At 46.1% G+C, this 52,873-nt stretch overlaps 1 protein-coding gene across 2 annotated transcripts; it reads right to left on the bottom strand.

The window, feature by feature from the left end:
* Positions 1-552: 552 nt before the first annotated feature.
* SLC7A14 (solute carrier family 7 member 14) lies at positions 553-28,283 on the bottom strand. 2 transcript variants are annotated; one of them, XM_033068251.1, is made up of 8 exons: positions 28,244-28,283; positions 13,577-13,969; positions 8,257-8,493; positions 7,291-7,508; positions 5,271-5,417; positions 4,176-4,384; positions 2,776-3,653; positions 553-1,018 (listed from the first exon to the last, which is right to left on the bottom strand). In XM_033068251.1, exons 2-8 carry the CDS (start codon positions 13,878-13,880, stop codon positions 696-698), a joined length of 2,316 nt encoding a protein of 771 aa, XP_032924142.1. In that variant the 5' UTR covers positions 13,881-13,969; positions 28,244-28,283; the 3' UTR covers positions 553-695. The 2 variants fall into 2 exon arrangements, with proteins under 2 accessions (XP_032924142.1, XP_032924143.1); XM_033068252.2 differs by lacking the exon at positions 28,244-28,283 and adding an exon at positions 27,819-27,969.
* Positions 28,284-52,873: the final 24,590 nt, after the last annotated feature.

Raw genomic sequence — 52,873 nt, 5'->3', positions numbered from 1 at the left:
CCTCCCAGCCACAGATTTGGGGTGCTGGGCTGTGCTGGAACTTAAAGGCTGGACTGAGACATGGACTAATTTTGAGTCACAATATCAGGGTTTGGGGATGGACGTGGAGGAAGCACTGCTCTGTGCAGCACGCCAGAACGGGCCATGGAAACACTGTGGGATGGAACCAACTACACATCTCTGAGCTACTCCCAGGGAAGAGTGTGTCCATCTCCATCTCGTACCTACCCACCTCTCTGTGCCTCTGACTCAGCTATCACTTCTAGGTGGTTCAAAGGAAAAAAACACACATGCCAAGAAAGCGCCAAAACTTTTAGAGTGGCATCCCACCACTGCGGCCATCAGATGGACATTCCCCAGGGACAATTTGACTTGTCCCCTCATGCGGCTCCTTCCACCACTCAACACCCTCCTGGTTTGGCACATCTCCCACTCTGCTGCCTGCACTGGTGCAGCTGGTGCTGGGAGATCAGCTGGTGCTGGGGGATCAGCCAGCACTCACCAGAGTGAGACCCGGCTGGTGGAGCTGGGACGGACCGCGGGTGGTTTTGGGTCGGGGTCAACGGCAATCGCAGAGCGTGTCCCGGAGGTGAGCAGGGTGGTGGTGGAGGATCCAGGGAGGATGGGGCAGGATGGGGGAGCCACGGGATCCTTCCTCATTGCCTGGGCGGCGCGGCGCCCCGCTACCTGTCCTATTACTCGGGTGAATAGTCCAGCTCATCGTTGGCGATCAGAGCATCCGACGGCGGTTTGTGCCGACCTTTGCTTTTCGACCTGCCACTTGTCCGATGGCTTTCCTTGGTGCCCGCCATTTGCTGGTACGAGAAGCTCTTGTCCTCAGAAGGACCCCAGGCCGGGTAGCTCTCGCCCTCGGGGGCGAAGGAGAAGCCATCATCCACGGAGAAGGGGTCGACATCCACGTCGTAGCGCTGGTAGGTGCTCTGGTGCAGGGCCTCCTCCCGCGCGCTGATCTCCAGTGTGCTGTTCCACATCCCGTAGCCAAAGTAGATGAGCAGACCTGGGGTGGGCAAGAGAGAGAGGGTTGGATCCTACTGAAAGTGGGTCTCTTTTCTGCTACCTTCACTCAGAGTTGGGATTAGAACAGGAAGGAGACGGATTTCTCGTTGGGACTTGGTTGCTTATTAAATCTTATCTGAAGTGCAGAGAGGTTTTAGTACTTTTAGCTATTAAGCTAAAAGCGAGAAAGTGGAGGTGAGTCTAGCTAGTTACAAGGTCTTTTAAAGCCTAACTGTCCAATTAAGATCTAACATCTGTATTATTTATACTTTTGACCCAACGACCAAACACCTGTGACCCACAGTGCAGGATTTTCTATCCAACCAAAAACTGCTACTTAAAATCATGAGGAAGAAAGAATAAGAAGGAAAAAAGAGACAATGCCCAAGAACATCCATACCTATTACTATATTCTAAAACCCCAAATTGAAAACCTTCACCATGTGAAATTACACACTTCTAATTTAACTGCACACTTTGATTCTAACTCTGTCACTCAAATTTGGAAGCCTTCTCCAAGGCCTCAAGTCAAAAACAGTGTTCCCTGGGGGTCAGTGTCAAAAAACACAGAATCCAGGCTTCTGGGTTCCAACAGGACCCGAACTACCCACTAGTCCCACTAACCCTACCTCATGTCATCTTCCTGCACAAATGCTTTCACTGGCAGCAGATGTATCCAGAGGTCTGATTTCCAGTGGATCACGGGATGAACCTACCCCAGACATCTGCACAGAGAAATCCAGACTCCACATGCTGTGCACTAGCCATGGGGGGCTGATGTGAGGTTAAATCAGGACCACACATCTCTGCCAGAAAAGCCAGTGGGATATCCCATCCCCAACAGCCATGGATGGGCTGGTGGAGCTCATCACACCTAATGCAGTAGTTTAATTGACTTGTTGCCATTGCTGGCAGCTCAGGAGGTATTAGTTGTACCCACAGGGCAAAGTACTTAATTACAGCAGATTAAATTGATGCTTTGGAGTCATCTTTTCTTCCAGGTAGAAGGACTTTCCCTGGATTTGCAGCTTCTCATATTGCCTTCAGGGGCCAAAAATCACTGAGCATGTCTTCTCCAGCCCAAAAATTCAGATGGCATCTCCTGCCCAAAGGCTCAGCTTGGAGGAGGTATGAGAGCTGCTTCATTTTTCTTTGGTTTGTAGAGTAAATGGGTTAGAATGTAAAGCACTACGGATATGTTAGGCTACTGTCAGAAAGCCTAAATTTGGAAAACAAGGGTCCACAACAGAGTCTGTGAGTCCTACAATGCCCCTACCCTGAAGTTAAGGACTTGGGTTAAAAGGAGATACAGTCTACAGATCTGGCTTTCCCAGGGTTTCTGGGATTGGGCAGCTGTGGGCTTTGGAAAAGCAGTGCTGAAATACTGGTGTGGGCTGCTGAAGAGCTCAAGTGGGTGACATAGCAAGAAATCAGGCTGATTTCTATACAAAATCTGCCTGCAAGGCAATTTCCAGAGCCCGCCTACTTTGCATTGAAAAAGCCATCCAAATAGTCACCTTTGCATGGAGTTATTATCTTCCATGAAACTGATGTTTTCTGGAGGTGTAATTTTCCATTAAGCTGTGGTTTGGGGGCTGGATAAAATGAGATTTCTAAAAACTTCAGGATGGCAGGTGAGAAGGACTGGGTATACCCCAGGCATCAGGCTGTGCACTCTAATTAGGGAAGCTGCTATTATCAACACCCTTCCAAAAGAGTGTCGGTTAAAAAGTTAAAATAAGTGAACTTGGGACTCACCCACAAAACACCAGACGGCAAATCGGATCCAGGTGACTGTGGAGAGCTTCAGCATGAGATAGATGTTCACCAGCATGGCAAAGGCAGGGACGAAGGGCAGACACGGGGCCATGTAGGGCAACTTCTTGGGGTTTTCTGGCTGCTGCAAGATCACAAACACCAGCACAGCGATGAGCAGGACCATCAGCACCACCAGCAGCACAGCCCACCAGCTCTGCTCAGAGATATAATCTGACCCAAAAATGATGAAAGAGCAGAAGATGAACATCAGGACAAAGAGCAGGAGCACGCAGGTGGTGACCGTGTGGCCAGTGGCCGCCGTCGGACGATCCATTTTACCCGGCAGCCCGAGGTGGATCCGCATCGTGTAGTACCGGGGGCCGATCAGCTTCTTGAGCTTGATGAGATAGATGTTCTCAGACTCATCTGCCTCTATCCCCGAGGTCATGTCGACGGTGCCGTAGTTGGGGTGATTCACATTGTAGGCGGATTTGTCGGATTTCCCAATTAGCATCTCGTTATCTCCTAGTGAAGGCAGATTTTTTGCCCCGCACGTGTTGGTCGGTGGGCCGGAGAACTCCTCTCCTTCGCTGCCAGGGGAGCAAGCTTCCTTCTCACAGTCAGCCAGGATTCCCTCCTTCTTCTTGGTGTGCTCCTCAGAGAGGAATTTGACGAAGCCGTCGATGTCGCTCTCGGGCTGGTACCGCAGGAGCAGGACGCAGACGGACACCAGCGTGTAGGCGAGCAGGGTGCCAATGGACATCATCTCAATCAGGTCCCTCAGGCTGACCAGCAAGGAGAGCAGAGCTGCCAGGAACCCGGACACGATACAAGCCACAACAGGGGTTTCCGTGTAAGAACTGACGTGGGACAAAAACCTGGAGCGCAGAACAGACACAGAAAGTTAAAATCACAGAGGTTCTCTGTTGTAACAACCCTTCCCTGGTTACAGGGGATAGTCTCAGGGATCCCTTCGGGTCTTGTTGTTTTTTGGAGCTTTGATTGCAGGTGGGGACTGGTAACACTACTGAAGTTGAATTGAGTTAGATCTGGGTCTGACCAGGTCTTCAACGAACACTTGGATACTTGCAAATAATACCCAGATTTTATCCATATAAACTCTTCTCCTTTGCAAGTAGCTCTTGAATTAAACTCATCATCACTTAATCATAATCTCTAGTACCAGCACCAAATGAGAAACTGTAGGGTAGACTGCTCCTGATATTTTTCCCCAGGATACTGCTTTGGCTTGTGCCCCATTCTGCACCCATCATGTCTGTGCATGCCCACTGCTCCCTGTGACAGCACTGCTGGGGTGTTGGAACCCCCAAACCCACCAGCACAATTTCCCCTCAGATCCCAAGAGGCCAAAAGTAAATGCCAGCATGGGCATGACTGACCTGAAGAGCAGCCCATCACCAGCCATGGCATAAATGACTCTGGGCATCGGGAAGAGGGAGCCCAGCAAGCTGACAGTGAGGCCAGCCACGGAGCCAATGGCAACGATGAATTTGGCTGCATAGAAGCCGTGGACCACGAACATTTCCATCAGTGGGGACTCGGTGTCAATGGCATCATAGGGCACCATCAGTGTGAGGATCATGCTCACCTGGGCAAGGAGAGAGGAGCAAGACAGGGGTGTCAGCATCAGCACTGGGAGCTGTTGGGGATTCTCAGGATGGAGGAAATGCAGAATGCTGGAGTTAGGTCTGTTTGCACTTTGCTGTAGGGTGGTTAATCTAGAAAACTCTGGGGTCTCTGCTACCCAAGGGCAAGAACAGGATGCTTGAACCTTGCTGTAGGGGGGATGCAGGAGTCAAGTGGGACTGGTGAGATTGGTGAGGCTGGTGGGACTGGCAGGGTTAGTAACGCTCACTTTGGCTGCATCCTTGTGTGGGAGATAATGCTGGGGCAGCCCCCAAATCCAGATTACATTGTCTTAACATAATTGACACTCTGGCCCAATTTGAGTCAAAGAATTTGTTTTCATGAAAAGCCTGTTCCCATGCAGGACAGGTAGTAGGTGAGTTTCTTTGAAATTATCAGAACAGTGTTTTTTCTCCTTCATAACTAATTTTTGTTCTTTTGCAAGGAAAATCTCTGAGCACTGGTATGCTTTTATTGGGGTGCAATCCCACACAGCCATCCCTGCCTATCCTTCCCCTCACTTGGATCCTCTCCCATATCTCCAGCAGAGGCAGTGCTGCTTTTCCCACAAACACTGAGAAACGATGCTGCAATGCTGCTGCTCCTTCTTCTTTCCTTCTCTCCTGGGTGCAAAAATAGCTGCACATGGGGATGAGAAAAAAACTGCCTGCCACTCTGTCCCTGCAGCGGGCAGAGGGGTCCTCTCAGGTGACAGGAGCCTGGGGACAAATGGAGAGGAGCCCTGGCAGGCACTGTGCAGGTGCCCAGAAGGGACTCACATGGTACAGATATATATATTGCATACATACATATTTATCTACATTCACACCTGTGTAGGGATTACTTACAGACACATAAGCTGTCAGGCACGTGACAAGTGAGGCTGTGATGGCGTAGGGGATGGAGGTGTTGGGATTCTTCGCCTCTTCTCCCGTGGTAGCAATGATGTCAAAGCCAATGAAGGCATAGAAACAGGTTGCAGCCCCCTTGAGCACCTGTGGGGAAGATCAAACACCTGGGTGCCAGGAGGGAGGCTGGCCCCCAGCCAGGGAGAGGAGCTGAGCAAAAATGGAGCAGCCCTGTTGTGCCTTGTTTGAGCTGGAGGGTGAGTGATCAATGATCAGGGGGTGCACATGCAGCTCTGGGGACTGGCCCTGGGAGCACCCCTAACCCACCAGTCTCATCTGGGGAAAAGATTTCAACCTGTGACCTGAGCCATTAGAGGCATCTGCAGCTCACCCCACAAACCTGTGCCCACACAGTGCCTGAATCTGCTGGGAGATCCTGCCAGTGACAGAGGAGACAATCAACCAATTTCAGGTTTGCTTTCACAATCCTCCACCCCAAATCCGTTTTTATTAGTAGGGATCTGGAACATGTTTACACGTTCTGCCTTAGCAAGATGTCTCATGTGGCAGCAAGAGGAAGCAGGAGAGAGCTGCTGCTGTCAGATGTGAGCCGCTTCCCAAACAACCTCTGTTTTGCTTGGAAGCTGCAGACAGGTTAGGAGCACACATCAGAGCACTTGGATGAGGAATTATTTGTACTGTTTGGTTATTTTTTTTATAAATGTGGTTTTTTAAAATATACAATATTAACGAGGACATTTATAGGAAAGGAACGCTGGAGCAGGGCAGAGACTGCCTGGCTGTGAGTGAGCTGACCTGGAGCGGTGAAACCCTTGCCTCTTGCTGGGTACCACCTGTCCTTCACACCTCTGTCACCTCAGCTGTTCCAGTGATACTGCACACAGTAAAACTCAGGGACTGTCTGTAATTATCCTTTTTAAGTAAGCCTTACACTCCTGGGAATCTCACACTTGTGCTGTGTGGTGGATTTACTCTCACACACAACTTGTGACACAATGAGAAAGATGAGATCACCCTACTGATGTTTTTTGTGTTTTGGGTATGCATCTATCTTTTAAAACTACTTTTTTGTGTGTGTTCCAAGAGATATTTAGTGCACAGAATTGGAGAAAATCAGATTTTTTTTCTCTTTTTCACTCCTATTGTATGGTATAGCAATCCAAGCACAATCTAAAGGTAGATACGATTTCTGTTCTCAAGTGAACCTCAGTGCTTTTCTGCTCACTATTGTTCTCTGGCAAAGAGGCATTGATTTACTGGAGGAGGATGCAGGGACTCTATGGCAGTTTGGGACACTTTCAATAATCAAGATTCTTGGTTTACTTTACTTTCTTGCTTATTTTTCTGTGCAAAACCCCAATGGAGTTGAGCAGTGTAAATCTGAGAAATTATCTTGGGTTCAGGCCAGCTGAGATATTTTCAGACTCTATTCATCCTTGGATAAAAACCAGTGCAAGCAAGCTAAAAAAGCCAAATATGTCCAAATTCTCAGTAAGCTTTGAGGGAACATCCATAAAATAAGTACTGGCAGGTGGCATTATGAAGTGCTCAAAACAAATGCTTGAGAACATTGTTGTTGAAAAACAGCCAACAAAAGTATCTCCCTGCTCACAGAGGCTGAGCCAGCTCCCTGGAGCACCCTGCCTCAGATAGCCACAGCATTTTGCTCCATTGCCTGGCAATTAGCAGCATTTCCTTGGGGATACTTTCATATGGAGTTTGGCTCTGCAGAAGGACATTTTGGAAAAGTTCTGGGCTTATGCTAAGAGGAGTTAGGAGATAAGGGCAAAGCATTGCTGTACTCTTTGGGTTTGGTGGAAAGAGCAGGTCTGGATCCAAGCCTGCACTCCTGGGATTTGGAGGTCCCTGAACAAAGCATAGGTGGATTTAGGGCTGGGATCAGGAAAGTGCAGCGGAATTGGGTGTGCACACCATGAGCAAAGCTGAGTGTGTGGCAGCACTTAGGTGCTGTGTGTCCCTCTGTGCACCCAGGACTTACCCCTGGCCATCCAAAGGGCAGGAATTGCCCTTCAGCCCAGTTGTCACTTTTGATGTAGAACAGACCAGCAATCATGATGAAGACCCAAACTGCCAAGTTAATGACATTGAGCACGTTGTTCAGTCCCACCGAGTTCTTCACCCCCATGGCCACAATGATGGTGACAATGACAGCAATGACCAGAGCAAGAAGGTCAGGGTATGACTCCTCTCCTTTCCCTAGATGAGAGGAAAGAGTTGTGTTACTCTCCATCCACAGAATATCCAGGAATCCTGTGGGGGAGTTTTAAACACTTTTCAGACCTCGAAGTTTTGCAGAACTCTTTGGTCTCATTGCAAAAGTGATCTCCAGAGGCCCATGTCTCCACTAGCTGAAGTAGTTTAATTAAGGTGATAAATCTTGATGTCTCAAGACACTGCTCAAATTTTTGGGAGAGCAGCAAACCAATGACTGTGTCCCAATTTCCATAGCATGTATCTGCCAAGTACTCATTAAAAATCAATCAGCCATGAAGATTTTGTGACAAAGGACAGCTGGCTGGTTTTCTTTCTGGTAGGATTCATGGACTGTTGCTGGAACTGCTGGTCATACAGGGTCACCACAGCCCCCAGTCCCCAGCAGTACAGCAGACACCAGCTTGTGCTCTCTAACAAAATTCTGTGTGTGCCTCAAGGGGACCGAGCAGTTTGCACTGGGTGAAGTGTTTCTGTGCTACCCTTACCCTCTGACATTCGACTATTTCTGTGCATGTATTCTAAATGCCAGCTGATCCCAAAGAGGCTCAAAGTATCACGTATCCCATCCCCTCCAATCCCGCCTGCGCGCCGGGCTGCTGAGGCAAACTACCAGAGCCAGACAGACGGTAAATAATGAATGAAGCCTAATATCCATGTCTGACTTCTGACGAGCTTCCAATTACTTGTCAGGCCCTAATTAAGGGAGGCACCTCTGCACAGCAGGACGCACCCAGGCCGTTCAGCGTGCCCACGCTGTTGATCATCCAGCGGCTGATGGTGTGGTTGGCCAGCGAGTCAAACATGCTGCTGAGGGCGCTGGCACCCGCGGCCGTCCCGATCAGGTACTCCAGGATGAGGTTCCAGCCGATGAAGAACGCCACAAACTCCCCCACGGTCACGTAGCTGTAGGTGTAGGCAGAGCCCGTGGTCTTGGGGACCCGCACGCCGAACTCGGCGTAGCAAACGCCTGTTGGGAGAAATGGGGAGCGGTGTAAGGAAAACGTGGTTGGGAAATGGAAAAGGTAAAACTGCCTTGGTGCCACCTTCCTGCAGGTGCTAGGAGGTGTCAGGAATGCAGTGAACATCAGGAATACAGAGATAGCACATGGTGACCCTCCTTCCCTGGCTTCTTGGCTTAAAAGCCAGAAACATTTCCACTGAAATCAAGTTATGATGGATTTTTCTTTTTGAGAAGACACAGTTCAAACCAGTTTATATGGGATCCTGGATCAGTGCTGCACAGATCATCCCAGAGGAAGATGCCACAGGAGGGCTCACAGAAGGCTACTCCCTCTCCCTGCACCAAACTTCCAATCTCCAAACACTCATCCTGAATTATTGCTCTGCAAATCCAGGCATGAGCACTGTCCTGATCATCCCTGCCTTTGTTCATACTCAGGCAAGAGGAGTTTGAAGACATCTTGCATAGAGAATATAATTTATTTTAACACTTAAAAAATATTATATTTAAGTCTCCTAAAGAATATTTGCAAAACTAACTGTGCAGAGGAAGAAAAGAAAAGCAAAAAGAAGTATTAACTGTAAACATTTGGGAGGAGAATTCATCAGACTTTAACACATTCTGAACTCCTTGTGTGCTTACTATGTCCAGATAATTTTTAATAAAAACCTGACCCTGACACATTGATGTATTAAAACAACCATTAGCTTTTTTTTAAAAAGAATGGATGTACTTAGTCTCAATTCCCCCAAATATTATTCAAGACAAGTGCTGAAAGGGTCCTGCATGTTTAACATTGATTAAGCTCCTGCCCCAAAGACCCCAATAAAGCTCATATGGATAAATTGGTAAAGGCTGTTACTACCATTGAGTAAACATGTAGTAATTATTGAACTCTTTATCAACCAATATTCTCCATTTAGAAGATAATAATTGCTTCAAATTTACAATCAGTTTAGTATAGAGAGGGGAATGAATAATTTATAAAAATGTTATGAGATGGCTGCTCTTACTTTAAGTACCGTTTTTACACTGTACAAACACAGAGTTGTTGAATCTCTTAAGCTGAATTTGGTGCCTCTTTTCTTGCTATTGGAGGATTTTTAGATTCCATTCACTGCTTAACTTGAATGTGAGTTGCTTTGCAATGGGACTCTTCAAAACTTGATTTCTGTAAAGCAGCCCAACAGGAGCCACAAGACGTTTCCATCATCCATCCAGCCCTACCGACAGTCATTATTCAAAGCTGATGAAAAATGCATGCACTCGGCAAAGGTACGGTGTTCACAGATAACTGCAGGCCTGAATGATTTATGAAACTGGTGCTCTGACAGAGATGAGCATCTAGTTTCTCTCTTTGATGGCCTTAAAAATACACACACATATATATATATACTCTTTCTTGTAGGCAGCTCTTGTTTTAGCCAACCACAAGGTAATGATTGAAGAGGATGGTTATCAATACACAACAATAATGCCAAAGCAAAGAAATGAATATGTATAAAATGTTGGAGTTTTTGATTATTCCTCTAGGATCCCAAAATAGAAGAGCAGTTTTTCACTATGGATTGGGTACAGCAATAGGTGTTGGCATGTATTACACACATACACACACATATACATGTAATATATACTAATGTCTGCTGCATTTACACTGTATTATTACTACTGTTAACTGTTATTATTATTGTTTATTTATTATATTAATATATTATATTAATATTATTATTAATAATATTAATATTAATTTACAACATTAATATATAGAGTAAATAATAATAATGATAATAATATATATTTTTTTAACAATCTAACTACACAATAAACCTGTACTACTCAGTTACTCCTTGGCAGCTCAAACTAATCAGCACCTTGTTCCCCTGAATCCAAAGGGATGTAGCTCTCCCAGTGTTCCAGCCCAGCTCTGGAACTGCAGAGAAAGGCTGGGTACATCCTCCCTGTCACAACTATTTAATTTGGAGACAGATTTATCTTCTTCTCCCCAATCAAGAGTGTTTGCAATTTCTGAAGAAAACAAGACAATGCAGTGTTTTTTTGAAAGAGCAAACATTCTACAGAGGACCATTTCTTTTCCTTAAATATCCACTACACTTGTGCAATTGGTGTGGCAGTCATCACACTGGTGTAATTATACAGTTATTGACATTGTTCAGCAGGACATAAACACAGCTGAGTTATCCTGGTCCTTCCAAGATCCCATCCACAGAACAGCACATCCACAGAACAGCCACTGGGCAGCACAGCTGGTGGCATGAGGAACTGGTGTTTTCGGTGTGCTGGCGTGGTGCTGGCTGTGATGTGGATGCTGACCCTGCCACTGATACTTGGCACAAGGCTACACAGGAGCCATGAGACATCCCACAGGGCACTGCCATGATGGTGTGATGCTTCAGGTGAAAAATAACTTCTGAGAGGGGCCTTTCAGCTGCTCTGGCGGTAACTCCAAATAGTTCATGCTACCACACAAGAAATCCAGAGGGACCATCTTTCATCAACCGAGAGCAGCCAACTTATTGAGGAAAGCATATTATTCTCATCGACCCACTGAGCTTGTCCATTGCATTTCATGATCACTGTGTGCTGATTTATAAAAGGCAGCTCCACAAAGAAAACTCCCACAGAGCAAGGATTCCCACCTCCACAAAGAAAACTCCCACAGAGCAAGGATTCCCACCTCTCCAGCAACACCCAGGCAGGTGCAGCCCCTCAGCCCAACCTCATCCTGCAGCCAGGCAGAACCTGACAGGATCAGCTCCTCCTGTTCCATTGTGCACCCTGTTTGCTCCTATTCCTGTCCCTGCACCAGTATTGGGTAAGAGTGTGGCACTGCTCCAAACAAGGTTATTGCACTGGAGAGAAGATCACTAAAGGGACAAGAAATGGCTGGTGGAAAAGGCTGTGGAGAGGGTGATGGGGTTGGGTGAGATGCAAACTGCTGATTTTTGCTAAGGAGGGGTTTTGGATAAACAGGGGTGAAAGTGGGGAATGCTGGCAGTCACAGGTGATGGCAGGAGCCTGCAGTGCACTGGAGGCTTTGCAGAGGGAAGCTGGGCAAGCATTTTTACTTGAGAGATGAATGCGAAAGGCTTCTAGTGAGACAATAAAAGAGATTGATTGAATTTATCAGTTTAATGAATTATAGTGTGTTTGTAAGTACCCTGATGGGGTATGTGTTGCTTAAAACTATGGAAGGCATAAGTGGAATTTGTTGAGTAGATGAAATTGGAAAAGTCCCTTTCTTAAACCAGGTTTAATAGTACAAAGAGGCTTCCCAAGGGCAGGGCTTCCCTATGGCTGTCTCACAGGGAAGCCAGATGACCTTCTGGATGGTTTTGGTTTGCTTGCTTTTTGTTTGCTTTCTTTTTAATCCAAAACCTTTCTGGGCTCACTTTTGCAAGAGTGGGGTTTGGCTTAGTGATCTGTGATGGACAAAGCAAAAGTTCTTTAAATCTGTTCATGCACACTGCCCAAACTCAGTGCCTGGCACACCAGGCGTGACCACGATGGGAGAGCTGAAATCACATCCCCAAGGAGCCCAACAGCACGTCCAGCTCCTGAATTCTTATCTGGTTTCACTTGCCAAAAAAGTGTTGCTGTTACAAACAACAGCAGTGCTAACGATGAGGCGAGGAAGCAGCCAAGGAAACTATCAAAACACTGCATCCCTCACAAAACACTTTCCCAGGGCTACAAAAGCAAGGGGAGATGAAAGCAGAGCAGGCTCCTGTGGGCGAAGGCGGGAGGAGCTCCTGCTGCGAGGCAAGGCTCATGTCTGGGGTGAAAAAACCCCTTTTGGAGGACAGAGTGTTTTTGTTAGCAGAGACCCACCCAAACTCCGTTTGCTCTTGGTTTGCACCACGGCCAACAAAACCTTTGAGAGGAGAGAAGGCAGGCAGTGGGAAAGGAGAGACACAGATGCTATCTACTGCCTTGGATAAAAAACAGGCATTTTGGTTCATGTGTTGTGTTGGGAGCTCAAACAAGCACTGGATCTCATTGCAAACTCTCGGCTCTTGCTGTGGGCTTTGGAGAGAGCCTGAGGCTCATCCCTGGGCTGTGCCAGCTCTGGGCTGCAGGGACATCAGGGGTTCAAACTCACTTTGGTAGGATCTTCATGGAGCAGCACTGCAAACTCCAGGAAGAGACCACGATGTGCTTCCACATCTCTTGTCAAAAATCCAGAGTTTTGAAAAGCTGATCTGGGTCACTTTGCTGTGTTGGCTCTTCCTGTCCTCTATCAAAGCCCTTTGCCATTTGCTCAGGTTTCCTTATCCAACCCACAGACAAAAGCTGGATGCCAGACTGACACAGCATGCAAAGTCCTCTGAGCAGAGAGAGCAGGAACATCACATCATCGTGTTAGCACTGATCTGGAAAGGACAAATGCCAGCAGTACTCGCTTCATGTAGAAACTGCAGCTCGAGCCATATGCTCAGCTGGGTTCCTACAGAGGAGATAGAATTCACTGTTTTCACTAAAATACATAATTTCTCTTCCCCTGCACATTTGTTTGTTGTTTCTTTTTTTGTTTGGAAATTCAAAGACTGACCCTGCATGAATGGGAGCCAATGAAATCAACTCCAGAACTAATTGAGGAATTTTTTAACTGTTAGCCATGTCAACAAAAGAAACAGGCCCTGGTACTGCCCAAGCCACTGACATCCTTCCTGTTGGAACTGAACTTTCCACAGGCTCTTGCTCCAGTGCTGTGGCTTGGGACACGCTGTGCAAAACTCTCAAATGTTTCAAAACTATTGCCCACAGTCTCCTTTCTTGTAGAAGTCATTGGCAGCTCATCAGGATAATCGTTCTTGGCCTGCTGGCTCTCAGTACAAGGCTTGGTCTGACATTTGGGCAATGAGGGGCAGTGCATCCCAAGAGCTGTGTGAGGCCTGTGGGAAATGGTTTTTAGTCAGTGGGAAGCATGCTTATGGTGTTGAGCAGGTGTCCACCCACGAACAGAGAGGACACAGGACATGGTACATCACTCAAATCATGGCACATCACTCAAATCACGGCACATCACTCAAATCACGGCACATCACTCAAAATCCCCCTGAAAGCTCACCTGACAGGATGGACGCGACGGCAGCGATGATGAAGGACACGATGACCCCGGGTCCCGCCATCTCCTTGGCCACCAGGCCGGACACCACGTACATGCCGGTGCCCACGCAGCTGCCCACGCCCAGGGAGATGAGGTCGAGGGTGGTGAGGACCTTGGCCAGCCGGGCGCCCTGGGTGGCCGCGGCGCCGGTGCCCTCCAGCATGGACTCCACGGGCTTGGTGCGCAGCACGCGGGTGCGCAGGGCATGGCCCGCCGCCCCCCAGGGCACCCGCCGAGGGTCCAGCCGAGACAAGAAGCCACTCATGGTGCTGGGCTGGGCGAGGGTGGGTCACAGGCAGTGTCAGCAGCACCCACTCAGGGCTGTGGCTGTGGCTCCATCCTGCACTGGCAGCCCTGCAAAAGAGGGGAACGGGGTTTTTGACTGAAACAGCAAAGAAAGAAAGGAGAGTCAAAAAGGTCCCCTAAGTTGGTTTTGCTGGGCTCTGGTGCTGGCAGAGCTTTGCTTTGACCAATGCTGCAGCTGTGGAGAAGTGTCCCTTCTCCACCCTTAGTTGTTTTGTACAACAGTGATGCACAGCCTTTCTTTGTCCTCACATGGATTCAGTCATTCTACAGTGCTACAAACAGCAGGAACCTGATTTCCTCCAAATTTTCATTACATGGCTTAATTGCTACGAAAAGGGATGATGGCTGCATGTAACTGCGAGGGGCTGGTGGCCACCAAGGCACACTGGGTCCTGGTGGGACAGAGTGTGTCCCCAAGCCTGACAGCACTGCAGCTCCTGGTGGCACCGTGTGTCAGCCCACCAGCACCATGGCAGAACGTGCAGGGACATTTTGTGGGACACCTCCCCTGGAGACGGGCTGTCTGCTCTAGGATTGTCTCAAAAATCACGGCCTTATCTTGGTTTTCTCTTTGTTTTTTTCACCCCAGTCATATTTTCAAGGACAATTCAGCAACTGCCATTCCCCACTCCCTCCCTCCCTTTCTTCTGTTCTTCAGCAAACTGTGTGGTTCTCACAGCACCAGCAGCAGTGACTTCCAAGTGACACATGATGACTTCTTGACTTTGAGCAAACCAAGAAGAATTGACCAGCTGCAAGCTAATACAGGGGAACAGGAAAAATAATTTATTAACTACGAATTTTTACCTGGCAGTTTCTTTCCTGTCGATGCAGAAATATTCTTTTATTTTAATTGCCTTGAAGAAAAAACAATTATTTTTCCCATCTTTACATCCAAAACAAATTACATTGTGTCCACAAGGCAGCCTTGTGTCGCTGAAGTCTATTAAATGAAACACAGCATTCATCTCATGTTTTGGTTGATCACTGTTCAAATTGTGCTGATTTTTTACCTCAAGCAACCACAGGCTGAAAGGCTGCATGTTCTAGCTAGGAATAATAATGAGAAATTGTTCCTGCTCCTGAGCAAATGTGGATCTTTGGGTTGAGAATAAAACCTGGGTTTGGCTTTTGGGTTGCTCAAGGAGTCAGCTGGTTGTGGGATGGGCTGGCTCACAGGTGAGGTTTTACTTTCTGATTTAAAGGAAGGTTTGTGTTGGAAGAGAGCAGCTGAGTCAAAGCTCAGTAGGTCTGCACCAGCAGGATGAAACAGTTCTGTCCCCATAGAACCATGGAATTGTTTAGCTTTGAAAAGACCTCTGAGACTAGAGTCCCACCATTAACCCATGTTCCCAAGTGCCAAATCTCTGCATCTGTTAAATCCCCCTCAAGGGTGGTCACTCCACCAATTCCCTGGGCAGTGTGTTCCAGTGCTTGACATCCAATTCCATGAAGAAATTTTTCTTAACACCCAATCTAAACCTCCCCTGGCACAACCTGAGGCCCTTTCCTCTTGTCCTGTCACTTGTTACTTGGGAGAACAGACTGACTCCCACCTGGTTCCAACATCCTTTTAATTGTAGAGATCAAAAAGATCTCCTCTGAGCCTCCTTTTCTCCCCAGGGCAATGTGCTCCTGTCCTGGCACCTCCACAGTGGCTCTACTTTGCCAGGAATATCTTTTAGCCATGTGGAAAACAACTCTAATAAAAACCACCCAAAATTCATCCTCTTTTTATCAAAAGCATGGCACCTCTGGAGTATGGGCTGGAAAAGAGGTCTTACTGTGCTTCCCACTTCCCAGCCTTTATTTAATTATTTTCCTTGAACTTTGTGGCTTCTCTTAGTTGAGTTTGAAATACTTGGATTGCTATGCTAGGATTTGCACTCAACTGACTTAAACTAGTCAAGAAGTTGGGTCTTCAGAAGAGGTGGGATGGTGTGGGATGAAGGCACCAAAGCTTCAGGCTGGTCCTTGGTGCCATCAAGTCATGTTCTGGCATGGGAAGACCTGACCTGTGTTTTAATGGGGATTGGGACCCTGGCTTTTCATCATATGTCTCTGATGAAGGCTTTGGGAAGGGTGGCATATACTCCTTACTGGAGCATTAATTTTTCCACACTGGTAAAATTAGTGTATTCCCCAAACTGAAAAGAGATGACTAATTTGGACTGCCCAGTCCACTCTCAAGCCACATCATGGTATAAAAATTACTTTCTCATCAGCATCCCAAAGAACCCCAAGAGAAGATATGGCTGTCCTGTCCCGGAATAATCTTAACTGCTAAAATTATGAAAAAAGCCCTTAAATATTTTAAATGGTTTAAATTTAAAGCAAGAACTGGCTGATGGATTAGTGATGCACCCAGATTTATGCTGCTGAGCTGTTCCAGCTGCCTGGGGCTGGGCTGTGACCAGGTCCTCCTTCATGGCAGCCCAACAGAGCCATGAAATTCATAGGGTTTAGTCTTCTCCTATAAGTCATCAAGGAAAAAAATCCAACCTTTTCAAAGTCTCTGAAATGAAATAATTCTCTAATTGCTGCTACACTCAATTAAAGCAGTCATTCAAAACTATTCCAGATGTCTAAGTGAGATCAGCATATTGTTGCTGTGTAGCTTGGAAAACATCCTTTCACTCCATCTGAAACCACAAGAAAATATGTCATGGATGGCAACCACCTCCATGGGGCAGAGGCAGCTCTCTTCTGCTCTGCTCCACTAACCCTGCCTCTCTAGAAGCAGACAGTGAGAAGCAAAAGGAATTCTTACTTTTTTTTTATTATTTTTTTTTAGTCTTCTCACCATAAACCCAGGAAGATGAAGGGAGTTGTGGCTCAGAGGGGAGAGGCTGCAGCTGGATTTTGGAACTGCTCAGCTCTCCACCACCAGGCTGCTGGGGTTGGTTTTCCTCACTGGCTGGCACTTGCTGCTGCCACCATGTGCTTGTCAGCACCACTGTTTGTACCAAAACACTCCTCTTCATCGGGGTAAATTGCCTAAAACTGCAATCAAGCCAGAAGGAGAGGCATAGGTGTCTGCAGGCATGGATCTTCCTTAGTGTCTGGGTTGATTCTGGATTATTCCTCATGTAAAACTCATTCTACTGGGGAGATGCAGCACAGTGCCCCCCCATCTTCACTACCCCCATAGCTCCAGCTTCTCCAGAAAATTGTCCCCAAACCACACCTATGCCTTGGGATGGCTTTTGATTTTTCTTTAATGACTCCCTTCTGTCCAGAAGTCTGTAGGAGTATCCATGAGCAAATACCTCTATTAAAATCTGCTGGGATTCAACAAGGGACAGAGTATTGATGGTGGTGAATGGAACAAAGAGAGCTCCTGTTGTTGTATTGATGGAAAGCCAGGCAGGGGCTCTCATTACGAGGAAAAGGTTGGGTTTTCCCTGGTTTTCCGATGCTCACAGAGTAATTACTGCAGAGGAAAGATTGCTGATGCCTCCAGCAGCTGGATCAGCATGGATCTGGCCCTGGCATGCAGGACACCAGTGCCTGGTTTGCTGCAGGGGTTTTTAGGGGCTAAGTCCCTTTCTCCTTGCCCAGGGGAGCTGTGCTTCAGAAATCTGGGATTGAAGCTGGCTCCTACAAACCCTCAAGGCTGTTCCTGCTGTGGACCCCAGAAATATTAATTCTGGTGTTTATGGTACAGGAACATCAGCCCTCAGACCTGCTCCAGTAGGAACTGTGTGCTGAGCATCACCCCTGGACAAACAGAGCACCAGAGGCTCAAATGGATGCTGGAGGTAGCTCGAGATGATGGAAAAGGCATCTCCAGGCAGCAAACCCCTCTGCAATCCAGAGAAAGAAGGAGAGAAAGATAAAGAAATGTGCTAGGCTGAGCTCCCTGTCACCCCTTCCCTTTTCCCTTTAATTGTGAGCTCACTGGTGGTGGGTTTTAGTCTGGAGAAGGACAGGATTTCATTCCAGGGCTGATAGTGGGTTTTAGTCTGGAGAAGGACAGGATTTCATTCCAGGGCTGATGGTGTGTTTTGGTCTGGAGAAGGACAGGATTTCATTCCAGGGCTGATGGTGGGTTTTAGTCTGGAGAAGGACAGGATTTCATTCCAGGGCTGACAGTGGGTTTTAGTCTGGAGAAGGACAGGATTTCATTCCAGGGCTGACAGTGGGTTTTAGTCTGGAGAGCACAGGATTTCATTCCAGGGCTGATGGTGTGTTTTGGTCTGGAGAAGGACAGGATTGCATTCCAGGGATGATGGCTGGTTTTAGTCTGGAGAAGGACAGGATTTCATTCCAGGGCTGATAGTGGGTTTTAGTCTGGAGAAGGACAGGATTTCATTCCAGGGCTGATGGTGGGTTTAGTCTGGAGAAGGACAGGATTTCATTCCAGGGCTGACGTCAGGCAGGCGATGCAGGAGCAGCAGCTCCGAGCGCAGGGATGCCTTCTGCCTTCACAGCCCAAATGTTTTCATTGCCAGTGTGATTTCATTTGGAGCTTTATGCGTTGTTTTTACAGTGCTGATCCCCAGCTGGGCTGCCACTGTAAAAGCTGGCTCTGTCTCCATCATCAGCCCTCCTTAAAGCGATTTAAAGCCAGGCACAGAGCCGAGAGCCACGGCTGGTCCCTGCCGATCCCACCACGTTCACGTGGGTCCAGCTTCAGCAATCTGGCCTTGTGCCTTTGCTGGTAATTTTGGGCTTTTCTTATTTTTAATCTTTCCATTTTTACCTCTGCTTGAGCAGTTCAAGTGGAGCTGTGGTTAATTTAAACTGTAGTAGTCGCTAAATTAAACCACTGATAACACTTAGGCTTTAAGATCAACTTTCTCTGTGCATCAACTAAAAAAATGGGATATTTTCTGTGTCTTCATGGCAAAATGGAAGGGGAGAGGTTGAACAGCACTTTTCTATGGTACTTCCATCAATGTTTCACTGACTGCTTTGGCAGTGTTAGCACTGCTGTAAGATGGCCAAAGATCATTATCTTCTTATGATAAACAAGCAAAATAAAAGAGGAAATGTTCACCAAATGTTCACCAATTTCACCAAAGACATAAGGCAATGCATGGCACCCAGAGGCAGCCCCCAGGAATTCCTAAACTTTGTATTCTACTCTGTAGTGTGAGTATTAGAAGAGCATAAATGTGCAATCCAGTGATATAATTAGCATATACATAGAGATAACATTTCTTCCTCTTTCCAGCCTTTGTGGGGGATGGAGAGTGAGGGTTTAGCTGCTGTCCTTGCTGGGGAGAGACTGGGCTGCCTGGATAATCAGGGAAAAGCAGAGGGAAGGATGGGAGGGGTGTTGAAGCTTCTTTGTGTCTTGCAGCTGGTGTTTCCCTTTTCCTAAGTAAATAGCAAATCAATATTTGAGCACTGATCTGTGCCCATGCAGGTGAGTAATGAGAAGGTTTTGGTAGCTGAGGGCTCATCTTCCTGCCTGGATGAGCTGGGAGATGAGATGACACATTCAGAGGTGAAATTGGAGCATGCCAAAGGGAAGGCCAGCAGATCCCTTGATATTGAGCTGTTCTAAACTTTGCCAGGATTAATTACACGCCAACTTCACAAGCAGCTGGTCCAGGTTCCCTTGGGATGCTCTGGAGAACCAGGATAGTGAGAAACAGCTCTGAGACTGAAAGGAGCAGCATTTTCCTCCTTCCTAGGGGCTGGATGCACATGTGGAGCACCTACAGTTCCTACAGCCTGAATGGGATGGAAGCTGAAATGTTCCTTTTGGAGATGCTCATGTACATCCCTCCCCTTGGTAAATCCACCTGCCCAATCCAATGTCTGGCACTTTGGTTTTCCACTTGTTTTCTGCCCTTTTTGCATGGGTACCAATCATTCCCATGGTGCAGAAGAGTGTAGGAGTGGATGCAGGGTATGACAGATACAAGAGTCTGTGAGAGCTGAGCTGTAAATAATGCAATATGCATGAAGTGCTCTGTTTGGGTTTGCAACAAAGCTATTTAACCACCAGAAAAAGAAAAAAAAAAAAAAAAAAAGAACTGCAGAGAAAGAGGTATAATCAATTTGCATGTTTGCAAAAAAGGTCTCGTTTGTCACTGTTGTCTTGAGGTAGGAAGGTAAAAACCTTAAAAACTGCAAGAGTGCAGGGAAATGGCAAATCAATGGATGGGTGAGCTGGGCAGGAGGGGAGCCAGGAACATCCTGGAGCTGTTCTGACAGGCTCCCTCTAGGACAGTAGTGAAACCACATGAAATTAGTGAAATTTGTTGCTCCACCAGCACGATGGAGAAATTCACTGCCTTAAAGAAGTGCATGGTGGTTAATCTGTCTGGGTTTTCTATGGAAGCAGATGAGAAACAAGGCTAAAAGTGATTAATGGTCCCCTAGACATGCCTTGTTGAAGTCAATATTGGTTTTGTACCTGCATGTGCTCATCTGCAGAAGGACCCTAGAGGCTCTGTGCACTTTCAGATGCTCATTTGTGGTGCTGATTTTGCATTCCAAGTGCAGACATTGATACCAATTCTTCGAGTACAGCCTCCCTCACCCTTCTGCAGTCACAGAGTGCAGTGATGTTGAACAGGTGAAACTCCTAAAGGAAGTTCAGGCTCACAGGTCTGGGTGCTCAGGCTTTCAAGGACCCATGTACTGACCACTGAGGTTCAGGTATTTTAAACACCATGGGAGGGATGCTCAGGAACACAGATTTGTCTCACACAGACTCACAGATTCATAGAATGGTTTGGGTTGGACAGAATCCTCAAGATCATCTCATTCCAACCCAACCTGCCATGTGCAGGGACATCTTCCTCTAGCCCAGATTGCCCAGGGCTCCATCCAACCTGGCCTTGAGAACATGCTGGCCCATCCTTGTGCAACCTCGGTTTTTGGGAGCCTGTCACAAAAAGAGAAGTATCATCTGATTTTTCTGGAATATAGTGAGTTGCCCATTTGCAGCGCTGGGCATGGATTCCTCTAACAGCACAACTGCCAGCAGCATCAGTGGGATGGCTGCAGCCTTGGGTCTGTGGCTCTGAGCTTTTCCCTGAGTTTTTTTAGGTAGCAGGTTGTGCTAATTTCAGTAATTACCACTTTGATGAGATAACACATTTTCTGTACCAAATCCCTCAGTGAGAGCAGGCAATGGCTGCCTTTGTATCACTGAAACTGTAGACCTGGGCTATCAGACAGTTTCTTCTAGAATTATACTCCTTTAAAAACTGTCTTTGCTTTAACAACACGCAAGAGGAAATCTCTGTAATTACTTGGCCGTGTTTTCTTTTTCTTTCCTCAGTGGATCCATACTTTTACATCTCAGAATGAAAGTCATTATGGTTTGCTGCAGGCCAGACAGGAGAGCTTTTTTCATTTGACATAATTCACAGAATGGGTTATTTATTAATGTGTGAGGCTCTCTAAACAAAATGGATTTTTACTCTTGCGAGAGTCTGGCTGATACATCATTATGACAACTTATTTCATTTCTGGGTAGCATTTTGAACCCAGTAACAAAAACACAAATCCTTCCGTAAAGAACTGATTTAACATAGGGCTTTGTCATCCAAACCAGGAAAAAATTCTCCTGTATATCAAATACAGAACCTGAAAATCCACTATTTTTAAACATCTAGTTTTATTTTGAAGATTGTTGGTTTTACAGAGATTCCTTTATTCCCCACTAAGAAACTGCTGGGCTTTTTCCTCTCAATGCTGCCTCTCACTCACCAGCAGTCTTTCCACCTTTCTTTAATGATTCACTAGGAGTCTGAACTGGCCTTTTACACAGTAAGCACATCAAGCTTACAAACACCATTCAGCTTTTGCCGAGTTTCAAATGCATTTATCTTTTGTATGTGCACACGCTCTCATTAATTACTTATCGTGTTCCATCAGCAGTTACACAAATGTAATTGATTATGCCTCACTGCCCCCCTTCCACTATTTTGGCTATCAGCTAATTAGTGCAGGAGAAGCTCTCAAACAACTGCTTTCCTCAGAAGAAGCTGGAAAAAAGCATTGTTCAGTCCCAAACCTACTAAAGGTCCCAGAAGAAGCTGTAGTAGTGTATGCAAATCAATGGGAGATTTTTGCATATGCAAATAGGAGCCATGAGTTGGGAGGAATTTGGCTGGTTGTTACCTCTGTCTCTAAATTCCTCAGCAGAAGCTGAAGTAGGTTCAATGTACTTCCAAGGAAGTGAATAGCAGCTCCTGCTGATTTTATTACATTTTGTTGCTTATTCTTCTTATTCACTAGGACAAAAAACCCTTGCCTTACATGAGTAATTCTGCTGCGTTTCAGCACAACCGGTTATGTGAGTAATGTGATCACAAGTGGATCAAAGATGATGATTTAGAATAGACTTCATGTGTTTAGTCATTTATCATCATCAGTCAGGCAAAGGCACTGCAACACCTAAGTGATGTGTCGTGTGAGTAATCCCTGGTGATGTTGCAGGAGGGCTTTTTGATGTTTCCCAGTGAGTTACAAACTCACATCTAACTCTAAATCAGTCTAGCACTAGAGAAGCAGAATTAAATGAAGAATTATGTGTTCTTAAAACTGATAACAGCATGAAAGTTAGAGTATTATAATATCCCTGAGCAATGCACACACACTGCCCAGAGGTGTCCTCATGCAGCAAGGGAATCAGCGTGAGCCAACATGATTACCTTAACTTTAAGTAGCTAATTGCATCCTTGCTCTTAGCCTCCCTCAGTGGCAAGACCCCAAAACCCAACCTCTTTCCCTGAGACTTTTCTCTCCCAGCTGCAGTCAGTGGAGTGTCCCCACAGTGTGCTGGCCTGCCTGGCAAGCATCATGCCACTGGTGTGCCTGCACACAAGTAAGAGAAGAGCTGCTGAAACATCATTGCTGTGGTCCCTGTTTGTGCCAGAGCTCTCAGCCATAGGAACTTGACATATTGCTTCTTTCTGTCTTAATCTACTTGGAGCAGAACTGATGGCCCTGGTTATTAATTGCACATCCCCCAGTCCCTGTTGCTTCCCAGCTGGTTGTTTAATGAGTGGAACACACCTGCTGGTGCCCAGGTGTCTCAGACAAGGCTCTGGAGAATCCAGATGCTTCTGGAGTGTGCTGCTCCAGGGCTGGAGTGGTCCGAGACCTGTGCTCAGTGCTGCCTGCCTATTCCCATTCCCATCTGGGACAGCCAGGAGAGACTGATGCTTCCTTCACTATCAGACCAGGGTGCCCAAATCCTACCTGGAACCACCCTGGCATTGCTGAGCACCGTGGGGCTCATCTAGCACAGATCAACAGGTCCATCATTAAGACCTGGTTCAGTAATGTTCAGGCACACATTTAAAGCTAAGTTTTAATTGTGCTGCTGCAGGTGGAATATGCCCAGGTGTGGAAGTGATGCACAAAGGGATGTCTCCATCCTCAGGTTAAAAAAACTTTGTTGAGGAAGACTCAGCCCACACTCAGAGAGCTGAGGATGTGCAGGAGGAATGGGCCAAACCTCTAACTGAGGTCATGGTCACCAATAAACTAAATCCAATGGCTGCTGAGAGGGGCTGCCCTGAGCCCACATGTGTGGTTTTATAGATGTTCACTAAAGTTCTGACACAGATACACCCATAGACAGCTGTAGCATGGCAACAGAAACTCATTTCCCTGTAGGCAGCAAAGCCACTTTGATCCTGTCCTCTCAGAATTAGGATGTGGTGCTGGAAACACATGTGCTGCAAAAGCTCTTCTGTTCACCTGCCAGGTAGATTTAATTTATGGTATCATGACTTTCAATGAATTATTGATACAGTGACTGTGCAGAGGAACAGAAACAATAGAGTCATGTGCTGTGTGGCTCCACCTCACTGGCTTTGTTTCATAAGTGCCTGGGCTTTGCTCTGACAGTTTTATTGTGGGAAAAAATAGTTTTCTCTGAGAGATGTTCCAGCCTGGTGACAGCAAGGGATAGGCTGTGGTGGGAGCATAAATGCTGGCCAGAGCACCCAGTCCCCTGAAGATGACTTCATAGTCTGGAAGCAGGACTGCTATTCAATGAGCCAAGAAAACTCTAGAGAATTTTTCTCAATATACAAGAGAAAAATTACAGTTTCCAGTTCTTTCAATGTTGGCATTTTCCCGTTGACAACCACAGCTTAGCTACGTTTAATTCCTTGTAAATGGAAAATGTCTCAGGAATCTCTGTGGCTCTGAGTCTGCTCCCGTTTACATGTGGGTGGTTTAATGAGTTCAGCAGACTCACCCTGGACTGAGGTGAGACTCTGGCCAGGTTTTCATATCCATAGGAAGCAGCTGAAAAATGCCTGCTGTGTTTCTGGGCTCTGGGTACTTTGCATACCTAGATCTACTGTCTCTCAAAGACTGACAAACTCAGACCCAAGCAGGGCTTTATATATGATAGAGGGCACAAATCTGGGAGTGCTTTGGGGGTTTAAATTTTTTTTTTCATTAATGTGAGAGTCACAAATGCTGCTCCCTGCTAATTTTGTTTTTCTGTGACATACAGATCCCACTTCCACACTCAGCTGAAGAGGTATTTACTTTGTTTTTACATTCTTACTTTTAAAATGTCTTAATAATCCAAACAACAATATGTTGCTTAAATATTATGATGATTTTAATAGCTCAGGTGCTCTGAAAGTTTTGATTATTTGGGGACTATGAAGTCAGTTGCAGACTGCTCTGTTATCCTCTTTTTTTGCTTGGTTTCATGAAGAGCCCAGGATTGTGTTTATGATTGTATAAGCTCTTGCCATCCTATTTGCTTGAAAATTGCAAGGTTTCAGAGAAAAACCATTAATTTAGCCATTAGGAGGTTTTCCTGTTCTCATTGAATTTTCTAGAAAAAACTCCTGTTGCCTTTAAGGGAACATGGAAGAAATTTTATTATGTGTGCGTGATTTCAGAACTGAGAAAACTCTGTCTTCAGAAGGAAGTAGTGTCAAATCAGCCTACAAATATATCCTTTAAAATGGTTTTGGCTGGAATCCTTTCTGATATGATCCCATCTGAGACTCTGAAGTTACACAAAGAATGAATCTTCACCATTTTCATATAATCCGAAAAAAATTAGAGAAGGATAAGATATGTCTTGACTTGAGAGCCATGAATAACTCCCTGAGGAGAATGATTTATGTTTTAAAATGCTTCCCTTTACTGCAACAAAAGAAAGAGATTATTTTTGGGGAGAGTTAATTAATGAAACCAGTTGGAAAATTGGAGGATTCAAAATAGAAGCTGGTCACTCATTTGTTCTGCTCTTGGCATGTGGTTAAAAATCCCACCCAGGGGTTTGTACTTATCTAAGAGGGGTGGCTGGGGCATCTGAAAATAAAATTGTAACATCTCTGTGCCTTAATTGGGGAATTAAGGACCAAAGGTACCATAAAGTCCTCTGAGTTAATTCTGTCTGAGTCTCAGGCCATTAGTTTCCAGGCAATTACTCCTGCAGGGAGCCCAATGCCTCTCTTTGGCTAAGTTGCATGTTTTGGGAGGTCATCAAATCTTGGCATAAACAGATGGAGAATCCAGCATGTTTTCTGATGGCTCCTTCATCAGGTCATCAGCAATCTGCTGTTCAAAAATGTGATCCCTCCCTTAAACTGGAATGTTTTGGCTTTAGCATCTCAGCACTTGTTCATGTTGTGCCTCTCTTTGGCAGAGAGAGGAATAACTCAGTGCCTGGCAATTTCTTTCTGTAGAGGCTCTCAGATTCAAGGATTCACATCACCTCCCACCCAGCTTTTTAATGAAGTGAATTCTCAGGTTCTGTAATTCCTCCTCTGTTAGGGCCTTTCTCCAGTCCTTGACAGGTTTTGGCTTTCCTTTCCTTTTTTTTTTTTTTAATTACTTCCAATTCTGTTGTCATTTTTGTTGATGTCTGCTGTACTCTAGCAGTCTTTTTTCAAGGGCTGAGTTAAAATTCTTTCCTACATCTCCACTTACTGAAGTGCAACTAAACAAGCCTTTTTTCCCTTGTTCTTGTTCAATGACTTGTTTTATCACAGCTATTGCATCTATGCTGTCTTCTCAGATATGTACTGCACATTTCAGTTCATGTCAAGAGGACCCAAGATTCTTTGTTGACACTATGTACTACTCATCAGGAACTGTTTTGTCAGAAAATTTTACCACCTTTAATAGATGAAAATGGGAAATCAGACCTTGGACCTCTGCAAAACCCCCCAATTCTCTTTCTCATGTAACAGATTCCCCATGGAGCAGCACATTTTAAGAACAAACACTGAGTTTAATCTAGGTAACTTTTCTCTCTAGTGTTGTTTTTGGCTTGTTTGAGGGTTTTTGTTTATTTACCATATGTTTTTCAGCTCTGGTAAGTCACATGCCTTAGCAATGTGTACCAATAAAACAAACACATGTAAATATCTTTAGCAATCAGACTTTCAGTCTCATGACAGTTTTTGGGCAGTTAAACAAATGCCTTGGCATGCTAAAATGTATTTGCCTGCTACTCAGGGACACTGGGAGAATTAATTACTTAATATGCTAGATTAAATCAGACATGGCTCTTTTGAAACAAAAATCTTCTCCGGGGTCAGTCAGACGTGGCTCCCCCTTCCTCTCCAGAGCCGGTGCTGCTTTCTGTGTTAGAGCACTCCCGGCACAGCCTGTGACAGGAGGGCACTAACTCTGTATAAACTATCATTTAATAGGCCACAAAACCCCGGCTGCAGAGCAGTTGTGAGAGCAGAGATTAGGCTTTTCCACAGTGCTGCTGGAGCACACCGCGCCGGGCCCGAGGCGGGCAGACGGCTGGCACCAGGCAGCTCCAAAATACCCGTGTGGAATCAACAAACAGCACCGAGCCGGGGTGACGTAAAGAGGAAGCCAACTCCATTACCGGCCTCCAAGTCGCCGGGAGTTTTGCAGGCGCCGGGGGAAGGACGGAGCCGAAACCGGGTCCGTGCGCGGGGACCGGCGGGGTCTCGTCGGGGTTCAGCACCGCGGACAGCGCCCGGCGCGGCCGCACGCGTCACCGACCCGAGTGTCACCGATCCCGAGTGTCACCGGTGACTGTCACCGGCCCGAGTGTCACTGATCCCGAGTGTCACCGATCCCGAGTGTCACCGGTGACTGACACCGGCCCGAGTGTCACCGATCCCGAGTGTCACCCGCGAGTGTCACCGGCCCGAGTGTCACCGACCCCGAGTGTCACCGGCCCGAGTGTCACCCGCGAGTGTCACCGACCCGAGTGTCACCGGCCCCGACTGTCACCGGCCCCGACTGTCACCGACCGCGAGTGTCACCGGCCCCGACTGTCACCGGCCCCGACTGTCACCGGCGACTGTCACCGGCCCGAGTGTCGCCGGCCTCGAGTGTCACCGGCCCCGAGTGTCACCGGCGACTGTCACCGGCCCGAGTGTCGCCGGCCTCGAGTGTCACCGGCCCCGAGTGTCACCGGCGACTGTCACCGGCCTGGAGTGTCACCGGCCCCGAGTGTCACTGACCGCTACTGCCACCGGCCCCGAGTATCACCGATCCCGAGCGCCACCGATCCCGAGTGTCACCGGCCCGAGCGTCACGGCTACTGCCACCGGCCCCGAGTGTCACCGACCCCGAGCGCCACCGGTCCCGAGTGTCACCGGCTACTGTTACCGGCCCCGAGTGTCACCGGTGACTGTCACCGGCTCCGAGTGTCACCGGCTACTGTGACCGACCGCGAGCGTCACCCGCGAGTGTCACTGCCCCGAGTGTCACCGGCGACTGCCCCCGGCCCCGAGCATCACTGGCCCCGAGTGTCACCGGTTCCCGAGTGTCACCGGCCCCGAGTGTCACCAGCCCCGAGTGTCACCGGCCCCGAGTGTCACCGGCCCCGAGGGTGTCACCCGCCCGCTCCCGCCTCCCTTTCTGTTTCCCTTCTACTCGCGTTCTGTTCCCCTCATTGCCCCCCTCCCGCAGCGTCCCGACCTTCCCGCGGTGTGTTCCGTGCGGTCACCTGTAGCGAGAGCTGTCTCCTCGCTCAGGCCACCCGGTCTCCCTCCTGTCACTCCGTTTTTCCCCGTTTCCAATCAATCCCGCGCCGTCAGCTCCGCCGCCCCCGCCTCCTCCCCGCCGCGGAGTGCCCCGACGCTCCGTAAACACGGGGCCGCGCCGGGCTGGGGCAAGGGGATGCTGAAGCGGGCTGGGGTCCCCCGGGACCGGTGCCCCGTGGCCCGGAGGAGCCGGCGAGCTCCCGTTACCGAGCGGGGCACAAAACCGGCTCGGTCTGCGTGGCGGGGGGGCCGCGGCCGCGCTCCCCGGCGGAGCTCCGGGTAAACCTTCAGACCTTCCCCGGGCTCGCCGCTCGTCCCCCGCATCCCGAGGGGCTCCGAGGGGCTCCCCGCTCCCCGTTCCCCCCCTCCCCGAGGAGCGGGCACTCACCGCGGGCGCGGAGGGCGGCGGGCGGTGCTGCGGGGGCGGCGGCGCTGCTGCAGCCGGCGGGGCGGGGGGGCTGCGCCGGCACCGCCGACCCCGCTCCGGCCGCGCACGCAGGGCGGAGGGAGGGGGCAGGGATGGATGGATGGAGGGATGGATGGATGGATGGAGGGAGAGAGGGATGGAGGGAGGAGGGAGGGAGGGAGGGATGGAGGGAGGAGGGCGCTGCAGCTCCTCAATTATTCAGCGCTTCCCCTCCCCGCCTGCCGCATGTGACCGCCGGCAATACCCACGGGCCGTGCTGGCCCCCGGAGAGCTCCCTGCACCCGTGGCCACCTCCCCTCCCTGCGAGTCCTCTCTGCCTGTCCAAGCGTCCTGGGGGGCTGCGGGTGGCCTCCCCCAAACTGTCTGACTGCTGAAAAATAACTCTCCTGGCTGCCTCCTCCAGCGCAGGGCTTTCCTCACCCCAGCGACAGAGCGTAGGGAATCTCGTTTTTGTTTTCTCCTTGAACTGTGAGATTTGGGTGTTAATGCTGTAATCCCGGAACAGGCAGAATTAGGACTAAAATAATGCCTCATGCATTGCAGCATGCTGTGCTGTCCAGCCTTCTGCACAGCCCGGCTGGGAGGAGTTAGGTATCAGGTGCAGGATATATTTAATATTTTATATCTGTAGCTACTTTAGAGGATAGCTGGAATTCATGATCAAGATTATTCCCTTTTGCAGTTTTTTTTCTCAATTTCTAGTTTGGTTTGCTCTAGAAACACTCCCTGTCTGCATCTGTATTGTACCATTTTGACATCAAATCCAAACTGGGTTCATCTCCAGTGCTGCCTGGCGAGGATTTGGTTTCACTCTCTGTTACAATTTCATTCTATAGCTTCTAACAGGACCTATTCCCAGCGAGGGCTGTGGTTCCAGAGGAGAGAGACCTTTCATCCTCCAAAAACTGAAATAAATGTCTGTTGATAAAAGTTAAAGGTGGATCCTTTAATGCAACCAGTTCAGCTCAGAAGCCAGTGTTTGCCTAGCGTGAGTGACCCTGACAGGAGCTGCATCAATGGCAGTGACCTTCTGGGGGCATGCAGACGGTGACATTGCACAGATAAACACAGGCAGGGTGGGGTTGGACTAGCTGACCTTTATCCTTCCCAAACTATTCAGTGATTCTGTATCCATGATCCTGTCTTTGGCCAGGAGAGTGGACCACATGTCATCTCCAATTTCCTTTCCAGCCTTGACATCCGTGGCAGTTTTTGTGTTTTTCCCCATGAGTGCCATAATCATCCCAGTTTCTCACCAGTCTCCTTCCTCTCTCCAGCATAACTTTAACTTGCTCTCTTCCCTCCCTCACAGAAGTGTCCCTGCAGTCCCTCTCTTCCCAATCAGGCACAGAAAAAACCTCTCCCAGGTTACTGCTGGCCAGCAGAAGGTGTCATCACAGGATGTCAGGATGCTCTGTTCCCTTCCTGCCACTCTGGCCAGCACACATCACATCATACAGCACAGAGCCAAACTGCAGTCAGTTGATTGCCCTCCTCACAACCAGCAGTTTTCAAACCCTGTTTTTATTCTTTTCCTTATTCTTTGATTGCCTGAAAGCAACACTCAGAGCTGCAGCTGCTCCCCTGTCCTTGTCTGTGGTCCTCACAATTCCCTTTTGGTTGTTGTTTCTCTTCACATCCACCGGCTTCCCCCAGCTGCTCTACTCAGTCCCTGAACACTGGATAGAGCTGTGGATGGCTGAGATCAGGAGCTTCCCTCAGATTACACCTGTGCAAAAGAGAAAACCTTCTCCAGTTTCTATTCCCTCTTCTTTTGCATCACTTTTACAACCGTGGTGAACTCCAGCTGACAACACCAGCAGCCTTTAGTGCTCACACCCAACTCCTTGGTGCTTGTAGAGTGTGTGACTAAAGGACAAGGGCTGGTGTGTTTCTGAAAGGATTGGCAATGTGGGCAAGTTTTAGGGGGATTTGTCTACGTGTGTGGGTTCAGAATAATTTGATTAATATTTATTAATTTGAGCTGGTGTATCACAGCAGAGGCAGTTTGGTTGGTAGCAGCAGAGTGGGGCTTGTGTGTCCTCTTAACAATCATTGTGCAGTACCATGATACCACCCCCATCTTCCATCCTTCCTCTTTCTTCAGAGGACCTTGCTGTTTAGTAGCTTTCCAGACCCTGTTTTGTCCCAGCCTTAATCTCCCTTTTGTAAGTTTTCCTCTGTTTTATCCACCTGCTGTTAGCTATGCACAAAACCTGCCACCATCTTGAGTAAAAAATGTCACAAAGTTTTGTCAGAGGATCACTTAAGCTCTTTCTCATTAATCTTTACCCTGTTCTCATGAGTTTTGTTACTTCCAATCTTGCAGGAATTGAATCTGGAATTTTTGCAGCTGCCCCTCCAATGTTTCTCTCTGGGTTGATCAAATGTAGATGAACTGAATGAAGACAAGTTACTCTCTCAACAAGTCCCATCAGTGAGGTCATCCTCAGATTAAGGTGAAATTTTTCACAGCAGCCAAACACATGAGGGTACATTTACTGTAGAATTTCCTCTGTCCCCATGCACTGTACAATTTCTAGACCAAACTGATTTCTATCCACTTTTCTGTAGTAGGTGGCCATCTGACTGGTCATTTTAATACTTAATCCTATTTGAATTTGACCAAGCTTTGGCCTCAGTAACACCTTGTAGCAGGGATTTCCACCAGCTGCAGTCTCATTATCTTGGCTATTTTGCTTCTCAGCATTGAATTTTGCCATTCCAATTTTGTGGGACATAATTTTCTTTTTTTTCCTACTCTAAATACAGAGAGAAGAAGCCAGCAAAAGCTGCCCTAATGACTTTCTTTCTTACTGTTATTAAAATGTTTGTTTACCTCTCATGATCCCCTCATATTTGTCTCATCTGTGACTAATTAATCATGCCATTTAAATACCACAGTTCCTGCTTTTCTGGGTTATCTCTTTGCCTGCACAGCTTTGTATTAAAACAGTCAATATCTCTTGGCCTGCTGACCCCTAGATTATTCCAGGGCTTCCAGCATCCTCACCTTATGGGCCCTCTCTCCCTCCATGAAATCTCCTCAGAGAGGAAAGGCTCATCTCCAGTTCCATTAGTCTGATGAGTTTTCCTCAGTGCCATTTCCCAAAATGTTTTGACATCATCAAGACTGACTAATGGAATGTTCAGGACGAACAACTTGGGTTCCCCTTGGATTTACATCGGGATCCGAATGTGTGTGCTTGGTCAGCCCAAAGAAAAAAATATTTGAAACTAAGAGGGAGAAGCTGCAGCACCTTTCCAGGCCATTTGTGTGTGCATGTGTGCTGGCTGCCCTCCCTCCAGCAGCCTCTGTTAGACAAGTGGGGCTGAAGGCACAGCACATCACACTCCTCTCATTTAGTGAAGGTGGATGGAGAGTGCCAGCTGCCTACTAGGAACCACTGATATTTCACAGAAAAGCACTTCTGTCTGCAAGCACCAGGCTCACAGGGACATCATAGAAAGAGCCACTGGATGCAGTGATGGGAGCTGGTTACCCTCCACCTGCCTGCTCTGCATGTCCAATGGCTCTTGTCCATGGCTGTGACAAGTGTTCTGTCTTTGATTTGGCCTGTAGTGTCACAAGGCATCTCCAAGAACAGCAGCATCTCACATCCACTGCAAAGTTCAGCTGACAGTGTCCTGAGCAGAGACCTGGTGGAGCCCTGCAGTACTGGATTTTTCAGAAACATTGCCAAGATTCTTGGCCTCTCTTTTTCTTTCTTTTGCATCAGTTGGGACCTCAGTGAATACCTATAGGGGTCAGAATGCTGGAGGCATCCATGTAGGAGGATAAAAAGAAGGATTAATCTTGCTGTCTCATCTGATGACTAGTGCCATGATGAATACCAGCATGAGGAAGGACAGTCCTGTTATTAAAGCCCTGACTTGAGACTTATAAAACCCCACTTGAGTTACAGGCTCTGCAATAGGAGGTCTGGGTGAGTTTCAGAGTTCTTTGTATCCCAGTCATATGAAATTACATTGGAAATCTCAGGGAGTGAGTTGGCTGCACAGGCTGTAATTTCTTTTGGTGAGGGCTTGTCTCTGCTTTCTTTATAGGATCTCAGTGGGGCAGTTCAGCTGGGGGAATTCACTTGCAATTAGCTGGAGAGGTGAAAGAAAGTGCCTGGAGTGGTGAGCTGGGCCTCCCTCCTCCCTGACCCCATGAGCTCCTACCCTGATGCACAGGGACTGCAGCCCTGACACTGCTGGGCAGGGGTGAGCCCAGCTCTCACAGTGCACCCTCCTCATTTTTTAAATTACTTGTCTGTTGTGGAACTGGCCATGGGTTTAACTTATGCTTAGGGCAATGAAAAAGATTATTCTGAGGTTATTCTGCATTGCTAAGAGGCATCTTGGACAGGTTGAAAGGAAACATGCATGGATGTTTCTCATAAACCCATATCAAGTGCTTCCCTCTGCATCAGTGGTGCGTGGGCATAAACAGAAATGGGTAAGATCCCAGCAGAGCAAACTCTGGGAGTGCTTTGCCATTTGATATTATCCAGCTAAAATTTCTCCCAGGCCCTTTCTTTCTTGCTCTGTGTCATCCATGCCAGATTGAGCAGAGAAGATGGGTAATGCATCCATCAGACACATTGGCTGTTCAGAGACACACAGGGTGATGGAGCATTAAATAAATCCCTTTCAAATCCCCATGCAAACACACAGCCCAAGCCCAGCTCCAGCATGAGCTGTGGCCTCTCCCCTGGCTGGAGGCTGTCACTGGTGCATGCAAAACAAGTTTTTTGGTCGTGCCACCATCATCCCCCAAGGGGAACATGGAGACAGCTGCCTTGAGATCAGCCACAGACACAGGAAGAAATGTGTGATGGGGCTGGGGGATGTGTGGGGTGGGGACACCTGTGAGGACACCCCACCTTCAGGAGCTGCAGTCCCCCTGGGGCTGCCCTTCCTGCACTGGGATGGGGGCTGTAGACCAGGCTTGCCCCGGGGGGAGGCTGGGATAAAGCAGCTGCCAGCGAGAGGGGATTAAATGATTCAGTGTTTGGAGGCTGCTGCCTTATTTAAAGGACCACACACTATTTTTTTTCTTATTCAGAGAAGTCTGCTTTTAACAACCAAGCCAGACAAAAGTCTTATTTTGATTGCCTTCTCAGCTTCTTCATCTCATGGGTTAATATGAATGTTTTGGGCCACTGTGTACCTGCTAAGCAGGACCCATCCATCCAGGTCTCACCATGCATGCTTTGATGATTATGGATTAATCAAGAGATACTTGATCAGTTCCTGCTGTCCTGCAAGTGGGTTTAGCTCATCTGGATTTTGATTAAAGTCACAGGGTGAAGCTGATGGCAGGATTTGGTCGTAGTTGTCTGTTCTGAGAGTTACAGACAAACTAATAACAGCACAAAGATGATACCAGTGCAGGGACATTTAGTGGATTTGTGGAGATCATACACAGGCTGTGAGTCTGGATACAGAGTTGTCACAGGGCAAATCTCTGTGTTAGGCACGAGTGTGGCTCCCCTTGGATGCTCCCCACAAAAGCAGCAATTACTTGATGTCTTTCAGCCCCCCAAAGTCTACCAGCCATGCTGAGTTTGATGGGATGTGCCACATGGAGCCTGTACCTGCTGACACTGACTTCTCTGGGGGTTCAGTGCTCAGTCCAGAGTGGTGGGTCCTGGTCCATCATGTGTCCTGAAAAGAGGTGCCTCTGAAGCTGAGAGGATTGCTTGGCTTAGCTGATTACTCATCTCAGTAAAGCTGTGGTTCTAGCAGGAGCCACACTGGGCTTTTAGACAGAAAATCACTCTTATCAGTAAAGAGCTTGGAGATCTTATTTTTGTTTTGCTACAGGGGCAGGTGCTGTAAATGGTTTTGTTAACAGTGTGGGAATGCTTTGAGGACTAAGATTTGGCAAGGGGACACAACCTGGTTCACCTGCAATGAGCAGGGAGCAGGGAAGACGTGCTGCCACAGGGCTCATTCACAGAATCACAGAATAATTTGGGTTGGAAGAGACCTTGAACACCATCTCATTCCAACCCCCTGCCATGGGCAGGAGCACCTTCCACCAAGCCTCTCCAAGCCTGGCCTTGAACAATTCGAGGGAGTTCTGGGTGGCTGCTGAGGGCTGGCTTGCTCTGCTGTGGTGCTGCACACAGCAGACAGTTTTTGATCACAATTGTCCCCTGCTGCCTCTCATGGCACCTACCTTGGAGTAATTTCAGTTCCCCATCACCTGTACCTTGTTTTAGATGGCTGGGAGAGCCAGGCTGTGGGTGGGCAGTGCTGCATCAAGGGCTGGGGAACACCCATGAACTGCTTGTCCCCACTATGGTGACAGGTCCAGCTTAGTCTCTGCTGGGCTGTCCACACACAGGAGAAGCTGTTTGTGATGTCCTCAGTACCAACAATGTTACCCACAGAATTTGTTTTGGGTTCATACACAAAAGGTCACTCCCTGCTGCTAGAATGCCAGGTTAAATCAGTGGTCTGCAGAGTATTTTAGCTTTTGCTTGCCAAGTTTGACCTAGAGACTGAACTGTTACTGTTTGGATAAAAAATAAAACATTTTTTTCTGGAGAAGGAAGGTAGAATGATATGTGAATGTTTCCTGGGCATCATAGCTGGCTGTGTGATTTATTCCTCTTGCTAATAATAATGGACAGGGCTTTGCCCATCCCAGGCTTTGATGAGAGGCGGCTGTTTGCCTGAGTGCATTTGCTTTGCATGCAAATAAGAGGGTTTATTGTCTGTTGTTTGTTTTTCACGGAAGTGCAGCTTTTTGTGTTCAGAATAACTGCTGCTGTCCCAGGAGCAGGCCTTGCAGGAAAGGGAAGGTTTATAAACATGCCAGGGTTTGAAGCTCAGCAGCAGCAGCAGCTGTTCAGCAGCAGAGCACTGCACATCTGCTCTGAAACCAACAGCACTGCAGAGCAAAAGAGGATGTATTGATCTGATAGTTTGTTGTCATTGACATTTCTATTGATCTGCTCTTCCCCAATGATTTCTTATTGCTAAAGCCAAAGGCCAGTGCTGGGAAGGGTCAGCACTGAAGGCAAAGCCTCATCCAGATGTGCACTGTAGTGCAGTTTTCCTTGGACTAAGCACAGCTTCTCAGTTGAGACTCAGCCAAGATATTTCAGCTGGGCCATTCCAGGTCTGTTCAACCTGATTTTGCATGTCAGCTGAAGGACGAGGAGCCAAAGCCTACACCTCTGAAGTCACTGTGGATTGAATATCCTAATGCTGAGTGCTGCTTGAAAGAGCAGAGCAGCATGGATTGAATTACCTGCAGCATATTAGTTGAAATCTCCTATTCAAGACCTGCAGGGGCTGGTGCAGCTCAGCTTTCTGGTGAGGTTGATAAGATCATAGCCTGGGGTAGCATAGTTTTAGGTTTAATTTGGCATTCATTATATCATTATCAGATCGGGGTCCTGGCTCCCTTACGAGCTGCTAACGGGATCTCAGCGTGGCTGCCCCATCCTCTGCCTTTGATGCAATGACTTGCTGTGTGTCAGGCCCCTGGCACAGCTCCCACGACCTGGACATCCATCCCTTACTGACCTTTTGTTGATACACGGGGAGGTGCTGTCCATACCCCAAAGAAGCTTTAAAACCAATGCAAAAGAGGGAACGGGCTCCAGATGGCTCCTCTAGGAAACAAAGATTGGACTTTCAATAGTTTGTGTATCTGCTACTAACTTAAAATAGCTCCTTTCTGTTTGTTGAGGCAAACAAGACAAGACATTAATATGCACATCCCAGCAGTAAATGTATTTCAAGCAAGCTTCTGTAGAGCTGGAGGAGGATATTAGGACAGCGTGTTTTTCATCATTGATGTGCCAGCTAGCATGCAAAAGACTCATAGTGCAGGAAAAGGACTAGAAAAATGAGATAAAAACAAGTTTTTCACAGAAAAAAACCCTGTTGATCTAGAATGCAAAGCAAATACTGTTTTCTTTTCTGGCTCTGTGAGATCTGATGCTGAAAGTACGTGTTTTGATGAATTGATTCTGAAGTGGGCTGGGTATAGACATGATGTAGCTCTTGAGATCAGGTGGAATGTAAATAAATAAAATGCTGCTTGCATTGACTTGTTCTGCTGCTTTCTTTTTTTCAATTTATTGTTATTTTCCTGGCCCTTGATGTTGTGCATTTATAAAGACAGGCTTTTAGAAATTACATCTCATGGAAAAATCCACTGGGCTTTTCCACTGAGGATTTAATAGCTTTTATGAAAAGATTTACCTAATGTGAGGTGATGTTTTCAGTCTCATGAAACCAGCAGTAAGCAGAGCTGGAAATGAGAGCTGAAGCAGGAGTTGGTGCCATCTCTTCTGTGCAGGGCACAAGGGAAAATGAAAGGGTTTGCTCTGTTTCATGCTTTTGGGTAAAGTAAAATAGATTTCAATAAAAAAACAGGAGGAGTGAATGAGCAATTTCTTAATGTATCCAGTCAGCAAGAGGGAAACAACCACATCAATTAGACAAACCAGATTAAAGTCAGGGTGTGTCCTCACTGCCCACATGAAACATCGAGAGCCCAGCTTCTGCTCAAACACACCCTGATAAACCCAGGCAGTGGCTGATCTATATTTACTGTCCTGATTTATGAGAACACCGACCAGCAGGGACTCTGAAGCATATGATTCAGTCGTGTTTCTCCTGGCTTATACAACTCCTGGTTAGGAAAGGCTGCTTGTTGCAGTCAGGGGAGGGGGTGAGGGAAAACCCCCTTTCCACTCCCACTCCAGCTCCTTGAACCTTCCTGGTCCTCACCACCCAGGGCTGGAGATGGCATTTACATCCTGGATCAACCCTTGTTTGACCTGCTCTGTGAAAAGCACAACATTTGAGCTGCATTTGGATGACCTGCATGGAACCATGAGCCAGGGCTGTGGACTCACTGCTGTGCTGCAGGACAAGGGGATGTGCCACAGCTCCATGGCCTCTCTGGGGACCACAGGGACCCCAGGGGCTCCAGCCATGCCAGGAGGTTGGCACGGTGGGCAAAGCTCATGAGAGGCAGCTGTTAACCAAACAAGAGCATGAGAAAATCAGCAAACAAACCTAAGCAGCAGAGGAATCAACAGAGCACCATAAAGGGAAGGAGGAGAAACCCTCTGTGCAGAGTTCATCATTGCTGTCTTTCCCATTCACAGCATCACAACTAATTAAAAAATTTTAACGCTTCAGTGTTTTCCCACCAGCCTAATCAAAATGGTTTAAATCCCCATTTCTTATTGCCATTCCATTTGTGCTGGTGCTGGGCTGATGGGTGCAATATTGAGAACAGGGAATGACCCCTGGGTCTTTTCCACAAGGGAGGATAAGCTGAGGAATCAGGGACAAAGCTGCTCTGTGCTTCTTGGGAATGGTGACAGTGGCTGCTGACCAGAAGCTGCCCCTGTGTGGTGGCACTGGTCACCTCAGGGGTCAGTGGGAACAGGAACAGCCCCACAGCAGGAGGAGCAGGAGCACTGATGGCAGAGGAAGGGATTAAACCCAAGATCCATGTTTTAGGGAGAAATTTAAATTCTGTTAACAACTTTATTGTGCCGATACAGGATTATTTCTAATTTGAGATCTGAATGGAAACTTGGCCACTGATTTTAGCATTACAGAATTTCCTGAGGTGCTTTTATTACACAAATAGGAGTAAGAAAATTGTGCATAATGTTTTGCTGTAGAAGAGCACATATTGTAGTGTGAAACAGTTATTTAACCACCACCACCCCACACTAATGTATGTATAAATAAGCTTCACCCAGCTTGAATTCCCACTTTCCATTCACTGAGGAGCACGAGCTGCCTGATTCTCTGTGCCACACACAGTGCCTGACACCTCCAGCTCCTTGAATCCATTACAGATGGGCACGCCTGCAGGCAATTTTTATCCTCTTGTGCCCAAAGTCAGTTTATCCTGGGATGTTTATGGAATTTCAGGTGTCCAAGCCTACAGGAGGGGACTCAGGAAGATCTGGTTTGCTGGGTATTCTATTCTTTCCAATGCCCACTCTGGAAATAGCATTCTAGGAGTGTAATTTCCCTTTTCCTGCTGGGCATTGGTCTGGAGGTGTGCTGTGCTTCCACAGAGTTGCTGTGCAGCATCACTGGACACTGCTGGGTGACTTATCCCTTGTCTCTCTCCACCAGCTGCATTTTGGAAAGGTGGATAATGAGCAAGGAGCATTGGCTTTGACAATATGTCTGTTTTCCTTTTTATTTTTCTAAGCAAGAAACCCCAGTGATTTGTTGACATAGAACAAGTAACAGTTCATTTGCAACTCCCCAAGTGAGGCTAAATTATTCTGAATAAATTAAACATTAAAACAGCATCTGAGCAAACCCGGTCTCCTGATGGAGTTTAGTCCTGCTTGGAAATGCAGATGTTCAGCCTAATGGGTTCCTCAAAGGTAAGCAATGTCAGCCCCTACCCACCCTCACAATTCCCTATCTGTGAGACTTAGCCAAGCCTATCCTCCTTTTCTTTTTTTTTCTTTTTTTTTTTTTTTAAATTTTTTAAATTTTTTTTTTTTCCCCCCTGGCTTTTGCATGACTTACAAGATATTATTTCCTGCTGGCATTTGGATTGTCTGAGTATTTCCCAGCCAGAGCATGCTCACAAGTGGAATAACACCAGTGGGTCTCATCACAGAGCAGCATGGCCCTGGACTGATGAAAACAGACAAGCACTTAAATTGAAGAATCGTTTGACATTGGGCAGTTAAAGGAGATGTTCTTCCTTATGATAATTAATGATTCTTGAAGGCAGGGGATGGGCAGCCCAGTGTGCTGCTGGCCAGGAAAAGGAGTGAGCAGGGGAACACATCACTGGCTCCTCTCCACAGGAAAAGTAGGAGATAATGGATATCTGTGGGAAGTAAATAAATGCTACCCAACACTGAAGCAGAAATCTAGAGCCATCTTAGCAAGCTCTAAGGAAATTTGTGATTTTGCCTGGGGTAGGAAGGCTCACTGGGTAATACACAGCTGTCAGTGGGTGCCAAGTGGCCAAATCTGGCAGCAGAGACAGTGCCTAAATCAGAGCTGGATTTGCCTGCTTGTTCTGCTTTATTGGTGCCCTTCCCTGACTTTTCCCCGTGTTGAGGTTGTAATTTCTGTCAAAACGTAACTGCAGAGCTCTGCATTTAAATCCCATGTAATTACAGTCCTCGGGAGCTCGGTCATCCCCTGCATCACCACTGTCACAGGGACAAGCTCATCCGCAGCATCCCCTCCTGGGGCAGGGAGGGACGCGAGAGCCACCCCAGTGCCACCTCCAGAGCTGTGACTCAGGGCTCTGTGCGGCTCGGAGGAGGATGAGTCACGGGAGGAAGAGCTCAGCTGGCAGGGATCAGCTGCTGGACTCGCAAATCGGCTCTGCTGGGCTGATTCACGCTGCTGGAGGGTCCTACACAGCATCCCACCCACCTCGTCTTGGGCTGGGTGAGCACCGTCAGTGAGGGGCAACTATCGAGGCAGTTGTGATGGAGATACATGGGGGAAAAAAGAAAAAAGAAAAAAAAAGAAAGAAGAAAAAAAAGAAAAAAGAAAAAAGGAAAAAAAGAAAGAAGAAAAAAAGAAAAAAGAAAAATAAAAAAAGAAAAATAGAAAAAAGGAAAAAAGAAAAAAGGAAAAGGAAAAAAGAAAAAAGAAAGAAGAAAAAAAGAAAAAAAGAAAAAAGAAAAAAGAAAAAACAAAAAGAAAAACAAAAAAAAGAAAAAAGAAAAAAGAAAAAAGAAAAAAAGGAAAAAAAAAGAAAAAAGAAAAAAAGAAAAAAGAAAAAAAGAAAAATAGAAAAAAGAAAAAAAGAAAAAAAGGAGAAAAGAATAAAGAAAAAAAGAAAAAATAAAAAAGAAAAAATAAAAAAATTTAAAAAATAAAAAAATAAAAAATAAAAAAAAGAAAGAAAGTCTTCCCGTTCCATTTAAAGATGAAGGAAAAGCAGTTTTTTTGTTAATAGTACTGAGTGTACCCCAGTAGGATGTCTGGTGTCCTTGTCCAGCAGTGTGCTAAGTGTGAACTTGGGAAGGCTTGCAGCAAGTTTCTTCTTCTGTTCTTCAGTTCAAAATATTGTGCATTAGAGGAAGAAAATGCTACCCATAAAACTTATTTTCTTTATTGGGATGTGGATGGCAGTCAGAATACAAAGAAAACCTAGTAAAAAAATACTTCTGGCAGCTGTTTTGAGGAAGATTCCTGCTTTTATTTATTTTATCCATTTGTCAATGTTGCTTTCCATTTTCTTCAATGAGTTTAGTCCACACACTTCTCAGTTTTCCTTGCTCATTCAGCTGGGTCTGTGTTTTCCCTCCCATCCTCTAAATCACATCAGTTTGCTGCATCCCGTGGATGATAAAGCTCAGAGTCAATAATCCTCTCCTGGAGAAATTGCTTCTGAGGGGCTGGAGACCCGACTGAGCTAAAGACACCGACACAGTGGTGTGTTTTCCTCTGGGCTCATGGCATCTCCCTGTACAGAAGATGGGGTCTGACTCAGAAGGCAGCTCTCAGATGAGATGCCATCAATTAAAAATTCTTTTTCTTTTCTTTTTTTTTTTGTTTTTTTTTGTTTTGTTTTGTTTTGGTATTACTATAGAGGCAAAATTTCCTTTCTTTTGTGCCAGGTTGGCTGCCAAATGTGCTGTTGGTGCTGATGGGAAGCAGCCTCAGTCGTGTTGCCCTCCTGAACTGAAAATAAGGGATCCTAACATGAAGAAAATGCAAGGACAGAGTGGAACCATTGAAAGATATGGATACAACAGGTTGCAATCGTTGTGTAACATGGGACACAAAATGGCCTTATATATATCTGCTGCTAGTGGTAACTCTTGTCACCCATCTACCCAAAGAACCTTATATAAAAACTGTACTACAGAACAGACTGCAAAAGGGCACCTCCTTAAACCAAAATAGCCCCATTTGTCATGGTGATAAACATTCCTGCTTGGTTGTGTGGACAGTAGACGTGCACCAACCCAAACTTTTCCATCATAACAACACTAAGGACAGAAAAGAACGTTTTAGATGAGATGGATTTCAGCTGTTACTCAGGTTTTGGTTGATGACTTTTTTGGTAGCCATAGGACATCTTGCAAAAGAATGTTACAAGCACAACTGTTGGCTTTTTGAGAGAGGACAAAAGTTTAAAATGCAGGGCAGAGAATGAATAAAAGCAAACCAAGAGTGGTCCTGCTGTCAAATGTCCATTACACACCAGAGAGAGCCCATGGAAAATGCAGCACTTTGCTGGCACAGTGCTCTTGTTAGGTCTGGACATTCTTGACCAAACCTCATAAAAATCAAGCAACCTCTACTGAGTTCCTTGACCTTGGGGTTAGGCAGGATGTAAAATAAGGAGGACACTGACAGTGATTACTTGTTTTGAAAAAGTTATGCAAATTATGTTAAAATACGCGATTTAAAATATTAGTTCTGGCAGAGAGACTGTTGGAGTTTCAGTCAAGGGGAGCAAATATTCAATAAATTAAAAAGTCAGGAGCTGGCTCTATAACAATTGCTTTGTAAGCAAATGTTGGCTTTTGTGGTTGGTGTGAAATGTGCTGGGGAAGGGATCCAGCTCAGCAGCTTTCTCAGGGTAGACATTGCCATCATCAAATCCATCTGAAGGAATGGCTCAAGTTTGCTCTTTTGTTGGCACTCAGGAGCCTCACAAAGATTTGCCAACTCTTTTTATCATTTTCTTTAGAGATGGGGGTCTTCCTAGAAGAGACCTGTGGTTCATTTGTAGGAGAAAAATTGCCAATCCAGCACCATCATGAGCAAGAGTTAACTTGTATTTTAAAACTAAAAGTCAAGTCCAGTCCAAGAAGTACATTTTCTTTTGGTTTTTTTGGGTTTTTTTAATTATTATTTTTTTAATTTTTATTTTTAAATGCTGGAAATAGACATCTACTTGATGTTTTCAAGGCAAAGTCTAAAGTATATAGTAGTATTTCTTTTGTTATTTATCTGGTAAATCTGCAGTGCTATTATTCACTATGGCTTTGTCTCCACAGGAAAAAAGAGACCATAGACTACAAGGGGGAGCTGGCAAAGAGAGATCAGTTTTTGGCAGTGCAAATAATCTTTAATAACAAGGGGAAATTTATAAAATTTAAAAAATAAAAGAGGGCTAGACAGTGGTAATTTCTTCTGTATGGAAGGGCAGTGTTGTTTTGGTTTAGTTCTCCTCTCCAGCTTTAACATTTCCAGAATACTGAGGAATTTCTTTTATTTTCTTAAAACTGATGTTATTTCTGGTCTCCCACCTGGGTACCCAGTGGTTGAGCAAAAAGGAGAGCTCTAAACAGTGAGGGTGAGGTATATCCTAGAAATGTGTGAAATGCTGTTTGGGCATAAAAAAGCATGGATTTTGGATCTGGATGCATGTTTTCCACTGCCTCAAGGGAGGCTGATCCATGGAAGTCATGTGATTCAGATGGATTAGATGGATTAAACCTCAACCAAACAGTGGGCAGAAATGAAGGAAAGAGAAGCAATAAGTATAGATGGGAATGGAAAAAAAACCAAACAAACAACTTCTGGGTTTGGGTTTGTTTATTTAATTATCATATTGATTGATGGATCTGATAAAGTGGCATTTTGATATCTGTGGTTGCTTTTTGAGCACACCTGTTCCCTGCCTGCAGCTGCCAGGGAGCTCCAGGCTTTTCCAGCAGCCAAAGAAATCAGAGCTTCCATTCCATCAAGATGAGCCAGGGAAAAGTGATTGGCCAAAACTTTGCTCTGGGGATGGCACAACATGTCTGAGGTCTGAACCTGACCCCAGAGCTTCAGGTGTGTGCCACCATCTTCATCATGACCCACCTTCATGGTGAACTTTTTACTTAGGGGGCTGTGGAAATGAGCTCAGGAATGCTTGTGGAGGGATACTGTCACACTGAGGTCCTCTGGTCCTTAAAACAGCTACAAGGAAAGCAAATTAGACATTAAAGGCTTTACTTCTCTTTTCAAATTATTGAAATTATATTGGAGTGGGAGGCATTAGTCTTACAATGCTGAAGAACATTGAATTTGATTAGTCCCTGCTCTTTTTTTTTTTCCCTCAGAAAATATCTATTTCTCTTGCAGAAACATTTTATTTGCAGTGTGTAATAGCAGAGCAGTGGGATGTGCTCTGTCCCCATTTTCAGATTTTGTATTATGGAGAACAACTTTGTTTCTTTTACTTGTCTGGATATTTAGCATTCACCTTCCCCTGTGATTTTTGCCACCTGAACATTTCTCATTTCTGTGTTTTTCAGCTGAACCTTTCTCATTTTACACAGGCAGATAGTGGTAGGACAAGGGGGAATGGTTTTAAACTAACAGATGAGAGATTTAGCTTAAATGTTAGGAAGAAAATATTAATTCAGAAGGTGGTGAGGCCCTGGCAGAGGTTGCCCAGAGAAGTTGGGGAGGGGCTGGGGAGCCCCTGATGGCACAGCTTGCTGTGAATCCCCAGGTGCATTTACCCTGTTCCTTCCCAAAAGGTCAAGGAGAGTGGGAATCAAGACAAAGCCAGTTTGGTGAGAGTCTGCTCTGTTTAACTGGGGGAGATGTGAAGGAGAAGAGCTCGTCCATCACTGCTCTCAAGAGCAAAATATAATGATACAGAATTTCTTCTGGAGATATTGCTAAGCTGAGAACCCATCACTCACCCACAGTCTCTCCCTGCAGTTATTTTTCTTCTATTGAGTGAAAAAAAAAAAAAAAAGAAGAAAAATTTCTGTCTTTCTTGTCTAAAGCAATTGCTTTACTTCCCATCCCTGCTCAGTCCTGTGCTCAATGAATCCCTCAGGCTGTCAGGGCTGTGCTGAGAGTCCCCTCTTGCAGGTAAAGGGGCCCTGCTGGGCAGCACTGGAGACGAAGTCTCACATAAAACCACAGCTTTGGAACAGGAGGGCTGGGTGATGTTTTTCCAGGGTGACTTTGAGTAAAATGTCTATGTGCTTCTCATAATCTTCATAGGAGTAACTAAATGCAGAAGGACTGTGGGGCAGTGGAAATCAAGAAATGTTTGTGGAGTGGCTGGAAGCAAGGTAGGAGGTTTGCAGATGGGAAACTATCAGTGATATCTGAGTGCTGGAAAGGAGCACAGGACTGGCAGATGGCAGAAGGCATTTTACAAAACACTTTGCTGTCCTAATCACTCTCTTTGCAGTCTATTGGACTCCAGTCAGAGACATCTTTGGGGCATGGACTTAATATTCTGAAATAATAATGCAAATTTAGTGATAGTAATGGTGTTGTCAGAAATAGCCAATATTTTCCTTTTGATGTATTAGGATGGAATATTTCGCTGCCTTGCTGTTTTCTCCTGGAGTTATGTTTTTTCCTGACAGTGCAGTTATTTATTTTCTTTATTTTTCATTTTCTATTTTACATTGCAAAAGACCTGACTGATTTAAATTCAGAATATCCCAGGCCTTGCAAGCTCTGCTGATGCCTGGGAGGACCAGCCTGCACCCTGGCCCACTTGGTGCACACACAAAGCTGTTGTTGAGTGCTTGTAACAGCACCATGCTGTGCTAGGGCTGTTCTGGAGGTTGGTAAAATAACTCTGAGTTTCTGGGAGAGGAATGAAGAACTCTAAATCACTTTAAAAATTAAAGGAGGAGGGAATGAACCTTTTCCTCATAACTAACAACCTCAACATGGGGTCAGGAATTATTACTCATGGTTTACCCAACCCACTCCTCCATAATGTGTTTTCTTCCTTTTCCCCCTCTAAGTCTGAAAAGAGCTGGGTGTAGATGAGATTCTCATTTTAATGCTGAAGTTGCAGCACATGCTGTGTGATCCTGTGGTGGCGTTTGGGGGCGAGGCATTGAACTGCTTCTCCTCATGGCACAGAGCTGCCTTTGCTGCTGAGATTGTGGGGAAGCAGCGTGTCAGCTTTGGTAAATTGGGGTATTGAACCTCTTGTTATCCATGGATGTTTCCCTGTCTCGATCTTCTGTGCTGCTGGCCTCCTTTCACATTTTCCTTTGTCAGCCTTCCCAGTCCCCGTGGGATGTGCAGCGCAGTGCCACGCTCAGGGCACATCCCACGGGCTGTGTGGGAGGGCACAGAACACAAGTGAAGCCATGGATGAGCATTTAGTGCATCTGCACACAATTCCCAACTTCTCTGCTCTGGCTGCTGCAGCCGTGTTTCCAGGTTCAATATCTACGGGAACTGGGAAACAGCTCAGTATCCAAGAAAAATCTAATTGACTGTACAATAGCCTGGAAATTGTTCTTTGATCAAGTAGCACTTTCATATCACCATAAACAGTGGAGAAACACAAACTAGGTTACAGGATGGCTTTTTTTTTTTTTTCCATTGTTCCATTTAATTTGATAGTCTTTCCTTGGGTACGTAAATGCTTCCTGCCTCTCCCTGAACGTGAAACACAGATGGTGCAGTGCTGCCTGTATTGCACAGGCCATAAAAGAGATTTAACTTTTTTTTTTAAAAAATGCATTTCAAGCAATAGAGAAGAAAAAACATCCTCAGAGTTTTGGAGACATGCTTTAACCTAAGGCTGAAGAAAGGAAGGACTGGACAGAGAGGACAAGCACCAGAGGAATGGTGCTAAATGGAGGTTGCAGTGCAAAACACAGCTCAGGTTCCATGTTTAGGGTTTCCCTTGGTTTTGTTGTGAGACTTCTGGAGCAAGCAGCTAAAACTTTGAAATAATTGACTTAAATGAGGAGTACTCCTTTGAAGAGGACAGTGGTACCCTTGAGGGAGGATGACTCCTGAGCCATGAGCACGAAGCTGGTGGTGAGCCCAAGAGTCCCCCTGGCTCTGGCTCTGGCTTTGGCTGTCCTTCCCCTCCTTCCAGAGCAGGTTCTCTCTGTTCAGACTCCAACATAAATTTCCATTGCAGTATAAGCAATACAAAGCCATATTAAGGAAATTGAATATGGTATTAGTCATTCCCTAAGCAAGAGCCCTGCCTGAGGAGGAGGAAAAAAGCAGAGAAAGGCATCACACCAGAGTTTCTGTGTGGTGCCAAGGCAGCCAAAGCCCAGACCTCCCTCACTGCTGCTCAGGGGCAGCAATATGTTCATACTGAGCATATTTCACAACATTGGACTGTCAATTGTGTCAATTCATCCTGTTCTCTTAATAAGTCCTCTCACTCTTATCCATGAGGGATTAAGTGAAGAAATACAGTAATGCAGCGGATTGTTCAAGGATTATCCAGGTTTTCCTATCAGCTGTATCAGGAAGGCATTATAACTGGAAAACCCAAGTTCAAGCCTCCAAGATTAACCCAAAGAGTGTCACATTTTGCTAAGTTCAGGAGGCTTAGCTTGTGTTTTACATTTGGATTCACTGAGAGTTTCTGTGATAAAGGATTGTGTAAACCCAGCAAAAAGTGTTGACCCAAGCTGGAGTTCGAGGCTGCATTTTTCTCATGTTCAAGGACTCTGGGGTCTCATCTCCTGGTGCAGGAGGTCATTCCTTGACACCACTCAGTTTTTAGAGATGTCCATGGCACTCCCCAGGCATGGTGCAGGTGGGATGGGTCATGGGATGAGACAGGATCATGGTGCACCAGGATGGGTCAATGCTCTCCACAGTAATTTTCACAAAACTTTTTGTTCTGCAGACTGGGAGAGTTAAGCATTATGGACACAAATCATCCCTGCCAGCTGGCCAATAGCTGAGAGAATGCTTCCAAACCCACTTAATTTATTAGCAGAGAGGTAGCCTGATGGAATTGATGGCTTTGTTTCTGGGACTGAAGCATCTTTCAAGATTTGGTCATTTGGAGGTGATGAATCTTTGCCTCAATTAAGGCTTCTGGACTTGACCCAAAGTAAATTAGTTCAGATGAGTCAAAAAGCAAAAAAATATGCTCAGAGGGGCCCACACAAACCCTTAGTTGTGTATGAGGAGTTGTGAAGACCAGTTCTTTATTGTCCTTATTTTTGGTGTTCCAGGGAATTCTTTAAGTAAATACCATGGGAATAAAGGAAATATTTTTGTCAACAGAAAATCCTCAGATAGTCTCAAAAGGGTAACTCTGCTAATAAATTTGTTGAGGGTATGTTCTGCCTTGTGCAAAAACTGCTGGCTGTTTTGTCCAGTGCTTAAACTTGATTACTTCGTATCTTGCAACTCTAATCACCTTTGAGCGTTAACATATGCGAATTAGGGAAAGGATTAAAATTATTATTGGGAGTAAAATGTGTTCTTTCTGATGAAGCATAAAATCAGTTGTCTCTTGGGGAAAGCCCAGCTGAACTGTTGTTTACAGGGTTTTTTTTTTCAGAATTGGGGCATTGATTGCTTCAGTTCAAGTTTAATTTTAAAAAAGGAAAATATTTGTCATATGTATGGGACCACTGTGTGATGTTTTGTTCGCTGACAGGGATGTTACTTGCTGCAAGATAACACCAAGTTATCCCAGGGTTTTCTTTCCACTGTTACTTAACTTATAATGGATGACTCTTTCTGGGTAGGGAATGGTTTTCCCTACTAGAGAAGATGTGAAATTGTATGATTCCATAAATTGAATTTAAACAAGGCAGTTGCTGTCCAGGCAGTGTAGAGGAAAGCAGGAGCACACATAAACCCAGGGCATGGGAAGCAGGCTCACAGGAACAGACTGGCTGTGCCCAAGGGAAATGCCAAGGCAGAATAAGAAATGACTGTTTTAACCCCTCTGCCTCTGTTGTGCTTGTGTGGATAAATGAGTCAGGCTTTGTATGGAAGAGATTGTATGTTGTCACTCCATTTTCTGAAATTAGAAAATCCACAGGGAAGAGTCAAAGCCAGTAAATGATCCTTTAGGAAGATGCCTGTTTCATTTCATTCAAATGACCTTCACATTAGATTTTACCAGCTGGGCTCTGACCACAACAATCAATTGAAAGCTGAGTCACAGGTACTTGAATCACTCCATGAGTCATGTCTAACCCAAGATATTTGTGTGGAGATCCCTGGGGTTCCTGAGCAGATGTCTGGGGCAGGTGAGGTGCATTGTCCTCATGAAGTGCCTCCATCCCTTGCTGCTGTGGAGGATGTGGATGAGATCTCAGACCAGGCAGGAGCCTTCAGGCAGCCACATCTTGGCATGTTAGGATGTGAAGCCATCCTGAGGCTGGTGGACTTGGCAGTGTTAGATTTATGTTGGACTCAGTGATCCTAGAACTCCACCCTAGGGGATTCTATGAGTCTACATCATGGAATCATCTACATCTGCTCTTTGCCCAAGCAGAGACGAATCTGGTGACAGGACTGGGTGCAACCCTCAGGCCAAACTGTACTGGAGTCCAAAGACCACCTAGGAAATGGAAAAGCATTTCTGAAGGACCACCAGAGTACAGGCACCTGCCCTTCCAAATTCTCTGACAATGGCACATTTTCCAGCTGCTGTTCTCAGTAAATTCCCAGCTGATCACACTTGTGATCTACAACAGTTCTGTTAATTCCTGCTTTTGGATCTGTGCCATGGCTCAGCAGGCAGTGATTAGGTGTAGCCTGGCAAGAGTGTGTGCCAGCAGCATTAGTGGCTGCTGCTTGGCTACAGCAGGGAATGGAGAGTTCTCACAATGGGGTTTGAAACTTTATACTGAAATTTAATGTCTAGAAAATAAGTGGTTTGCAGTTTTAATCCAAATAAGTGCAAGCAGGTAATGTTTGTGTTGTAAAGGTTGGTAAGGCTGAGCCCTCAAGTAGATGAATGTTTTAAGGACAGCTAGAAAAGATTCAGAGCCCAGAGATTGATTACTTTACCATCCAGAGCAGAGACCATCACTTCTGTGAGTGGGTCTGTGAGCATCCTGCACTCAAAGACTGTAGGGATATGTCATTTTAGTAATATCTACTGGTTTGAGCTGCTGGACATTTCTGTAACACTACTGGAAGAGAGTGAAAAGTTGTTAGAGCCTGCTCAGAGCATTTATAGATGAGCCACAGGTCTTACAGCAATGAGGACCTGAACATCCTCATCATCCTCCAAATGCAGCATGGTGTCCCTTTCTGTTCATTTAGAAATCTTTTCTGAGTTCAGGTGGTCACCTGAGCCCATGGGCTGCATCTTGCCATGTGAACCATTTGCTTTGGCGCTGGATTTAGTCTGTAGCACTCAGGGATAGGTGATCCACCACAAAAAGTTCAGTCAGTGCAAACCAAGGCCCTGGCAAGGAGCTGCTGAGCACCCCATTGGGCTACTCTGCAGTGTCAGCATCATTAAAACTCCATGGCAGCACCAAAATCTGCTCTAAATAACCCCAAATCTACATTTTTCCCATATGAGTGAAGGGTGTTGGCTGGACTTGCAGCTTTGCTTTATGGGCACTGTCCTGTCTTCCAGTTCTTTGTGGTTTTTTTTTAATCTAGAGTTAACCAGATTATTTGAAGGGTGGAGGAGATTTGCCAGGCAAAACGGTATTGGTTTAATTTCCTTCTGTGTAATCACTTCTGTACTCATTTTGCATTAAAAATTATTTCCATTTCATCTTCCTGAAAGCAAATACATCTTTTTGAGGACATGGCAGGACAATTAAAGGACACTGCAAGGCCACAACGATGTCACATATGAGCTTTGTGAACCATTTGCACTGGAAACATCTGAGACAGCATTAGACTGGCCTTCCAGGGGCTAAACTGGATTTCCAGGGGCTAAACTGGATTTCCAGGGGCTGAACTGCACTTCCAGGGCCTGGTATAGTTCCACCTACAAGTTACTCTCTTCTGCCTGTCGTCAGAGCAGTCAGGTTTTAATTGCAGTTCTGTGTCATGAAAGGCTGGACATGGTTTGTAGCACCAAATAATGGAACGTATCTCTTCCTTTGTAACTTCAGAAAAAAGGTTCATAGCTATAATGTCTGGCAAAAAAAAGCTTGAAATGTGACTCAGTATGGTCTGTGTGGATTGTGGGGAGTGCAAATCTCACTTCTGAGAGGGTGAGCTGCTCTGCTCATCCCCATGAGAAACCTAAGATTTTCAGGGAAAATGATGAGGACACCTTTGCAATTTAAATTTCTCTTTTCTTTCATCCACTTCTGGTCTTGCAGAGGTGGCTGCTGGGAGGAGTTGGGGCTTGCCAGGGGTTAGGCAGCATGCACTGAATTCCTGCTGAAGCTCTCAAAGTAGGCATGAAGAAGGCTGGAAGTATGAGCTGCCTCTGCTGTTAAAGTTGAGGTTGCCTCCTACACGGAGTGATTTAAGTCCTCACTCCCCCAGACTTCAGCTGTGGAGTAAATAAGTGGTGTAGTTCAGCACACAGTGAAGAACAACATTGAATTTAATACTCCCAATACTTTCAAACAAGAAAAATTTCCACAGAAGTCGCTCAAACTGTACATTAATTAGAAACAAAGATCTCAAAATACACCGATGACAGATTTAATTCAAGAGGGAGTTTTGGCAGTTCAGTTTACTGGAAGCCATGAATATATACTGTGGTGTGGGATGTAGTTTCAGCTTGAGATTCAGCTTTCTGGATGGTCTGTCTTCACTGTTACTGGTGTGGAGGGGGTTACTGAAGTGCAGGTTGTTTCAGCCCTCTAACCAAAGTGCTTTCCCTGTCTGGAGTCTCTGATCTTCAGGACAGGGACAAACACCTGCCCACAACCTCCCAGTACCTACCTGACGGCCACAGCATCTGCAGAAACAGCTCCCTTGTGCAAGATTTCCTTCATCTCCCAAAGAAAGGCTGTTTTCTCCCAGATCTGACTTTCCCTGCTCTTTTCTTTCTTTTGCTCCAATTCTAGAACCCCCAGAGCTGCTCCAATCCCCATCACCTTATGGGAGACATTGAACCCTGTCTCTGCCTTCACCTGGGACAGGCTGGGGCATGTACACATCACAAGTGTAGAGATGGGACAGAGCCTTTGGCAGTGCTAAGGGATGCCCCTTTAGCAAAACCCAAAGTGCAAACCCTTTGGAGAGAGATGGAAATGATTAGATGCATTGGTTTTGATCCTTGAGCTCTTGTATCTGGAGTTCAAATTTTGCAGCTTTGGGAAGAATGAGTTTGGCACAGTCCCTATGAGCTGGAGGTCTGACACCTTCCAAGGCAGAGGTGACAAATGTCATGTCCAGCTGAAATTACCTGGGAAACAGGTGACCACCCTCAAGTCCACCTCTCACCACCATTCAGCCCAGGACACCAGGGTTAAAGCTCTTACACATCCAATGAATTATGTCTTCTCATGAAAACTGACTCTCCAGAAAATAAACCAGGCCATTCATCCCAACCTTCTGGCACTGTCTCCAAATGCAAATACCAGGTTGCACAGCCTGCTCTTCTCAGCATTGCATGCTCCAAACTGGGAGGCTTTTTGTGTGCAATGCCTCCTGCAGCTGGCATGTCCCCATTTTGTACTAGACAAACACTGACAGCTTTATTTCTTGTTTGTTCGGTCGCAAAGATCCTCAACATCCTGGTTTGAATTGAGTATTGTGGTTCTTCACTAGCAGAAATGTCAATAACAAAGAAATTTCATGTATTTTAATTACCTGAAGGCGTCTGTTTTAATCTGGTAAATCCTCTTATGTGATAAAAGTAATGTTGCTATGGGAACCCTATCTAACAGGAAAGGTAGCACCAGTCTGCCTGTAAATAATTAGGAACTGATGCAGTTGAAGTGGTTTTTCAGTCACTTGGCACAGAACTGGCTTCACAGTGAAAGTTTAGACCTGTGTTTTAGTTTTATATGTATGAGTGAAAGAGGCAGAGATTTAACTGGGAGGATCCCATTCAGGCATCTTGGAAGGGTCAGCAAATGTTTCTTTTTCAAATATATTCACCCAAATACAGCCCACCCCCACCAGCAGTGCATTTCCACTCTGTGACACTCTCATCAGTGTTTATTAAGTGTTTTAACTCAGCAATGTGTGAAGTCCTCTCTGCAGTGAGACACTCAATGAAATAATCCCACAAAGGAAAATTCTCCCCAGTAAATTCCTGGTGTTTCTCTGCACTGGTGCCCAAGAGCAGAACCAGCACTGGGGTCCCCTCTGTGTCCCCCAGCAGAGGTTGGTGTGGCAGCAGCTCCTGCTGTGGTTTTGGCTGGAATGGGCAGGGGAAGGGTGCAGGAGTTGGACATGGTCCTGTTTGTCTTTAAATCACCAAATCTCTGCTTTGTGCAAAGCCTCCAAGGACTGCAGTGCTGCCCCCATGGATGAGTCCCTGCTGCTGGGTCCCTCAGGGCAGGACAGGCGTCCTCTGTCTCCATTGTCCCATCCCACGGTTTGCATTTGTGCCAGAGCTGTGCAGTAAAAGGGTTTATTCATTTACCAAGAGGATGAGCTGATAAGAGCCCTGTGATAACAGGCAATAAGGCAATAATGGCAATATGGTTCAATATATTACAATTTTTTTCATGCTGTGAAATCCTTTCCTCTTTTCTTAGATTAAAAGGAATTGGCTAATAGGAAATTTCTTATTTTACTTTATGTAAGTACATAAAATTCATATTCTTGTGCCTCGAGGCCACTATTGAGAAAGAAGCTCCCATTATAAATTTGGAAGAGATATAGAGTTGCTCTAAAGTCTGGGATGCAAAGAAAAAGGGAAAAGATGGACTCTACCATTCATTAAATACTTCTATATTAATTAAATTAATTTCACACCACATAAATGCTTGCCAC

This window comes from Catharus ustulatus, chromosome 10 (genome assembly GCF_009819885.2).
Source record: "Catharus ustulatus isolate bCatUst1 chromosome 10, bCatUst1.pri.v2, whole genome shotgun sequence".
Taxonomy (NCBI): Eukaryota; Metazoa; Chordata; class Aves; order Passeriformes; family Turdidae; genus Catharus; species Catharus ustulatus.
This window is presented reverse-complemented; position numbering and strand designations above follow the sequence as displayed.

Coding starts and splice junctions, on each gene's coding strand:
- SLC7A14 (XM_033068251.1), bottom strand. CDS start 13,880: ATGAGTGGCTTCTTGTCTCGGCTGGACCCTCGGCGGGTGCCCTGGGGG. Junction 7,509..8,256: donor GGGCACGCTGAACGGCCTGG/GTGCGTCCTGCT, acceptor CCTCTCATCTAG/GGAAAGGAGAGGAGTCATAC. Junction 3,654..4,175: donor GGTGATGGGCTGCTCTTCAG/GTCAGTCATGCC, acceptor TCTGCGCTCCAG/GTTTTTGTCCCACGTCAGTT.